Source organism: Cibotium barometz, unplaced genomic scaffold, assembly GCF_041138505.1.
Source record: "Cibotium barometz isolate CiBa-2024 unplaced genomic scaffold, ASM4113850v1 ctg412, whole genome shotgun sequence".
Lineage (NCBI taxonomy): Eukaryota > Viridiplantae > Streptophyta > Polypodiopsida > Cyatheales > Cibotiaceae > Cibotium > Cibotium barometz.
Window position 1 is genome coordinate 107,414 of NW_028229439.1, and position 72,089 is coordinate 179,502.

Genomic DNA, 72,089 nt, shown 5'->3' on the forward strand with positions numbered 1-72,089 from the left:
GAATGATCATAGTCAAGATGAAGCTTTAATAACTTATCTAGTATTCTAATTTCTACATGTTAAGTATAAATGTAAACTCTCTCTAGATTTATAGGAAGTATGGGATCCCAATTGGGATGCTTAGGCACAATACAAGGTTCACCCTTGACTTCAGCTGTTTTTGTTGACTTTCCCTTGCTCCTGGTCTTTGATTTTCCTGTATCCTTGGTTTAGTATTTATCACCAGTTACTTCCTTTGTCTTATCCTTGGTTTAGTATTTATCACCAGTTACTTCCTTTGTCTTATCTCTGGATGGAGGCTTAGTACAATCCATTGTTGGGTTATACCATTCTACTGTTCATTCCTGCCATGCAATAGAGGCATGGGTTTGTTCTCGGTTTGTTGATCTAGGACCACCACACACCCCATACATGCACTTTAATGCTTTTAAGTCGACACTCATGTGCCATTCAACTATAAAGTTTCCTACCCCATCCATCACAATCTTCTCACCTTTATTCTGTACATCAATAATGCTTAGAATTCCTATGCGCTAGAATAACCATTTGAGAGTATCATGACTCTCATCTGGCACTCTAGCTGCCCTTAGGTACCATCTTTGACTGTGCACTGTATAATGACTGGTGGTCTCCCTCAATTTGAGCATAATTTAAAGCTTTGTTCATTAGTCCTATATTGATTCTTTCCATTTTTTAATGTTTGAGAATCTATGTCTTATCAAGCTTGATAACAAAAATAAGATTACCCTCATAGTCCTCTATTGTGCATTGATAAAACTTCACCATGGCTAATTGGACCCTTCTAATGTCTGTAAATATGTTATTATACATGTCATACTTGAATGTTGATTTCTTTTTCTTTGGCTTCTCTACAATCATTAGATCGTCAATGTGTTTGTATTCACCAATAAACCATGGAATAGGTAAATTTTGTTGTTGTTGTGCCATTGCTACGGTATGTGGTCGGGATAAGCCGAACACATGAAGATGACGAGGCTTCATACCTTGGATGAGTAGCTGTGATATGGCTTTGTATCCCTTCTTGCTTATTTAAATCTTATCGCAATCCTCCACCACCTCATTAGGCTTGACCAAGTCACAAAAGTCATTGCAAACTTCCTTCACTACCCTCCTTTGAAGCCCTGCACACTCCAAGAGCTTGAGCATTTCAGTCAAGTCACTATTTTTCATAGCAGACTTGATTATAACAATTCTATCTAGAGGATTATCCAAGGAGAAACCTCCCACGCTATTCTTGTAGCTTCGAGCAAGCTTCATCCATTTCTTCTTAGCACCCCCATGTGTTGCTAGACATGTAACACTCTTAAACTATCTAGATCTCTCTCTTAATCCAAAAAGAGTACTTTTTAGTTGGGTTTTTTTGGAGTGCATGTTCCTCTAAATTCTTGTTAGTTTGTCTTAGCTTTGTAACCTCTTCTTGCTGAGATGATTGAAGTAGTCTTTCTAACTCATTTACACGTTGAGTTTGTGAGATTACAATGTCTTCTAGCCCTTTAATAGATTGCTCTCATATACACCAAGCGTAGTTTCAGCCATGTGTGTGCGTGTTGATAATGGAAAATAACAGCTTGATTATTCAATCTTGAGCAGTATCCAAATAAGCCTTGTCTACCATCTCCAGTGAATTAAACAAGATCATGTAAACTGCTAAATGATGGAGGCTTACCAGTTGATGGGTCAAGAACGTATAGACCTCCATGAATCCACAAATTTACATGCTTCTTCCCTTCTGCACGTAGTCTTTGAGTGTGGATCAACCTTTAAAGTTGCCATAGTAGTAAAAATGCTTCAAAAGGAAAGCAAGAGATGGTGATGAGAGGAAAAAAGATAGTAAAAAGAAAAGAGAGGGAAAACTTGCGTCATGCCCTATGTGGAGAGAAGTATGATATGGATTGAAATATTTGAAATAAGCTTATTTTAGAAAATGTGTACTAAAACTAGGTAAGACCGCCACAAAGAATATGCGAATTAAAGACACTATAGATACGTGATGGATGGCATATTAAAAACACTCTCCTCTAAATATAGGTAAAAGAGACTCATTTAATATAGCTATTCTCTACTATTTTAGTTAAATTAGTTTGATTAAGAAAGTTAATGCAATCCTTACACGACCCTATTTTTTCATTTTTGGCCCTAGTGAGGGGAGAATGGCAGTGATGCCATTCTCCCCTTCAAGGTGATGGGAGGCCTACCATTGCCATTCTTTTTTCAATGTAAGGGAGAATGGCAGTGGTGCCAGTCTCCCCTTCAAGGTGACGAGAGGCCTTGAGAATAGAACCATTGCCATTCTTCCTTGAATGTAAGGGAGAATGGCAGTGGTGCCATTCTCCCCTTCAAGGTGATGGGAAGGCTTGAGAGAACCGCACCACTACCATTATTCCTTGAATGTAAGGGAGAATGGCAGTGGTGCCATTCTCCCCTTCAACGTGATGGGAGGCCTTGACAATGACACCATTGCCATTCTTCCTTTTGAATGCAAGGGAGAATGGCAATGGTGCCATTCTCCCCATTAAGGTGATGGGAGACCTTAACAATGGCACCACTTCTATTCTTCCTTGAATGTAAGGGAGGCCTTAAGAATGGAACCACTTTCATTATTCCTTGAATGTAAGGGAGAATGGCAGTGGTACGAGTCTCCCTTACAAGGTGATGGGCGGCCTTGAGAATGGCACCACTGCCATTCTTCCTTGAATGTAAGGGAGAATGGCAGTGTTGCCATTCTCCCCTTCAAGGTGATGGGAAGCCTTGAGAATGTCAGTGGTGCCAATCTTCCCTCTTTAAGGTGATGGGAGGCCGCATTGCCATTCTCCCAGGTGATGGGAGGCTTTGAGAATGGCACCACTATTATTTTGCTTTGAATGTAAGGGAGAATGGCAGTGGTGCCATTCTCACCTTCAAGGTGATGGGAGGCCTTGAGAATGATACATGTTCAAGGTCATGGGAGGCCTTGAGAATGGCACCACTGCCATTCTTCCTCGAATGTAAGGGAGAATGGCAGTGGTGCTATTCTCCCCTTCAAGGTGATGGGAGGCCTTGAGGATGCAACCACTGCCATTCCTTGATGTAAGGTAGAATGGCAGTGTTGTCATTCTCCTCTTCAAGGTGATGGGAGGCCTTAAGAATGGCACCACTTCCAATCTTCTCCCCTTCAAGGTGATGGGAAGCCTAGAGAATGGCATCAGTGCCTTGAATGTAAGGGAGAATGGCGGTGGTGCCATTCTCCCCTTCAAGGTGATGGGAGGCCTTGAGAATGGCACCACTGCCATTCTTAGGAAGAATGACAGCGGTTCGATTCTCCCCTTCAACCATTGCCATTCTCCCCTTCAAGGTGATGGGACGCCTTGAGAATGGCACTAATGTCATTCTTCCTTAAATGTAAGGGAGAATGGAAGTGGTATTGAACATTTATAAGTTGAGTATAAGATCTTAATGTTATTTTCTCACTTCATATTGTTAATTTTTTAGTGATAGTATACTTTTGAATATGCTCCCTATGGTTAAGTGTTACATCCATATTTGGATTTATCTTCTTGAAAAATTGTATCTAATATGTTAGGAGATGTGTGTCTAATATCTTATTAATGTGGATTTGTTTCTATACAGAGATCTTCTATTCAATCTTATTTATATTTCAATGTTTTTTAATTTATGAGTGTTACAATGATCTTAGTATTTTTATGTTTTTCAAATTTTGAATAGATATGTCAAAGGCAGTGATGAAGGCAAAGAGAAAATCCTGGGAGGTTTCTTATGTGTATGGTGTTTCAGATCCTAAAGGGTGGTACCTTTATAATTACAAATGATGCTCTCCAAAAACTACACCGTATTCAACTATTTGTGTATCAACATGGTGAGTATTCAATGTGGGGCAAGTCAGTCAACTAGAAGAAGGTGATGTTGTGGAAAAATTAGATATACATTGCATAAATGTGTATGCACCAGGAGGAACAATATACCAGTTAGACCCTTCATGCTTTGAAGATGCGAGGATGAACTCCTCCAAGTAAGATAGCATGACAAGTAGAGGGTGGTACATCCGATACATACAACATTGATCAACTTCTCAAAATTTTTGAGAATGTAGTCAAGGGTAAGAAATCAAAGAAGATACCAGAGAAGACTAAGAAGGATGAGGAGACACGTGGGGAGTCTAGTGGTGACAAAGGTACGAAGGCAGGTGATGAGGAAGGTCAGAAGTCAGGGACATGTGGAGATTCAACACAGGAAGGAGGGGCAATAAAAGAGCAAGAAGATAAAAGGGTGTAAGAAGTAGGATCTTTGCATGCCATGGTTGTGTATCAATTATCGTCACATGAAGTAGATTTTAAAGCAGTCTAGAAGAAGTTGGAGAAGAAGGATGCAGGCATGATAAGATTAATGGAGTATGGTCAATACTTTCCATTTGGCCTCGATTACAAGGTGATTATTCTTGTATTTAATTGTTTCCAGGCACTTAGTCAAATATGTACAAGACTTTAACAGTAACTTTACATAAATGAACTTGTCTAAAGCTTTGCAATGATGTCAAAAACACCAGACACCTGTGCATATCTCATACCTTTCCATGGGGAAAAGGGATCAAAAACGCCTATGCTTAAGCATGAGGGGAAGAAGGAAAAACTAAAGGAATACAAATATTGGATTCTTGCTGGGAAACATTCTATATATGCTGCAAAAGGATTCTTGAAGGATTGTGGAGGGGAATAGTGGGCTAAGAGAAGGGCATTTTATACAAGAAGAAAGGCGACGCTCGTGTGGAGGCAAGTTGCAAGATATCATCTATGGCCAACAAAGAATCACAAACTATCATGAAGAATCAAGACTATCTTGTAGCATCTTCAAGCACAATGGATGGTATTTGGAGGGCCACCAAAGCCACCACAAGGCCTAGTAAAATGTCACGAAGATTGAATAAATTGGGATGTAAGTAAAAACCTTGCTATATCAATATTTTGATATCTTTCCTTTTTATAAAGTGATCTCCTCTCCCATGAATGTAAGAATGGTATGAAGGGAGGATGGATCCACTGCTATTCTCCCTTTGTAATAATGGTTTGAGGGGGAGTCGCACCACTGCTATTCAAGAGGTAGAATGGTAGTAGTGCCATTATCCCCTCATACCATTCTTGCTAAGGGAAAACAATAGTGGTGCCATTCTCCCCTCATGCCATTCTCCCATCTAACCAATGTAAGTAAGGGGAATGGCAGTGGTACCATTCTCTACTTAAGTTATATATATATATATATATATATATATATATATATATATGTATGTATGTATTCATTATTGCTTAAGGAGAACGACACCACTGCTATTCCCCTTGCCTACATTATTTGGAAGGGAGAATGGCACCACTATCATTCTCCCTAGTAAGAATGGTATGAGGGGAGAATGGAACCATTGCCATTCTCCCTTCCAAGCAATGTATTGTGGAAGAGTGGCACCACTACCATTATTACTAAGGGAGAATGGAAGTGGTACCATTTTCTACTTAAGTCATTATTGCTAAAGGAGAATGGCACCACTGCCATTCCCCCTTGCCTACATTGTTTGGATGGGAGAATGGCACCACTGCCATTCTCTCGTATAGTAAGAATGACATTCTCCCTTGGTAATAATGGCATGAGGGGAGAATGGCACCAGTGCCTACAAGTGGCAACCCACCACTTGTAAGCCAAGCGGCTTGAAAAATCCATCACCATGAATGTGATGCCTATGGGCTTCATTGTGTTTCTGTCGAGGAGCAAGATTTACTACAATGTGGAAGCTACATCCATACATCGAACATACCTCCTCAACGAGAAATTAGTCCAGTTGTTTTGAGAACAAAACATCAATCCATCCTCCAAGGCACACTTCAATTTCCAAACCAAGAATCTCTATGTAGCCCATTTCATTTACACACAATTACATTATTACATGAACGTATTTCACGAAGACCCAACACATAATTACGTTAACGTATTTCACGAAGTTGTCAAGGAAAGGATTGATTCGCGCTCCATGTTATGCGTATCAGGTGATGGAACGAGCCTTCATTTTACTTGCCATTGCGTATGGGAGCGCCTGTGTTTGCAGTGCCGTCTCGGTGGCTGGCGATGAGCAAGGTGTTGAGAGCCTGCTTGAGGGGATGAATTGCGGATCAAAGAATGATGAGAAAAAGAAAACCGAAGGATTAAACAGCAGAGTGGTCTACTTTACCTGAGCTGGAGCTGGAGTGTGTCGGAGCTTTCGATCTCCCCCGCCGAGGACGTTGTTACGCCGCCACGCTCAAGCTGATCTCTGTAAGAACAAGTCTCCGCTAATTGCAGTTCCGTCACCTGTCTTCGCAAATCCTCGTTCTCTCTCAGGAGCTCTTCTTCCTGCCCGCTCACGCACCCGCACAACCCTTATTACAATCCGGCAGGCACACCAATCAAAGATGCAACCCACAAACTTATCAGCATCTACCTTTCTGACAAGGCTCTCCATTTGCTCCGACGTTAGTTCGTCCTGCAGCACAACATAAGATTAAGGCGAGATTTCTCAGTTGCTTGTCCACCATTTACCAAAGATTGTAGACGTGTTCCTATCTTGCCTTTCTTAGACGGACGCTTCTTAGCCCTGACGCCATTTGGTCCTCGAGCTCAGCGTATGAGAGAAGCTTGACCGCCTCCAATCCGCCATTCCACTGTCTGCGCATGACATCAGATACTCAGCAGTGATCTTCGCAAATCAACTTACAAGATTTGGCCCGCTTGTTTACCTGTCGTCTCGTTGCAGCCTTTCCACCTCATTCTTCAGTAGCATTATCTCCTGCAGCATGAGGCAAGGCTGATTAATTCCATCAATTCTATAATTCATTCCCGCCCCACTAATCCATAGCAAACCATGCCAGAAAAGGAAAAGAAAAAGAGCCTTAATATGCTCTCTATCACCTCATTAGAGCGTAGGACTGGTCGAAGATTGCCATGGCTCAGAGCAGACACAACAATAACTACTCAATGTGTCCACCGCGGACAAAAGTTTAGGAATTGCCAGGATCTCAAGATCTTTCACTTAAGAATAGCTACATCAAGAATACACAATCTATCGTCAAAGTAAAGGTATCCATCCTCATGCAAGTGTATCCTTGCACCTTCTTCAATTCTTCAGAAAGGGTTTGCCAAACTCTGGCAATCTGAGCATAGGATTGGATAGCAAAACTACCTTAAGCTTATCCAATGCACTTTGACATTGCAAAGTCCACTAGAATGGAGTGTCCTTCATCTAGTGGAGTGTCCTTCAATAAGGTAGTTAATGGAGAGATAATCTTGGCATAATCCTTGATGAAGATATGCTACCATCCCTTTAACCCTAGAAATCCCCAAACTTTTTTAACTGTTTTTGGTTTGGTCCATTCCACTATCGCTTGTATTTTTTAGGATGGGTACTAATTCCATTCTTTGAAACTACAAAGCCTACATATTCAATGTGGTCAATGAAGAAATTGCATTTTCTCTTTTTGGCAAAGAGCTTATGCTTCCTTGGGATTTTCAACACCTTTTAGAAGTGCTTCCCATGGTCAACATTCTTTGAATATAATAAAATGTCACCAAAGAATACTAGGACAAAGTCATATGGCTACTCCCTAAAGATTTCTGACATCAACCTATTAAAGGTAGCAAGGGTATTTGTCAACCCAAAAGGCATCACTGTAAGCTCATAGTGAACATACCTTGACTTGAATGTTGTCATAGGTATGTCCTGCTCCTTGATAATGATTTCATAGTTTCTAGGTTCTAGATTTATTTTGGTGGATGTTTGGATTCCATGTTGTCAATCCAAGAGTTCATCTCATGAATTGGAGGAGTCAGATACCTATTTCTCTAGAAAAGCATGGGGTACCCCAATGAGATACACTTGTCCAAATGAATCCTTGTTCCAACATCTTTGTGATCTATTCTTTCAATTCAAGGACCTTTGGGATAAAACATTTGTATGCCCATCATAGCGATCGACTGAGCTCCTAGAATAAGCTCAATCTCATGGATTACTTCTTTGGGTGGAGGAAACTTTATAAGTTCCTTAGGAAAAAGGTCAAAAGACTGACTAAATCATTATGGATTTCTTGCATTGGCCATCTTATTGATCTGATTCAGCGTCATGAGGTAGATGACATGTTTCCTCTCGAGTCACTTAAGCACCTGGGAAGCCTTAACTAATTGTAGCTCACGAGATTGTGTATAATGCCTTGAACCTTATTTCCATTTAGATCCAAAAAAGGAGACTATACCCTTATGGCAATTGATATCAACTTACTTTGCCTTCAACCAAACCATCCCAAGGATACCATCGTAAATACGTAAGTTTAGTAAAACCTTAAGTACATTGGCTCTGGCAAAGGCTTTATAATGTCTATTGCATGGCATAAGAAAATCATATTTTCTCTTTCGAGTTTAACCCTCATCAATTTTCTTTTCTTTTGATCTAAAATTAACTTCCTTAAGCAACCAAGAGAAATAAAATAATGCGTACTTCTAGAGTCGATAAAATAATGCATACTTCTAGAGTCGATAAAAGCAGAGGGAATTTCTCACCGTGGAATGACATAGGAACTTGGATAACAAAGTATTGACAAATCTTCCCTAATGCTTGTGACAGCAATATGGATCCTTTCTCTTTCTTCATCCTCTTCACATTGGCCCCATCATTGTTATAGATCTAGGGCCACAGTCTATTTTATCCCAAGGTTAGCTAGTGGGCTTCCAACATTACATCCACAAACTTGGGCTACATCAACATTAAGTGAAGGGAGTGAAAGAAGACATAATCAAGTAACATAGAATAAACCAAGCCAAACAAGCCTACGCAATGAAGGCCATGCATTCTATGGAGTAGCTGAGGACTCAAGGCAGCATACCCCAAGTGTACATGTTGGGCTAAACAAGATAATATTAACTGGAAAGCTGAAATACACCACACTCACTAGCATAAGACTGATGAAGTGGAGTGCACTTACCTTTCTCAAGTGTCATGGGGAACTTGGATGCTTACCTGTCATCTCAGAGAAAGCAAGCTAGTACTTTTGAGAAGAGGTAACCACATTAGAGCAAGCTAGTACTTTTGAGAAGACCACCTCCCATTATCAGCATGTGAGTTTTTATGTTGAGCTTGGGACTCCCAAGGCTTGAAGAGATCCAAGGTAGCTTCAAGATAATAGCCCTCTGCTCATAAACACTCTCACCCTCTCACGAGCGTTAATGGGAAGGCACATGGGGGAGAGGGCTACCTTGAAGAGCTCTAAGTTAGCTCTCTCCTCACAAACACCCTTTTGCACATGGGAGAGAAGAAGAGACACACACACTTGTTAACAATCCTAATATGGGATTGATCATGGTGATGGACACACGATTAAGCAACACAAGATTAAGCATAAGAATTAAGGTGGATTAAATCACACAAGAAACTCCATGACTAGAGAGAGAGAGAGAGAGAGAGAGAGAGAGAGAGAGAGATTGCACACTCAACAATAGCTCTATTACATTCTTGGTGAACCATACAATGATATAGGCCTTCTACCCTTATCCAACTTTACACATCATCATGCTATATGGCAGTCCCTATTCCACATTATGTTATGTGGCTCTCACCATTCACACAATAGCATTTTTGGCATTCTTATCTTTCCACAATATCTTGCACCTCTAGGGTGCATTCACATACTCAAGCAAATAACCCATTCATGTTACATTGCACATTTCAACACCCCTCCTCAATGTAAACTTAGGTGTGTGCATACAATCTCTCAATGTAAACTTAGGTGTGTACATACAATCTCTCGATTTGACCAACTCATCTCTCACCCCCAACAATTTGGCATTGCCAATCTCAAAATTCCCCCTCAATGCAAATTGGAGTGTTCAACAAGTGTGTGTGCATGTGCCTAGCCAACCTAGACATAAAGTCCTTTTTGAGTCCACTTGTTGTTCGCAGAACAACCATTGAGTCCAATTTGAACATATATGTTTGGGTGGGAACCAACCTATGAAGTGTGACGCCTATGCGTGCACAACTCAACGCACACCACATTACAAACCGTTTCGAGCACCCCACGAGCTCAGGCAGGGACCCTCATAAAATTTGGGTGAGAGAATTTTACAATATTTCCTATTCCATAGGTGACCAATACTGAATGCCACGTTCACATAAAAAAACTCGATGTGAACAATGACAGAGTTTGACAAAGACTCATGAGGTGCCAGCCTCTCAGCCTTTCTTTCTTCCCGAATCCAAATTCCCATTGGAACCTTGTTAAAAGGAAATCAAAATTTATGGAATGAACTCTCGTGGAGGAGAGAGCTAACTTAGATTCATTGGATGAATTTGAGCCCCATCATCTTGAACTACTCCATGACCACAACCCACAACCCAAAGGCGCACTAACAATTCGAGTAAATGCGTTGGGGCCACTACTTTGAAGGTGATGACACAAACACAACCCTACCCATTTTCTACAAACAAACATATGGTCAGAGGCATCCTAGATGGGGGTATTGGCATAAGCATCCTCACAAGAATACGATGGGAAACCTAGGAAAAACCACCCCTTAATCCTGCCCAATTACTGATAAACCTTACGGGGACGTGGCATCAGCACGACCCCTTGTCCTAGCAAAAAATCTCAAGATTAGAGTCAATGAAATGACCTTCAAACTCACATTTGTAGTCATGGACTTTCGTAAACATAGAATCTTGGGAAGATCCTTCATGATATAAACACGAATGGTCCATGACTGGGAAACAAGTCATGTCTACCTCCGCAAAGGGAATCACACTCTCAAAGTGAATTTACATACCTGGCACACACATCCCATGTTCAGAGGTCCCTTCGTCGAAGATTCTATGACCATCGCCAGGACCGACGATCTCTTTGTTTTTTGCGATGCTTATCATCAAACCCTTGATGATGCATGGGATCCATACAGAGTCACTTCTATCAATGTGATAACGAAGTCAACCATGACTGGATGAAAATCCTTACTACACTTGATACCCTCTCAAATCACAAACTCCGCATGCAATTTGTGCTCCCAACCAGCCAGTACCTTTATGAACCCTACAGGGCCTTTGCCTTGCTTAACACCCTAAGTGTAAGCGTAGCTCCCCAACACAAACTAGAAACCCTTTGGGTATGGTTAGATTTCCCCTTTGGTAAAAATATGCAAAGAAAACATGCCTTGTTGTCTCCCATAGATAGGCACAAATGCCACATGGAAAACATGGGTCTCCCTACGCAAACTCTCTCTTCGCAGTGCCCATGCTAAAATTCAATTGCCTAGTGATTGGACAACGTATAAAAAGCCTTGGGTCTTTTTCACAAACTGTACATACTGTCTCTAACCCATTGGCTTGTAAGTTTTTTGTGGTTCCCACAAGCGAGACTAAAGAAGCAGTCATCCTTGGAGGAAGCTGGTTCAAGAACACTACAAGTGAAATCAGCTAAGCTGACAACACATCTACCCTCATGCTTCCTATCATCAAGGTAACGATGATTCTTTGGGACAAGGACTGCACCGAATTGGATCCTCTACGCCCACACCAACTACTTCCATAAAGGGTACTCTCTCACCCCCAAAAAAAACTGGCAAGTCTTCCACTTCCCCTGAACTACCACCAGAACTAAATCCACCAAGAATATGGATTAGAATCTTGACCGAGAATGGTCTACAACAGTCGCAAGCCCACATATATCCTATGGTTCACACCAATCTCATATTCTTGGAGGTGTGTAAAACTCTTGGAAAACCCACACTTACACAAGAAAGCACTTACATTCAAATTTCACATGAAATGCATGTAATGAGTGTTGGGTATTTTATTCCTAAAATTTCTAAAGAAAATAACCAGTTAGAGTGAAGATTTCATTGCATAGATGCAGGAGCACTCCAAGACCGGACTATCATTGGAAAAGAGTGGATTGATGCCACTGCCAAATCACTTGGCGAGAAGAAATAGCCACCATGATAGTTCACAACAACCAAGTCACCATTCTCTTGTGTCCCCAAGAGGAAATCATCCACACACCCTCACTCTCAACTACCCTTCTCCCTCAAGTCCCATCCTCATCACCTCTAGTGATCCCAAACCCCAAGCTTCAACCTAAAGCCAGTCAAAAGGGCACTATCGACACCCTCCAACAATGACAATCAAGCCTCATCAACAATCCCCCTCAACTCTACATCCTCAACCACCCACATTGCAAGCACTCCAATCTCTTATCTTTGTAGCTCAAGGATTCTACGATGGCTACACAAAACTTTGTATCCCAAAATGGCCATCTCCAAAACCCAAGAGCAAGAAGAAAACGAGCCAACAAAAATCAACCCTAAGCCAAAGCTTCAATGTTTGCTAGTCCCGAACCACCTCCTCAAAGCACAGGGCTACTATGAAGGCAACACTTGCCTCTAGCTCCTCAATAACGCCACATGTTTTCATCTACCACAAAAACTCCCTAAGGAGCTATGACACAAGGCCCAATGATCGCAGGCTAAACAGCCCCACACATAGAGAAGCTGACGAGATTGGGTGCCTACCAACATGCTCACAGCTCAAGGCTTTCATGATGGCAACACACACATGTGGCTCTCCCAAAGGCACAATCAAAAGCATGTCCTTAGCGTCGACTACCTACTTGTAGCTCAAAGCCTTGTCAATAAAAAATGTGTTGAGATATTGAGCTCAACTAGTGCTACGATAGACATTGATGACCCGCTTTGATGAAAGCTTTTACACTTATGCCATTGGCATAGTTGGTGAGATTATGGTCGATATGCTACTAGTGGATGATAGGCTATGTGATAGCCACTTTGGAGTACTAGAGTTATGGTATAGTTATAGCCCCAACTCATATAGTTGGGTTCACACTATAGACCAACCATTTTGTATGTTGTTGTAGGAGAGTACTTTCCCTTTATGTGTGTACTTTTATCTTTTAGTTATATGGTTGTAGAGAAGAGGAAGATAGAAGAAAATTCAGCCATCCATCTCTCTTTTTTGTCTTGCACTCTCTTGTGTGTGTGTGTGTTTGCTTGCAAGGAACTCAAGCTCTTTCTCTCCCTCACATTCTCTTTATGGTATGAGACATCCAGTTCATGTGAGAGCTAAGGAGGCAAGAAAGAGGCAAGAACAAGTAATCAAGGAAGTGGTACATGAGTAAGAGCATCACCATCTCTTTCCCTTCTTGGTTTATGTACAACACCCCTCGGCAGCTTCGGGAGCTACACATCTCTGATTGAAGAGATTTCTTCGTAGCAGGATTGGAGGTGCCTATGTGCTAAATAGTATTTTTTATACTGAACTATTATGACCAAAATCATGTTTTGGGTGTGCCTTGATCTTTGTTTTGTCATTACAAGGTATTTTTGATAGTTTTGGGAAGTTCTAGTTGAGAATTGTCTGTGGTCAAAATCTGGTTATTGTAGTGCAGCAGTGCATTTTGGGAGTATAGATAGTATTTGCACATTTATTGTTGACATTGGGTGTATGTACATGTACTTTGGTCAGATATGGTGACCTACAGGTTGTGCTGAAGTACTACTACAGTAATCACATAAGATACTATTGTGTTACAAGTTGCATACATAAATTGTCTACTACAGTTTTTTGATTGTTATAGGAAAACATGTGACAGAATCAATCAAATTGTAAGTGAGAAGCTAGAAAAAAATAACTTCCATGGCTAGAAGTTCAGAATGACCAATTTCTTTATGGGTGAAGGATTTTGGGACTATTTGTAAGGAGAGACAATGGCGAGCCTCCTGAGTTGTCTGAAGAGAATGTCACTCCAGCAGACATAAAGACATTGAAGGATTGGAACCAGGGTGCAAGGAAATTCATGTATTGTCTTTCAATTAGTATCATAGACACGATGATCGGACACATACAGGATGACACACTCTAGCAATTACATGGAAGAACTTGGTTGCAGATGTTCCAGACCTACACAAAGGCAAGAAGAGCTGCATACTATGGAAAAGAAAAACATGTCTTTCAATGAGTATGCTTTAAAGATCAAGGGCATTGTTGAATCCCTTGGGTCCGTCAATGTATCAGTGGAAGATGATGATTTGGTGAGTGTCTGTTTGAATGAGCTTGGCAAAGAGTACAAGCCATTCAAGACCTCCATTGCACTCAGGGAGAATATTCTCGAATTTTGGGACTTGGTGTCTATGCTGATAATAGAGGAAAAGTCACTAGGTGAGGACTCTTCTTTATAAATCAAGAATACATCTGAACAGGCCTTTTACTCTACTTCAATAGATGCAAAGGTAGAGGTTGTGGTCGAGGCCAAGGTGGTGGTTGACAAGGAAATCAGAATTATGGACAACAATAGTCGAATGATTCATAAAAACAATCATACACAGATGGAAGAGGCCAGTCTACTAGAGGTAGGGGAAGCCAAAGAGGCCAAGGTGGTTGGCAAAGAAATCAGAATGTAAATAGCATCGAGTGCTATTATTGTGGTAAACCAGGGCACATGGTGGCAAAGGACTGCTATAAAAAGTAGAATGACATCAAAAGTGGAAAGTTGTAGCAAGGTAAGTACGCATCATCTAGTAAATAGGGAGGTGATGACAAAAGTGAGCAAATGTTTGTGATGCAGCACATGCTCAATTCCATAACAGGAGATGTGTTAGGATCGCAAGATATTGTAACATAGTATGTGGATTCTGGCACCTCTAACCACATGACTAGTCGAGCTGAGTGGTTTAAAGACATGCAAAAAATGGAAAAACCAGGTTATGTAGAAACATGTGATGACACTGAGCATCCCATTGCGCATGTTGGTAAAGTGCCGCTGTCTATACAGAATGGCAAAATAAAGTACTTGGTAGATGTACTTCATGTTCCAAATATTACAAAGAACTTGGTTTCTTTTGGACAGATGATTAAGAAGGATCTTAAAGTGAGGTTTAATCCTCAAGGATGTTTTGTGGAAGACTTCAAATATTAGTGTCACTTGGTTGCAAAGGGTAACAAAAATGGTAGGATGTTTACTGTGGATGTGAACATGCTTTGAAGTAAAGGCAGCCATGTTTGCGCTTGGAATAGGTGTCATTGTAGATATTGACATATGGCACAAGCGCATTGGTCATGTGAATATACAACTACTGAAGTCTATGCAGGTCCCAAATATTGTTGCAGGTTCGCCAAAGTGTAAGGTTGATGGTATGGACAAAGTATGTGAAGCATGCTAGCGGCATGGTAAGCAAGCCAAACATGCTTTCCCACATGAAAAGCATGTCAATGCAAGGCCAATAGATGTCATACATTCAGATGTATAGGGACCGACCAAGACTACAACAATTGCAAGTTGTAGGTATTATGTTACATTTTAGGAAAGTGTGGGTTTACTTCATGAAGGAGAAAAGTGAGGTGTTTGCTCACTTTTAGAGATTTAAAGCCTTGGTCGAGAAGGAAAAAGGCATGTAAATAAAATCCCTGAGATTAGATGGTGCATGGGAATATTTTCTGAGGAAGTAGGGAATCAAGAGACAGTTTACATGCAGGTACACTTTGCAATAGAATGGTGTTACAGAAAGGATAAAAAGGCACTTTGCAGAAGTGGCACGTGCCTTGATGGCTGAAAAGAATATATGCCACATTCGTTTTGGGAAAAATCAGTAGTAGCAGATGCTGTGTACATTATGAAAAGGACACCCAATGTAGCTATTCATGGTATGACACCTGAACAGAAGTTTACAAGCATAAGACTAGATGTGTCTCACTTGAAAGTGTTTGGGTGTATTGCATATGTGCATGTTCTCGATGAAGTGAGAACAAACTTGGATCTAAAGGTAGAGAAATGCATCTTTATTGGTTATGCTATTGAGTAGAAAGATTATAGATGTTATAACCCTACCGCTCGTGAGATGCGAGTAAGCAGAGATGTTGTATTTGTGATGAGATAAGTAGCTGGTATGCACCAACAGTGTGAAGGCAACATAAGATACAGATGTAAGAAGTGCTGATTTTGCACCACATGTAGAGCAGCAATCATAGGTGCTTAATAGACCTAGAGAGTCCTCTAGCAGTGGATCCAATGTTAGCCCATGGTTAGGCAAGGTGAGGACAAATGTAGGTACACATGTATCACATAACAGGAAGGAATAGGTGGATCAACCTTTTGATCCTGATCTATCAGAAGGTCACTCATATGTGGATGGTGACTCTAGCGACTTTGCATAGAGCCTTGATGAGGAGCTTTGCACTCCATGTGTGGTTACTCCTGGTGTAAGGAGGAGGGTTGTTTTGAGGACACTAGTGATCCAGGTGTACGCAGGTCTATGAGGGTTAGGTACCCTATTGACAGGTTGAGATATGATGGATATACATCCCATCATTATGCGTACAAGATTAAAGGAATATAGAAATTAGAGCCCACTTGTTTTAAGCAGGCACTTGGAAATAAGAAATGGGAAGATGCCATGAATGAGGAGAGGGCAGCCATTGAAACATGGGAGTTAGTGCCTTTGCCTAAGGATCGGTGAATTAATCAACTCGTGGTTTTCCAAATCAATGGAGCCTTACACATTTAGATTAAAACCAATGGATTACAGGTCATCATGGATTATCTCATCTAGCCCTTTTGCTATCATGAATTTTTGGCATCTACTATGTAGCAATATTATTTATGATACAAAGGTTATATGGTTACATAGACACACATTTTTGTAAATGACCTCCTCTCAAATTTGTAGTCAAAGGTTACGACCATATGTGTTTTTTAGGTCCTTAGCCCTAAACCTATGTTCTATCTATATCACCTTATCCTAGGCATATTTTTTCTTTAATTCTATGATTTATAAGATTTTTTTAAAGATTTTATTGGCTACTATTTACTATTTAGAATGAGCTTTTACAGATTTATTGGTGATAAAAATAAAAACAATTCTCATAAAAATGTAAGAATATTTCTCAAAGTTAAGAAAAATAGCCCCCTAAAAGTTGATGTTTAACATCAAAGTTGATGCAAAACATCAACTTTTAGGCTAAAAGTTGATGTTTCGGAGTTGATGCAAAACATCAACTTTTCCACACAACTCGATGTTTTGCATCAAAGTTGATGCAAAACATCAACTCTACCACAAAACTTGATATTTTGCATCAAGTTTTACATGCTCTGGAGAAGAAAGTTGGAGGATCGGAGGTTGATTTTCACAAACGGCCTGTTTTAGCAATTTCATCCACGATGGCATGCTTAGACGACCTATTCCACAAATTTTGAGTACCAACACAAATATTTTCCGATGTGATGTACAGACATCACAAAGTGATTTGCTTCGCTTTGCTGCAAAACATCGCGGACGAAATTTTTAAAACAGGCCATTTATGAAAATCGACCTCCGATCCTCCAACTTTCTTCTTCAGAGCATCTGAAACTTGATGCAAAACATCAAGTTTTATGGGTAGAGTTGATGTTTTGCATCATCTTTGATGCAAAACATCGACTTGTGTGGAAAAGTTGATGTTTTGCATCAACTCGATACAAAACGTCAATTTTTAGCCTAAAAGTGGATGTTTTGCATCGAGTTGATGCAAAACATCAACTTTTCCATAAAACTTGATGTTTTGCATCAAAGTTGAGAAAAACATCAAGTTTTATAAAAAATTTGATGTTTTATATCAAGTTGATGGCAAAACATCAACTTTTCTACAAAACTTGATGTTTTGCATATCAAAGTTGATGCAAAATATCAAGTTTTGTGGGAAGTTGATGTTTGCCTAACGTTGATACAAAACATCAAGTATTGTAAAAAAGTTGATCTTTTGCATAGAAAGTTGATGTTTTGCATAGAAAGTTGATGTTTTGCATAGAAAGTTGATGTTTTGCGTATAAAGTTGATGTTTTGCATCAACTTGATACAAAAAATCAAATTTTCATAAAAGTTGTTGTTTTGTATATCAAGTTGATGAAAAACATCAACTCTTAGCTAAGAAGTTCTTACTCAGCATTAAGTTGGTCGCAAATGTTGTAGCTAAAACATCCTTACCATGTGTAGTAACCAATATAATTTGAACCTAAGTCCCTATTGATATTTTACAAAAAAGTATTTTGAAAAGTACAAACTTTTGTTTCTTAAAGCAAGATTTTTCATGCTTTCTAAACTCATTTAATAACTAAAATTACTATTTAACCCCTTTTTGTCACATCAAGGACACATCTTCTTTAAAAATGAGTGTGTATTTATTTTTCAAAACTACACAATTTTTAAATACCTTATTCATGATATTTATCAATTAAGGAATTGTGATACTTAAGAGCTTCAAAATGGATTTTAATACTACTCTCATCAAGAGCCAAAATAGGGTATTATAATTAAGATAATAAATGTATCAAGATAACGCTTTTGTAATATAATCATATAAATAATTTTTTATAGTTGCACTCTATAGCACATCCTCAACCATGCTAACCCAAGGAGTCTAAGCTTCAAGTGTACACATAGAAGGAAAAAATCTATTTATGGATAGTGAAGAAGAGGATGCCTCGTCTACCTTCTCAGGGAAAGGCACATCAAGTAGTGAACACCATATTAGTGAATTTGGGAATTTCCCAATTCTCATTTTTGAATACTTAAAAAAGGGGACATGGATAACATGTTTGTAAGTTTCTCAAAACCCTATCATATGACCTATCGTTGGAAAGCGCTTGAAAAATGGAATCTAAAGAGCTATAAAGCGCTCATTTTGGATTAGTGGTGTTCAAGTTATGGTTAATCCAAACTTTTGACCACGTGTCCCAAACTTGTGGGAAATTCCCATATTCCCCAATATGGTGTTAGTGATGGTGTAGCAATGATTATGAGGAACCATAACTATGCTATAAGCTATACGTTTAGAAAATAGCATCTTTTTACAATTGTATCATTTTTTTAATGGAGTTAAGATGGAGATAATAAGCATTCTCTCTATTGAAAATTTATTGTTAGATTTTCAATTATAATCTCAAAAAGTAAGCAAAATGAAGTCTTTTTTTCATGTCAACTTTTGTAAGAAATGTGTAAAGTGCCCAAAATATTATCATTTTTTGGTAGTGTTGTACACATACATAGACCACTTTTTAAAAAGAGATAAAAAGCTCAACTTTTGTGATGGAATCTTTGAAAGATGCCTAATGTTTCTCATTTTCAGGAAATATTACCTATTTTGTCTGCAACAGTGTTCCAAGGTAATAGTGAAAGATGATGCCAAATACGACTAAGTTTCTACATGAAAATACCATCAACAAATTTGGTTATCTGTTCAAGATTGTTAGTGACAAAGATTCACACTTCCTAAATAAGATAGTGCCGTTCCTATTGGTGGATGAGATCATGGTAATCCATCAAAAGTCATCACCTTATTATCCATGAGAGAAACCTATTAATATAAAGTCATCATGGAGTTATGGCTTCGCACCTCCTTCCTTCCTTCCCAAATTTTTTCAAAAGTAGATTTTTGAAAAAATTAATTTAGTATATTTTCAATATTTTTCAAAAAAGAGAATTAGAATATAGAATTTTAAAGAATAAAAAATATATAATTTATTAATATAAAAGAATTTAAAATCACTAACTTTAAAGGATTATATTTTTAAAATTAGATAATTTTTTTAAAAGTCCATATTATTTCATTTTAAAATTTAATTTTTAAAGTTTAATATTTCTTAAAAATATTTTTATGTGTAAGAAAAACCTTCGAAAAAACACATTATGAAAAAAAATTTAGTTATATAGTTTTAAAATGAAAGATAATTTTAAAATATATTTATATATCTAGTATTGATAAATATTTAGATCTATAAATATTTACTATTAATAATATTAATTTTTTAAGTGGATAATAGTTTTCTTTTTATCTTTATGTTTATCTTAAGTATCCAATCAGTAGGTAAGAAATCCAATTAGATTTGAAGTGGATAAGCTACTTTTTCTATATAAACACACATCTTTAGTACTATCCCACACACATCTCTAGTATTATTGCATCATTGAGCCTTCATAAATTTGTCTCTCTTAGCTTCCTTGAGAATGGGTTCTCAAAGTCGTAGGAGTCGGAAACATGATAGGACTAGACTTCTCCCCATCCACCAAGTTCAAGAGGTGGAAACAAAAAGGGTAGCTCATGAGACAAAGATAGAGTAGAGAGCATGTCAACGAGCAACACCTTTCATTGGCGATGATCCAAGCCTTGCTCCTTCTCTTCCTCTTCCTCTTCCTTTGCGATCTTCTCCCCCACTATCCGTTAGTTTAGATCATCCACATGAACCAACCCTTCCCGAGCCCCCTTCTCTTCCACAAGAACCCACCCCTCCTCCTTTGGGCATCCATAGTGTGTATAGGAAAGAACTATCAAAGTTAGTGGTGCATGATCGTGCCCATGTAATCTTCCAATCCTATTTCAAAGACCTCACGTCCTCATCATAGGCATGCATGCTTGATGCTTTTATCGATCAGTGTCATAATATGCCAAACAAGGGCGAATCTTTGTTTTTGTGTTGGGTCTTGTAAGCTTCCCAATCTGTTCCTTCAAATTGTGGTGCCAGACCTCCGCCAAGGTCACTCTTGTTTTGGCTTTGGCTACCATCACTATTTCGAAAGCTTTTTTGGACATGCAGTATGGTTTGTGTGTGAGATTGATCATCTAAGTTTCTGTGTGTCTTCATCTACCATGCCTGTAATCTTGAATTCCTTGGCCAGGCCCTCCAATGAGCCAAATTGCCTAATTTGGTCCACGTCGTTCGTTGGCTTGATCTCAACTTCCCCCTCGTCCAGCAATTTAAACACTTCAACTACATATAAAGGGTCGAAGACCTTCTTCTCACTTGATGGCAGAGTGATGACATTTGACTTTTGAAGCTGCTCCAACTGCTTCGCAGCTGTGAAGTTTTGTTGGAGCTCCTCTTAGGGCAACTCTACGAATTGCTTCAGTGCCATTTTATCCAGCTAGTCGGCATGCTTGTCTACCTCCTTGTACAAGGTGGATGAGAGATACTTGAATTCCACCATCCTCTAAGATGTCAGAGACCTAGGGTTGAGGGACAGAAGGTAGGGGTGGTTGCAGAGTTTAGCATGAAGAATGGTGGAAGCATAGCGCAAAGAGGAAATAATGAAGAACTTTCTCTTCAATGCTGTATTGTAGAGAGCAGTGAGATAACAAAGAGGATTACATTGATACACCAAGGGCTATGTAAATTATCCCCAAACAAAGAAATCATTCCTGAGGAAGAGTATTCTGCATCAAATTTGATTTAAGCACTCACCGCGTCAGAGTGGCTTGGTGGAGGGTGAGGGCCAACGCCTTCGCGAGCGGTACGGATGTAAGCTTGGAGGATTTCGTTCATGGTCCTTGCGGCGACACAGCAGGGAGCGAATTCAGATCACAACTAATTAATTAGTCCTGGCTTTAAGAGGATTGGGGGGCAGCGGCGTACCTAGAGCCTGCGTAATCGAAGAGTCTGCCCCAGCTGGAGAAGACGATGAGAGCAACGTCGGCATCGCAAAGCACAGAGAGCTCGCGGGCCTTCTTCACCAGACCAACACGCCGCTTGCAGCAGGTCACCTGGCGGGTCGTGGTGTTCTCTATCCTCTTGATCTCTATCTTGCTTCGCCCCATGGGAAAATAGATTGCAAAAGATCAGCTGCTCAAAGCTCAAGCGTAAAGCCTGTGTGACAGTGTGCGCGCTCGCGTTCTCACTGTTACTCAAAGAGAACAGTGCATGATCTAAAGGTGCGTACGCCCAGAGGCCACTTACAAGTTGCAGAGAACACCTGACGCTAGGGACAAGTGAATCAAAGCCTTACCCCCCGATGGTTAATGATTGATCAGACGATTAAATCGTCATCGGATTTCCCGCCCACGCCACCGACAGAGTCGGCGCAGACTACCATTTCAATGGAGATGGGACTCGCGAGTCGCAACGGCGCCCAGGTCAGCAGGCACGTGGTCTGCGTACAGTTTTTTATTTTTTTCCCTTCACCCGGCTACACACATCATATTACTTTTAGTACTCACGAGTCACCATACCCAGCCACCCACCAACCCCCAGACTCCAGTACCACCCACGATCGCAAAAGAGAACTTGCCGGGCCAAAATCTGACGGGTTCAGTGTTCAGGAAAAACAATTTTCCTAACAATTCTCAAAACCTTCAAGCTCAAGAAACTGAAGGTTTTTTTTTTTTTGGAGATTTTGTAGGTTTTAAGAAATATTATAACTAAAATATTTAAAATTTGCAGGTTCTCCTACATTTTGAAGGTCGTTTGAAAAATTTATCATTCACCCAACACTGAACACTCGACGAGTTCCTTAAAATTTCAAGTGACATACATTTTTTCAAACTGCTTTTCATATGACATGAATCTCCAGAATCATGCTGTTCAGATGGCAAGTATTTTATCAAAATGAAAAGCTTTTTCTAAACTAAAAAATTATATGTAATAAAAGATGAAACTTGTATATACATAAAGCATCCAATCTACAAACAAAAGGCTGCAATGTAATACTTATGTTGTGAAAGTATTAATGCAAGAGATGCTCGATAGACTTGCTTGCCAAAATGGGCTTAAACACCGTAGTAGGACACTCTTGCTAATTGTGTTCAAATCCAAAATAGTTTGGTTGCTCCTATCCAAGTATTCAGTGGGGTTGTCCTGCTGTCTTAACTAAGTGTCTAGCTTGCCAAAATGGGCTTAAACACTACCTTTGGATATGCATTGTGGTTGTCCAGCCATCTTAACTAAGTGTCTTGCTACCTAGCCATCTAAAATGTGTGTCCATCTTGCCAAAAAGGGCTTAGACACCCTAGTACAACCTACTCACTAGTTGTGTTCAAGGCAAAATAGCTCCAGTGATGTTGCCAACCATCTTATGTACCCATACGTTGCCAAACCATCTTATGTATCCAGAGCCCACTTGCAAGTTACAGAGAACATGTGACACTAGGGGCAAGTGAATCAAAGCCGATGGTTAATGATTGATAAAACGATTAAATCGTCGTCAAATTTTCTACCCATATGCCACAGATAGAGTCGGTGCAGACTACTGTTTCAATGAAGATGGGACTCGCGAGTCCCTACTCCCAACGGCACCAAGGTCAAGCACGTCGTATGCATAGAGTTTTTTATTTTTTTCCCTTCACCTGGCTACACACATCATACTCAATGTGAGAAAAAAACTGTCCTTTAGTGTAATTTTCACTGCTCGAATTCAGAAAAACCGGTCATAATTTTTCCTAGACTTAAATTGAAAAATTGAGAATTTTAAAGTTTTAGTTATAAAACCGATTAATCCATGCATTTTTTCAATAAAAATTGCCTAGGCTTGAAGGTCATCCTTTTTTTCATTGGTTCAAAAAAAGTTTATTTCCGACACTGATCATACTACTTAGTACTCACCACACCCACCCCTCATACCACCCAGGATCAGAAAAGAGAAGGGTGGAAGCAAAAACCAAGACTATTGAATGGTGATGGCTTAAGGTGTGCGAATGGCAGCCTACGTCATAGTTGCATCCCGATGGGCATCATGCTTGTTTTTTAACATTTTGGCTATATAATACTTGGGATTTTTTAAAGTGCTTGTCATATTTTGCACTAAAGAAAAACTTGCTATATTTTACTAAACCAGTCAATTTTGAAGGGTAAGGGTATGCGCCAAAAATCAAACTTGGCCCCTACGTGTCCACCTGCATGCAAACACACGTTTAGTATGTGATGTCCCCAAGAGGATTTCAACCCTGAAACTCTAGTAGAAAGTCCAAAGTCTTATCCACTAGGCTACCGCCCTAGGGACAACATCATATAATTTGAAGTGTCAAATTTTAGTATTTGCAATTCAAATTAGAGCTTGGCAATAGTACAAATAGTTTACAATTACGAAAACATAAGAGCTCTATTGGTAAGTCGCTCTAGGGGAAGGCAGGCTCAGCCCCCTTGGATTCAATTTCGATCGTGTTCTAGTGGTGGATGCATTATCTTTACATTTAGTAGATTCATTGTTTATAAGTTATTTTTTAATATTTGATATTTTGGTTCAAATTTACCTTTTTGAATTGTTAAAGCTACACGCATGACCATAATTATCCCACTTATTGGGTATTTGGACATCATTCATTTTACCAAAACCTACAACATCTAGAAGACTGCTAAACCAAATTTAATACAATGATGGCATGTTTTCACCATTGGGATTTGAGCTAGACGTGCCTATGCTACTTTCCATTTCTATCCTTATGTCATCCTCCTTTATAAAGTTTCCCAACAAAGCTCTATGGTTGCTATCCTATCCCACATTTTCTTGTACGTTTGCACACACACCCACCCTCAACCACACCCCTTGTGTCTTTATGAACATCTCTTATAGTAAATGTGTCTAGTACCACTTACACACACATATCCTTGAGAAAAGGGGAGGGGGGTTATTGTATGGGGGGGAGTCATCAAATGAAAACCTTGCACACTATTTGCATTGAAGATGTATTTTCAAAACCACTTAGTAATGAATTTTGAATTTTAAAATGAAACCTCTCTCTAATTATTTTAGGTACCCTTTTGGATAAATATAATATAAATTTTCAATTCTTTAACCACCTTATGAATGTAATTTTTTCTGTAAGCCCATGGAAATTAAGTGTATCTTGTTTTTCATGATGTCGGTAATTGAAAAGAGACCTTGGATGTAAGAAATAACTTGGTATGTGGCTAAGAGCTCTTCAGATTCTATGATCTATCGGCTAATGTTTTCCACATTAGGGCTAAAAATGCTAAGAAAGGGTCACATTTTAATCACTCGCATCAGATTCAACCATAAATATGTCATTGGGTGTCGTCCACTTTTCACTAACTTCACTAGTTTTGGGTATTTTAGTAGGTTATCACCACTTTAATGTAATACGGTGCAGCTATTTCAACTTCACTTTAGTGGATTCCAAATGGTGTACTTCAAAAAATAAAAAATAAAATTTCATTTCCCCCCAAAATGAGTAAATGCATTTGAAATTCCCTAGTCTACTGTGATTGCACCACTTTCTCGTCATCTTTTTGCATCATCCTTTCCTCTATTCATCATCTAACAATCTAACTTGAGGTGCACTCCTAATGCCATTTCATCATGCATCCTTCGTAGTGTTAAAGATGATCAGGGTGTGTGGAAAGGTATAAACTTCAAATTAAACGATTGGGTGACTATGCAACCATCATGGAAAAAATCCTCATAGGATAAAAACACAAAGAAGGGGCTTACTACAATACTATTGGAAAAAACTGGGTAAATTTCTATTTGCAGTATTGGATGTTGTGTGTTTTGTATGAACCCTAAATAAGTTTTGGCCTGGTTAAACATGTTTGACAGGGATCATCAAGGGCTGGAAGTTAGATTGGAGGCATGGTTGAGAGAGAGAAATTGATGTGTGTGTGATCGATGCAAGGGCCAATATATACAACAACATCGTATAATAATTGAGCGTCTGAACATATGGTCTTCATGAGGTAGTGCCACAACCAAGTGCGGATGATGACATAGAGGAGAACCATAGGAGAGTCCTAGGTAACATGCCACACCATTCGGTGACATTGGGTAGAGTGCGGAAGGTGGAAAGGCCTCATATGGAAAGCATGACTAAGACTCATCTTCCCCAACCAATGAATGAGGTGCCTCCACCATTGTCACACGAGAAGGAATAGAATCTCATCATGAATGATATGGTGAATGACTTCTTTGGACGGGAGGTCATACATGATAGTGGAGCAAGCTCCAATGTCACAAGAGGAGGAAACCTTGCATAGAGAGGCAAGAACACCTTTGTATGATGAGAGATATTTGTACTCCACACTGCAAGCAAACATGGAGCTATTGAACTTGCAAAACAACTTATGGATGGAGTGATGCAAGTGTCACAAGTCTTCTTCGGTAAGACCGTCTCTTTCTTTTGAAAATATTTCATGTTCTATATACTCTCCTTGCTAATATTCTGACATAAGATTTCTTACCCTATGTTGTAGGCTTCTCAAGAAGATTCTTCCCCCTCAAAATCTATTACCGAACTCACGAGATGGGTGTCGTAAAATGCTCTCTATGCTAGGTATGGATTACACAATAATACATGCATGTCCCAATGATTGCATGCTATTTAGAGGGGTTAATAAAGATGCAACACAATGTCTACAATGTGGTGAGAGCCTCTATAGGGATGATTTGCAAGGTGATAAAGTTTCCCGAAAGGTTTTGAGATAGTTTTTTTTATGCATAGTTTATTCTTCCAATTGCTATAGTCGGTTGTGGAGACAAGAAGGTGAGAGAGGCTATTTACAAAATGGGAAGCTTGGTGAGGTATGAATCTTCTCTTCAATTCACTAAGTTATATTTCTTATTTGGAATTCTTATGCGCTCACAAGTTATGTATTGGTAAATAGTACACATAATTGCTATGTATGTAGGTATATATTCTTAAAGGAGACAGATCCTATATCCATTGAGATGGCTCATCTCAATGCTATTGAGGCAGTGTGTATGATTGAGGACAACTTTCCTAGAAACATTATCACTATAGCCAATTGCATCTTGTGGTGCATTTGGTTGATGAAGTGGCGTTGTGTGGCGTTGTTCATATTGGATAGATGTTTTTTCTTAAAAGGTTCATGAAAACCTTGAAGGACTTTGTGAGACAAAGAGCAAGGCCAGAAGCAAGCATGGCAGAGGGATGGTTGATGCAGCAAGTACTACCTCAAATTGTCTCGTTGGAAGAAGATGATGAAGAAAACATTTTGGACGGGGCCGATGAAGAACATGAGGAACATCAATCGGAAGAAGATGATGAGTCACCTATTAATCATGACAATGCTTTATTGGATCATGATAGTGATATTGATATTGATATGGAACCCCATCTTTTCATTGAGCTTCCATTGGATATAGACATTGATGAAGCAACACATATGGATTTATTACAAGATGGGATAGATTCATGATCTTGACATTGTTTCACTTCTCAAAAGTTTTCAACTATCTTTTTTTTTTCTCAAAACATGGCTCCAAGGATTTTAATGGGGGATGATTTTTTAAAACTATATATCATTTTCTCTGTGCATGTGATGTATTTTCGGAATTCAGCATCCAACAACTCTCTAGAATTTCTTGCAACAAAAATAACAACATAATTTCGCTGCTACCCTCTTTGTTCAGCACAGCAAAATCACAGTATAGCAGTAAAATTTCTCTACTAAAAGCGCTACTGGGCAGCAAAATTTCGTTGCAAAAATAGTGGAATTTCATTGCGTAGTGCGAACGTAATCCCTGACATCCTGACAAAAAAAGCACTGTTGAAACGCTGCTAGAAAATGCTGATGTTCCCCCGATGTGTTGTAGTGTTTAGGTAAAGATGGGGTTGCTTAACTTGGTCAAAACCTTGGCTCGTTCTCCAATGTTGGGTCATTTGCTCCATTAGTGCAGCCACTAATTGCTCCACTTATTGTCTTGAAGAGGATTTTTTTCCTTTTCCTTCAGATTTCATGCTAGTAGTTTTGAAGGATGCTTCAAAAATGCCTTTATGCAAATCACGGGAATGAGTTCCCTTGAAATTATCCTCGCATTCCATGGCAGTCTTGTATCAATCAAAGGAGGTGTGGGCTAGAGCGCACAGGTAGTTGTGTAGGCCCTCTAGGAATCGCCCGATTAGTCTTTCGTGAGAGAGCGTATAGGGAGGTGTGGGCTACATCTTTGAGGCCCTCTAGGAATTGCTTGCTCAGTCTTTCATGAGAGAACTTATCTCTACCGTTATGATGAGAATGGAGATATCTCACCCAGTTGATATAATCCTAGATGGATTCTCCATCCTTCAGTCTTACATTGTGTAATTGTTCGATTGGACTCCATTGAGTTCAATGTCTTGAATATCCCACTTTGAAAGCCTCTTTCAAGGCACCCAAGGTAGCCTTATCTTCCACCTTTCACTCTCTTAATTTTCCATCCACAATGAGGCTAAAGGTACTCACCTTAACTTGATCATCCACATGTCCAAATGCCTCACAAATCTGGTTGAACATTTCCAGATGGGGTATAGGATCTCTAATCCCATCAAACTTAGTGATCAGTTTAGAAATGTTGGAAAGTTTATTTCTCTCCCATCTTGGCCCTTGCATGGGTTGAGCAAGTGTTGGGGGTGAAATTCTTGAAGCTACCCCCTCCCTATTTCCATGGCTATCCTCAATGTTTCCAATATCCGTCCTGCCATGGCTGGTGCTGGTGTAGGTTGGGGTATGATGGGTGGGGGAGCTAGGACTGGAGGAGGATAGTATCCCATCTGTGGTCCTTGCCTAAGTTGTGGGCCAATGTGTGCTTTTTAGGGATCCACATGGTATCTAAGATACATCCCACGAGGCGGGTAGGGGTTGTACATAGGTGATGTGTGCTGGCTGAAATGTTCGTGGGGTAGGCTCTTTCCCTTTCTGACAAGAGGTCTCTGTACCTTGGTGAGTTGGCTTCTTCACTAGGTTTGGTGCTGGTCTATGGTCTTGGTAGAATTATATTTTTTAGTAGCTCGTATGGCTCCCCAGACAAATGGATTAGTCTAGATTAGGTTATTGGGGCTCCACCCCACCTTCAGTCTAGGGTCTAGTGGTGGGGTGTGGTAGTTCTCTCCGACTCATGTTCCATGCCTGTGTCCATGGATGAGGCTCTTTTGATTGTGTGTTTCCCAAGATAAAGTTTCTTAGTCTCAAGATAAGACTCATTTGCAAATGCGTAGGGGATCCTAGGTCTTGCTCGAGAATCGGTGGTTTTTCCATGCACTAGGCAATCACTCCTGCCTCTAGGAGGTTAGGGGTAGTGCATCTCATGCTGGGAGATGCTCTTCACTTTTGCTATGCTGTCAAGGACTAACACCATTTCTCTCCACTCTATGTTGACCGAAGGATCATATCTAACAAGTGATTTTGCATTTGTTGATGGCTCGACATTGTCAAACAAAGGATTATTTTGCACCAATTTCCCTGAGTGTAGGTGCATGAATGTAACAAATGACAACACATGATCAAGCTCGTGTGACAACTGTTTTTTTAAGTTATGGCTGTATGTGTGTGAAGGTATAGGCTTAGATGGGAGGTGCAACCATACGTTAAATTTTGTATGATTGTGGGTCTGGAGGGGAACGGGCGTATGCTAGAAGAGGTACGGGCGTTCACAAGTTGGAAGGGTACGACTGTGGATTATTCTAAGGAATGGGCATATGCTCAGAGAAGGTATGAACGTTCACGGATGTTCACTTGGAGAAGGTACAGTTGTACATCTCTAGACGTATGGACATATGCCTATAGACACTGGAGAAGGTACAGTTGTACAAGAACGACGTGTCTTCTAACAGTAGCTACCCTCTGATATTCCCCTAATAGTATAGTTGTACTCCCTTTATACATAAGGCCTCATGCATGATTTATGCATAAGGCCTCATGCATAGTTTTATGCTTAAGGCCTTATGCATAGTGCTTTATGCATAAGCCTTATGCATAATGCTTTATGCATAAGGCCTTATGCATAAAGGATTATGCTTAAATCTTTATTATGCATAAGGGCTCATGCATAAAGCATTATGCTTAAAGCTTTATGCATAAGGCCTCATGCATGCTTTATGCATAAGCTTTAGCATAGCTTGCATAGCGGCGTAGTTTGCATAAGGCTTGCATAGCGGCATATCTTGCATAAGCTTTTGTATCTATGCATAGAGCTCTATGCATGCATTAAGCTCTACGCATAGAGCTTAATCTTTTTGATTTTGTATGTATGCATGCATTAGGTTCTTAGGGCTTTTGTATGTATGCATTACTAATCTTTTTCTCACCCTTTTGTTGGTTTTGTAGGTTTTCTAATCTTCTCTTTCAACATCACGAAAAAGAGTTAAGTGCTTTCCTATCTTTTTATCCTCTCTTTCCTCTATTTTTATCTACCAAAAAGAGGGATTTTGTTTTGTAGGTCCTCTACGCATAGAGCTTAATCTATGAATAGAGATCTAATCATAGAGCTTAATCTATGTATTAAGCTCTATTTGTAGAGCTTAATGCATAGATTAAGCTCTATGCATGCATTCATAATGCATAGAGATCTATGCATAGATTAAGCTCTATGCATGCATTAAGCTCTAAGCATGCTCTATGCATGCATTAAGCTCTATGCATAGAGATTTATGCATGAATAGAGCTTAATCTATGTATGCAGCATTAAGCTCTATGCATGCATGCTTAATGCATAGTGTCTAGGTATGGTTTAGTTTAGGCTAGCATGGCTTGCATAGTGCTTTATATGCATAAACTTCATGTATAGCTTTATGCATAAGGCCTCATGCATAGATTTATACATAGGCTTTATGCATAAGACCTCATGCATGCTTTATGCATAGGCCTTATGCATAATGCTTTATGCCATAAAGCATTATGCTTAAACTTCATGTATAGCTTTATGCATAAGACCTCATGCATGCTTTATGCATAAGCTTTAGCATAGCTTGCATAAGGCTTGCATAGCGGCATAGTTTGCATAAGGCTTGCATAAGATTTAGCATAGCTTGCATAAGCTTTTGTATGCATGCATTACTAATCCTTTCCTCACCCTTTTGTTGGTTTTGTAGATCCTCTAATCCTCTCTTTCAACATCACAAAAAAGAGGTAAGTGATTTTCTATCTTTCCTCTCTTTCTTCTATTATTATTGCACCCTTACGTGCTGGGGATTTGTTTTTGTACCTTAAATCAGAGAGCTACCTATGCAAAAAATGCAACTGTATATCTGCACAGGCAACTCTCTAGAAATTGTTGTTAATTCTAGAGTACGTCTATATGCACGTCTATAGGTGCGTCTATATGCACGTCTATAATGATATAGATGCGTCTATAAACATGCCTATAGATGTGCATATAGATGCACCTATAGACCTGTGTATAGATACGCTTTTAGATGCTCTTATAAGCACGCCCGTAACATTTTAAACCACGTTATCAAAACGTGTCTATAAACTCGCCTACGATCGCTTTTCCTTGTGAAGGTGAATGGCACCACTACCATTCCCTCTTGCCTACATTGTTTGGATGGGAGAATGGCACCACTGCCATTCTCTCTTAGTAAGAATGGCATTCTCCCTTGGTAAGAATGGCATGAGGGAATAATGGCACCAATGTTATTCTACCTGCCAAGAAATGTATCGTGGAAGAGTGACACCACTGCCATTCTTTCCCCAAAACATTTCTAAGGGGATAGTGATAGTGGTGCACCATTCTCCCCTCATGCCATTCTTCCCAAGGGAGAATGGGATTCTTACTAAGGGATAATGGCAGTGGTGCCATTCTCCCCTCATACCATTCTTTCGAAGGGAGAATGGCATTCTCACAAAGGGATAATGGTAGTGGTGCCATTCTCCCATCCAAACAATGTAGGCAAGGGGAATGATAGTGGTGCCATTGCTAAAGGAGAATGGCACCACTGCCATTCCCTATGCCTACATTGTTTAGATGGGAGAATGGCAGGGGTGCCATTGCTAAAGGAGAATGGCACCATTGCCATTCCCTATGCCTACATTAATTGGATGGGAGAATGGCACCACTGCTATTCTCCCTTAGTAAGAATGTCATTCTCCCTTGGTAAGAATGGTATGAGGGGAGAATGGCACCACTCTCATTCTCCGTTAGTAAGAATGGTTTAAGGAGAGAATGGCATCACTACCATTCCCCTTGCCTACATTATTTGGATGGGAGAATGGCACCACTGCCATTCTCTCTTAGAAAGAATGCCATTTTCCCTTGGTAATAATGGTATGAAGGGAGAATGGCACCACTCCCATTCTACCTTCCAAGCAATGTATTATGGAAGAGTAGCACCACTACCATTCTTCCCCCAAAGCATTACTAAGGGAGAATGACAGTGGTGCCATTCTCTCCTTGTGCCATTGGGACTCTTACTAAGAGAGAACGATAGTGGTGGCATTCTCCTTCTAATGTTTTTAAGGTATTAAGATTGCATGTATCTTATATATCTTTTGTTTTTCAAAAAATTTGATATGAGTGGCTAGTGTATCCATGAGAAATTACTTTGCGACCAAGGATACACACATGGTCACGTATCCTCCCGACATATATGAGAAGTGGATCAACATTATGAAGGCAATAAAGGAGAGGAAACCTGCTAGGTGATTTCCAACCATAACTAATATGAGGTGCCTAGTGGGCTTGAGTGAAGAGAATGTCAAGTGCATCCAGGATGAAATTGAGAATGGAACCATTATATTATTCAAGTCCAAAAAAGATAGGAATGTTGTTTTGACATTACAGAGAGGGCAATGACAATGAAGCAAGATAAGGTCTTACAGGAAGAATTGCTAAAGATGTTCAACATAAAATGCAGAGAAGATATTCAATCAATGGCATGAGCTTGCAGAATATTATCAAATTGGCAAGGAATAATATGAGTGCTTGCATGCATGTTGTGAACCTTGTTTGAAGGCCAAATTACAAGTTGGAAAGACAACCCCTTATTTCCCTCCTGTATAGTTGTGAAATATGTGGAATGGATCATTAATGCAAGACAAGTTATCTCTACCTCTGAATCTTGTTTTCCATGGAAGGTTTGTACTGGATGAATGGTAACTTAAGAGCTCACATAGTTGAACCTAAACTTGAGGAGGAGGAGGATGATCCATGACCTATTGAGTACACTCCATGCATAAACAAAACCACAAGATAGCCCCAAAAGTACCCATGAATAGACAAGCACACCATTTTGACAGTGAGAAAATGAATGATGTGTTGTTACATGTTGTGTACAAGGGCATGACGGTCTATGATCTTGGATGGTAGTGCTGATGTGAGCATAATCACCAAGAATTGTTGGGAGGCCTAGGGTAGCCCACCACTTGTAGGTCAAGCCTCTTGAAAAATCCATCACCCCGATGAATGTGATGCCTGTGGGCTTCGTTGTGTTTCCGTCGAGGAGCAAGATTTACTACAATGTGGAAGCTACATCCATACATCGAACATACCTCCTCAACTAGAAATTAGTCCGGTTCTTTTGATAACAAAACATCAATCCATCTTCCAAGGCACACTTCAATTTCCAAACCAAGAATCTCTATGTAGCCCTTTACATTTAGAGGTATAGAAAGCAAAAAGAGAAGCAAATTATCCCTATGGAGGAATGCATTTCAAAGTGCTGTAATGTAATGATCTCAAAGGTACACTCTAAGACCATAAATCACATCACCAGAAACGAAGACCTAACACATAAGTACATTAAGGTATTTCAAGTGAACGATTGATTCGGCGAAACGCATGATCAGGTGATTGAACGAGCCTTCATTTTACTTGCCTGTGGGAGCGCCTGTGTTTGCAGTGACGTCTCGGTGACTGGGGATGAGGAAGGTGGCTGTGCTTGAGGGGATGAATTGCGGATCAAAGATTGATGAGAAAAAGAAAACCGAAGGATTAAACAGCAGAGTTGTCTAGTTTACCTGAGCTGGAGCTGGAGTGTGTCGGAGCTTTCGATCTCCTCTGGCGAGGCCTTTGTTACGCCGCCACGCTCAAGCTGATCTCTGTAAGAACAAGTACCCGCTAATTGCAGTTCCGTCACCTGTCTTCGCAAATCCTCGTTCTCTCTCAGGAGCTCTTCTTCCTGCCCGATCACGCACCCGCACAACCCTTATTAGAGTCCTTACCCACAAACTTATCAGCATCTACCTTTCTGACAAGGCTCTCCATTTGCTCCGACGTTAGTTCGTCCTGCAGAACAACATAAGATTAAGGCGAGATTTCTCAGTTGCTTGTCCACCATTTACCAAAGATTGTAGACGTGTTCGTATCTTGCCTTAGACGGACGCTTCTTAGCCCTGACGCTTCTTAGCAAGGGTATTTGTCAACCCAAAAGGCATCCCTGTAAGCTCATAGTGAACATACCTTGACTTGAATGTTGTCATAGGTATGTCATGCTCCTTGACAATGATTTCATAGTTTCTAGGTTCTAGATTTATTTTGGTGGATGTTTGGATTCCATGTTGTCAATCCAAGAGTTCATCATCATCAATTGGAGGAGTCAAATACCTATTTCTCTAGAAAAGCATGGGGTACCCCAATGAGATACACTTGTCCAAATGAATCCTTGTTCCAACATCTATGTGATCTATTCTTTCAATTCAAGGACCTTTGGGATAAAACATTTGTATCCCAATCATAGCGGTCGACTGAGCTCCTAGAATAAGCTCAATCTCATGGATTACTTCTTTGGGTGGAGGAAACTCTATAAGTTTCTCAGGAAAAAGGTCAAAAGACTCACTAAATCATTATGGATTTCCTGCATTGGACTTCTTATCGATCTGATTCAGCTTCACGAGGTAGATGACATGTTTCTTCCTGAGTCCAGGCTTAAGCACACACAAACTGGAAACCCTTTGGGTATGGTTAGATTTCCCCTTTGGCACAATATGCAAAGAAAACATGACTTGATGTCTCCCATAGATAGGCACAAATTTTTGCGATGGAAAACATGGGTCTCCCTAGGCAAACCCTCTCTCAGAGTGCCCATGCTAAAATTCAATTACCTAGTGGACAACATATAAAAAGCTTTGTTTCTTTTACACAAACTGTATATACTATCTCTAACCCATTAGCTTGTAAGTTTTTTGTGGTTCCCACAAGCGATACTAAAGAAGCAATTGAAGGAAACTGGGTCAAGAACACTACGAGTAAATCAACTAAGCTGACAACACATCTACCCTCGCGCTTCCTACGATCAAGGTAACGATGATTCTCTGGGACAGAGACTACACTAAATCTGATCCTCTACGCCCACACCAACTACTTTCACAAAGGGTACTCTCTCACCCCCAGCAAAAACTGGTAAGTCTTCCACCGCCCCTGAACTACCACCGTAACTAAACCCACCAAGAATAAGGATTTGAATCTCAACCAAGAATGGTCTACAATGGTGGCAAGCCCAAATATATCCTATGGTCCACATCAATCTCATATTCTTGGAGATGTGTAAAACTCTTGGAAAACCCACACTTACACAAGAAAACACTTACATTCAAATTTCACATGAAATGCATGTAATGAGTGTTGGGTATTTTATTCCTAAAATTTCTATAGGAAATAACGAGTTAGAGTGAAGATTTCATTGCATAGATGCAGGAGCACTCCAAGGCCGGACTATCATTGGAAAAGAGTGGATTGATGCCACTGCCAAATCAATTGGCGAGAAGAAACAGCCACCATGATAGTTCACAACAACCAAGTCACCATCCTCTTGTTTCCCCAAGAGGAAATCATCCACACACCCTCACTCTCAACAACTACCCTTCTCCCTCAAGTCCCATCCTCATCACCGATAGTCTCCCGTGTTCCCACACCCCATGCCTAAACCTAAAGTCGGTCAAAAGGGCACTTTCGACACCCTCCAACAATGACAATCAAGCCTCATCATCAACTATCCCCCTCAACTCTACATCCTCAACCACCCACATCGCAGGCACCCCAATCTCTTACCTTTGCAGCTCAAGGATTCTACGATGGCTACACAAAACTCTATATCCCAAAACGACCATCTCCAAAATCCAAGAGCAAGAAGAAAACCAAGCTAACAAAAATCAATCCTTAGCTAAAGCTTTAACGTTTGCTAGTCCCAAACCACTTGCTCAAAGCACAAGGCTACTATGAAGGCAACACTTGCCTTTAGCTCCCCACCAATAACGCCACATGTTTTCATCCACCATAGAAACTCCCCAAGGAGCTAGAACACAAGGCCCAACGGTTGAAAATAAGACAACCCCACACACAGAGAAGCCGACAACGTTGCGTGCCTACCAACATGCTCACAGCCCAAGGCTTTCACGATGGCAACACACACATGTGGCTCCCAAAGCCACAATCAAAAGCATCTCCTTAGCGTCCACTATCTACTTTTAGCTCAAAGCCTTGTTAATAAAAAATGTGTTGAGATATCGAGCTCAACCAGTGCTATGATAGACATTGATGACTCGCTTGGGTGAAAGCTTTCACACTTATGCCACTAGCATAGTTGGTGAGATTATGGTCGATATGCTGCCAGTGGATGACAAGCTGTGTGACAGCCACTTTGAAGTACTACTAGAGTTATGGCATAGTTATAGCCCTAACTCATATAGTTGGGTTCACACTATAGACCAACCATTTTGTATGTTGTTGTAGGAGATTACTTTCCCTTTATGTATGTACCTTTATCTTTTAGTTATGTGGTTGTAGAGAAGAGAAGAAGATAGAAGAAAATTCAGCCATCCATCTCTCTCTTGTGTCTTGCACTCTCTTGTGTGTGTGTGTGTGTTTGCTTGCAAGGATCTCAAGATCTTTCTCTCCCTCACATTCTCTTATGGTATGAGATCTCCAGCTTATGTGAGAGCTAAGGAGGCAAGCAAGAGGCAAGAACAAGTAAGAAAGGAAGTAGTACACGAGTAGGAGCATCACCATCTCTTTCCCTTCTTGGTTTATGTACAACACCCCTCGGTAGTTTCAGGAGCTACACATCTCCGATTGAGGAGCTTTCTTCGTAGGATTGGAGGTGCCTATGTGGTAGATAGTACTTTGTATTGAACTGTTGTGGGAAAAATCATGTTTTGGGTGCACCTCAATCTTTGTTTTGTCACTACAAGGTATTTTTGACATTTTTGGGAAGTTTTGGTTGAGAACTGTCTGTGGTCGAAATTTGGTTATTGCACTACAGCAGTGCATTTCGGGAGTGTAGATAGTGTTTGCAAATTTATTGTTGACACTGGATGTATGTACATGTACTCTCGTCAGATATGGTGACCTATAAGTTGTGCTGAAGTAGTGCTACAGTAATCACATAAGATGCTGTTGTGTTAAAGTTGCATACATAAATTGTCTATTGTAATTTTTTGATTGTTATAGGAAAACATGTCTGACACAGAATCAATCAAATTATCAGTGAGAAGCTAGAAAAGAATGACTTCCATGGATGGAAGTTAAGAATAACCAATTTCCTTATGGGGTAAAGGATTTTGGGACTATGTGTAAGGAGACAATAGCGAGCCTCCTAAGTTGTCTGAAGAGAATGTCACTCCAGCAGACATAAAGACATTGAAGGATTGGAATGAGGGTGTAAGTAAATTCTTGTATTAGCTTTCAATTAGTATCACAGACACGATGATAGGAGACATACATGATGCCAACACTCTAGCAACTCCATGGCAAAACCTAGTGCAGACGTTTTAGACCAAGACAAAAGCAAGGAAATTGCAACTAAAGCAAGAGCTGCATATTGTGAAAAAGAAAAACATGTCTATCAATGAGTATGCTTTAAAGATCAAGGACATTTTTGAATCCCTTGGGTCCATCAATGTATCAGTGGAAGATGATGATTTGGTAAGTGTTTGTTTGAATCGGCTTGGCAAAGAGTACAAGCCATTCAAGACCTCCATTGTAATCAGGGAGAATATTCCCAACTTTTGGGACTTGATGTCTATGCTGATAATAGAGGAAAAGTCACTAGGTAAGGACTCTACTTCAGGTAGATGCAAAGGTAGAGGTGGTCGAGGCCAAGAAGGTGACCGACAAGGAAATCCGAATTCTAGACAACAAGAGTCGACTAATTCACAACAACAATCATACACGGGTGGAAGAGACCAGTCTAGAGAGAGGGGAAGCCAAAGAGGCTAAGGTGGTTGGCAAAGAAATCAGAATGAAAATAGCATAGAGTGCTATTATTGTTGGAAACTAGGGCACATGGCAAATGACTGCTATAAAAAGTAGAATGACATTAAAAGTGGAAAGTTGTAGCAAGGTAACTATGCATTATCTAGTAAACAAGGAGGTGATGGCAGAAGTGAGCAACTATTTGTGATGCAGACAACACTGAGTCAACTAATTCACAACAGCAATCATACACGGGTGGAAGAGACCAATCTAGAGAGAGGGGAAGCCAAAGAGGCTAAGGTGGTTGGCAAAGAAATCAGAATGCAAATAGCATAGAGTGGTATTATTTGTTAGAAACCAGGGCACATGGCAAATGACTGCTATTAAAAGTAGAATGACATTAAAAGTGTAAAGTTGTAGCAAGGTAACTATGCATCATCTAGTAAACAAGGAGGTGATGATAGAAGTGAGCAACTATTTGTGATGCAGTACATGCTCAGTTCCATAACAAGAGATGTGTCAGGATCTCAAGATACTGTAGTATGTGGATTCTGGTGCCTCTAACTACATGACTAGTCAAGCTGAGTGGTTTAAAAGACATGCTAAAAATGAAAAAACAAAAACATGTGATGACACTGAGCATCCAATTGCGCATGTTGGTAAAGTCCCAATGTCTATGGAGAATGGCAAAATGAAGTACTTGGCAGATGTACTTCATGTTCCAAATATTACAAAGAACCTGGTTTCTTTTGGACAGATGATTGCGAAGGGTCTTCAAGTGAGGTTTAATCCTCAAGGATGTTTTGTGGAAGACTTCAAATATCAGTGTCACTTGGTTGCAAAGGGTAATAGAAATGGTAGGATGTTTACTTTGGATGTGAACATGCTTGAAGTAAAGGCAGCCATGTTTGCACTATTGTAGATATTGACATATGGCACAAGCACATTGGTCATGTGAATGTACAACGACTAAAGTCTATGCAGGCCCCAAATATTATTGCAGGCTCGCCAAAGTGTAAGGTTGATGGTATGGACAAAGTATGTGAAGCATGCTAGCATGGTAAGCAAGCCAAACATGCTTTCCCACATGAAAAGCATGTCAGTGCAAGGCCATTAGATGTCATACATTAAGATGTATGGGGACCGACCAAGACTACAACAATTCCAAGTTGCGGGTATTATGTTACATTAGGAAAGTGTGGGTTTACTTCGTGAAGGAGAAAAGTGAGGTGTTTACTCACTTTCAGAGAAAAGTGAGGTGTTTTCTCACTTTCAGAGATTTAAAGTCTTGGTCGAGAAGGAAAAAGGCATGTAAATAAAATACCTGAGATCAAATGGTGGGGGGAATATTTTATGAGGAAGTATGGAATCAAGATTACATGCACGTACACTTCGCAACAGAATGGTGTTACAGAAAGAAAAAAAAGGCACATTCTAAAAGTGGCACCTGCCTTGATGTGGCTGAAAAGAATATATGCCACATTCGTTTTGGGCAAAAGCAGTTACAACTATTCTGTACATTATGAAAAGGACACCCACTGTAGTTTTTCATGGTATGACACCTAAACAACAGTTTATAGGTATAAGATTGGATGTGTCTCACTTGAAAGTATTTGGGTGTATTGCATATGTGCATGTTCCCGATGAATTGAGAACAAAGTTGGATCCAAAGGTAGAGAAATGCATTTTTATTGGTTATGCTATGGAGCAGAAAGGTTCTAGATGTTATAACCCTACCACTCGTGAGATGCAAGCAAGTAGAGATGTTGCCTTGGATGAGATGAGTAGCTAGTATGCACCAACAATGTGAAGGCAACATAAGATGTATATGTAAGAAGTGTTGATGTTGCACCACATGTAGAGCAGCAATAATAGGTGCTTAATGGACCTAGAGATTCCTCTAGTAGTGGATCCAATGTTAGCCCATGGTCAGGGAAGGTGAGGACAAATGTAGGTACACATGTATCACATAGAGGGAAGGAAAAGGTAGATCAACCTTTTGATCCTGATTTGTTAGAAGGTCACTCATATGTGGATGGTGACTCTAGCGACTCTGAGCAAAACCTTGATGAGGAGCTTTGCATTCCATGTGCGGTTACTCCTGGTGTAAGGAGAAGGAGGGCTATTTTTAGGACACTAGTGATCTAGGTGTACACAGGAGAGGGCAGCCATTGGATAAAATGAAACATTCGAGTTAGTGCATGTGCCTAAGGAAAAGAAGGTAATTGGATGTTAGTGCATTTATAAAGTCACACATAATGATGATGGTTCAGTGAGTAGGTATAAGGCAAGATTAGTGAGACAAAGGCTATCCGTAGACTTATAGTATTGACTATGAAGAGACATTTAGCCTAGTTGCAAGAATGGCAACCATGTCTTTACATCAAATGGATGTAAATAATGCCTTCTTGCATGGTGGTTTACAAGAATCTATTTACATGATGCAGCCACCATGTTATGAGAGTGAGCACACCCAAATTTTGTGTGTAGGTGACGCAAGGCCTTGTATGGTTTGAAGCAAGCACTCAGAGCATGGTCAAACAATTTCGAGGAGTATCTTGCTACCATTGGATTTCAGATATCCAATGCAAATTTTTCACTTTATGTAAAAAAGATAGATAGAGGGAGCATGATATTAGTCATCTATGTGGATGACTTGATTATCACTAGTGATAGTGATGTTGACATATAGGATTTCAGGATGCCATTGGAGTAGAACAAAAAGATTTTCATAGATACATGCAAGCTTTTGGAGGACACGACTATATACAGGCGTATAGTGGGTAGGTTGATCTACATGACCATTACTAGGCTTGACTTGAGTTATGTTGTTGGACTTGTGAGTCAATTTATGTAGGCCCCTAGGAAGCTGCACTTGGATGCAGCTAGACAGATTCTTGGGTATATAAAGTCCATAGTTGATTATGGACTTTTCTATGAGGCTGGTATAGAGATATAGCTATATGGGTACACATATGCTGATTGGGCTAGTAGTGTTGTAGGAGATCTACCAGTGATTTTATGTTCTCGTTTGGGAGTGATGCTATGAGTTGAAGCACTAAGAAGTAGCCAACATTTGCCTTATCGAGTACAGAGGTACAGTACAGGGGTGCTACTATTAGCAGCTTGTGAGGTATCTTGGTTTCAAAAGCTACTTGATGATATGAGTGAGCTCATGTGGATAGGACAATTCTCATTTATTGTGACAACATAAGTAGCATAGATTTAGCTAGTAACCTAGTATACCATGTAAGAATGAAGTACATTGAGGGGTGCATTACCACTTTGTGAGAGAGAAGGTTCTAGCAGGTGATGTAGATCTGGTATATGTAAGCACAAAGGATCAGGTGGCTGACATCTTCACGGCAACAGAGAAGCTCCACAAGTTTAGGAGCTTACTTGGAGTGTAATGTGTGGAGTTGAGCTCGAGGGGGAGTGTTGAGAGATTGAGCTCAACTAGTGCTACGGTGGACATTGATGATCCGTGTAGGTGACAGCTTTGGCACTTATGCCACTGGCATAGTTGGTGAGATTATGATTGATATACCGCCAGTAGATGATAGGCCATGTGACAGCCACTTTGGAGTACTAGAGTTATGTCATAGTCATAGCGGCAGCTCATATAGTTAGGTTCACAATATAGACCAACCATTTTGTATGTTTCTCTAAGAGAGTACTTCCTCTTTATGTATGTTTCTCTAAGAGAGTACTTCCTCTTTATGTATGTACTCTTATCTTTTAGTTAAATGGTTGTAGAGAAGAGAAGAAGATAGAAAAAAATTCAGCCATCCATATCTGTCTTATGTCGTGCACTCTCTTATGTGTGTGTGTGTGTGTTTTCTTTCAAGGAAATCAAGCTCTCTCTCTCTCCCTCACATTGTCTTTAAAACCAAGAAGCCTCATCAACCACCACGAGTCTTCATCACACAGCACAACAATGGGTGCCCAAACATCTCTCTCCCTCACATTGTCTTTAAAACCAAGAAGCCTCATCAACCACCACGAGTCTTCATCACACAGCACAACAATGGGTGCCCAAACATCTCTTAGCAGCCCAAGGTTTCAATGATGGCAACTCCATCATTTGGATCCCACGACATTACCCTCACCAGTTGGCCCACCACACAAACCAAGCTAGTAGCTATCGTATTGATGAAGATGGTTGGAAACCAATGGGCAAGCAAGTCTGCTCTTCATCAACTAAATCCTATAGACTTGCCCACACACAACCCATGGGAACTCAAAAGCTTAGTTCACCGAGCCCTTTTAACCCACAAAAGCCTTGTCCACGATGCTTCAGCCTTCCCCTTGACTTCGTCTCACTGAACCAAGGGGCAATGCTACAAATGTTAGAGCTTATCCATGAAAAGATGTAGGGGAGAAGAGAGCTTGAGCTCTTGCAAGCACACACACACTCACACAAACCCTAGAAAAGAACACACTAGGTGAGAGGCTGAAAATTCTTCTTCTTCTTCACACAACAAACAAAGAAGATAAAGTGACTAACACACATGATAGAGTATATACAAGTGGTCCATAATGTGAACACGCTAAGTGAAGTGGGTAGGTGTGGACTAGTTGATATAGTCCAGCTGTATAATCTTTGGTGAAGATATCTCGGTGCTAGCTATTAAACCCGCCAGTGATGTAAATGTCGAACGGTCATCCTGGTGAGTGCCATGAGCTTATGTTGAGCTTGACATCTCAACATATCCAAATACTCAAAAATAAACTCAAAGGTAAGCTCGCAACTCTCACCCAATGGACTATTTAATACAAAACCTTTCTTAGGGGTGCTAACCTGTGAGATCTCCCCTCCGCGGCTCCGGCGGCGGCAGAAGCGGCATCGGCCTCCCACACAGGGCAAGGATCCACACTCGGGGCCTCGCTCGTGGATGTTCGGACGAGAGGCTAGCCCAGGCGATTCGGCCTGGAAAGACTCTCCTTGCCTGGAAGGCATGGGCGATTCCACCATGGAAAAATCTTCTAACAGGGAAATTACTCTGACGAGTCAAAGTCTTAACTAGTTAAACTGATCTGACTAAACCTGAAGTCACATGGTCATATCAAGAAGAGACTTGAACTTGGTCCATGGGATCACCGCTTTTTTCCTCATTTACGAGACAAAATCTCGCTGATCCCCTCCCACAAAATAAGGTCTTCTCAAGATTTAATTTAATTAATGTAACTAATCGTATCTAGTTGTTTCACAGGAATCCTCCGATCCAACTGGCCCATGGGTTAGCCAACCATCCGACCACTATATTGGTGGGATTCCTTTATAAAGATTTGGTTGTATTTTTGCCCGGGTATCGAGGAAAAGAGTTTCCAGGCCCCCTAGCCGACAATTCATGCAAAAATTAAGGTAGGCATACCACGTATACACCCAATATGAAATTGCCATTTATAATAGATTCAACTAGCTTTAAAACAATCCTTCAATAGAAATCATAAATTTTTTTATCATCATTTTCCAAAATTTTGAGTCCATTGTATTACAAAATGTGTCCTCTGGGACTCTCTGTTAAAGACCACCTAGCCAACCAACGAGATCCAGTATCAAAATTTGGTTCCCAAAAATCTTTCCTTTTAGTCCATCTGAAATCTTTCTCGACGTACGCATGGGTGTCCTAGCAACCGTGAGCCCGTGCATTGCTTGGTCAGAACCCTCTAGGATCCTCCTTAGGTGTCCTAGCACTTCACTAAGGGACCACTTTATCGGTCCTCGCCCATCGTACTGGAAACGCACCATTTTACTCGTACCAAGGCAATCTATATGTACTTCAAAAATATCGCATGCCACTTCACCTTGCTAAGAAATATTTCAAGTTGCTTAATGTTTTGGGGATCAGACATTTTGGATATGGCCTCCGCCTTAGTCGGATCTATAGCCAATTCTCCACCTTAGTCGGATCTATAGCCAATCCTTGGGCTGACATAATGTGTCCTAATAGTGTTCCAGATTTTACTGTAAATGCACACTTGGCCAGATTCAACTTCATCCTTGTATCTCTGTACCTCTGCAAACATAGCCTTTAATGATAGATGTGCTCTGCAAACATAGTCTTTAATGATAGATGTGCTCTGACTTATCTCTGGACACGCTAAAATAATCCACAAAATCTTTCATGAAGTCTGTCAGATAGCCATAGAAAATCTCCTGCACCATTCTCAGGAAGGTGGCACGTACATTTTTAAAGCCAAACATCATAATGGTTTCCACAAAGACACCTCATTCGGTGATGAATGTGGTCATCTCTGTGTCTTCTGGAGCCATCTTCACCTAATTGTATCTGCTGAAGCCATCTAAAAAGGAGTACATTTTCTTTTCAGCTACGTCATCCAATAAAGAGTCCGTGAATGGGAGTGGAAAGGGATCTGAGTTAGTTGCGGCATTCAGCTTGTGGTAGTCCACACAGATTCTATTTTTCATATTCTTTTTGGGGACTACCATGATCGAGGATATCTAGGAGGAATTTTACATTGGCACTATGAAACCCACTCTCAGTAATCTCTCAATTTCTTCTTTTACTTATTTTGCATAATGTGGGCTCATTCTGTATCTCTGCTGTCCTGACAAGTTGATGCTGTGTTGGAAGAATTTAGGGTCAATGCCCTCCAAGTCTTCGTATGACCAAGTGAAGACATCTTGGTATTCCTTTAGCAAGGATACCAACTCCTGTTTGAATTCATCTTCCAATTCGAGGCTGATCTTTACATGCTTTTGTTCTTTTTCATCCCCTAGATTTACCTCTTGTAATTTTTTCGGGCTTACTTTTGTGTAGCATTGTTTTCTTAGTTCTCTTTTTGATTTTGAACCTAGTTCCGGATCTCTTAGATCTTTTCTCTTCTTCTTGCTCCATATTGTGGTCCCATTTGATTTCTTCTGAGGCTTTTTCCTACAAGGTTTTGCTCAATTTTGAGCCCTCTATCTTTTTAGAATCTGCTTCTTTCTTCATTTGATTGCCTGGTGTCTCCTTCTTTTCACCCTTTGCTTTTGCATAATGCCTTATTACTTTATCCACATTCAACATGTATAAGGGCACTAGGTCGAGTGTTCACAGAGTATTCTGTTCTCTTCATCGTCATCATCAAAACCTTCTAACATATTGAATGTTTCAACATGGACTGGTCTCTGAGTAGGCTTCACTAATCCACTTGCATCGGATAGATCAACATGCACTTTTTGCTTTCCTTTTCTAATGGTGATTCTGTTCCTGCCCCAGTCCTACTTCACCTTGCCATGTCTCAACTAGGGCCTTCCCAATAACACCTCGTAAGACGACTCGGTGTGGTTTTCTGTGGTAATAACCACTATGTTGTCCTTGAAGTCAACTTGTTTGATTTTTATTGGGACATTCTTGATGATTCCTTTAGGTACTACTACCCTATTATCTGCCATTCTTATGTTGAATGGAATGGGCTCCCACTTGAGACCCAATCCCAATGCAGTTTCCTCGACAATGACATTCACTCCGGATCCTCCATCCAGCATTGCATCATTGATGAGTATATTGTTCAGTTGAATTGTGACTTTGGACACTTCATCATCTTTGGATACTACTGGGGGTTCTTCAGCTTGCATATTGCTGCATTCCAGGGTTGCTTCCTCTATTGAGTTATTTAATTCCTTTCTCAATACTCTATGCCTACCATCAAGATTTTGGCCTTGAATCTTGGACATAAGTCCAGCACTTGTCTCCGATGAACCTCTCTATCCAACAGCATTGATATTACATTGGTTTGTAACCAGTCAGCATTCTTCTGGATTTCTTCCAGGAATTCCTTATTGAGGTTCTCTGCATGCTTCCTTCCACTTGTTTCCGAGAAATCCACAATGATTTCGCGTGAGCCATCCTCCTTTTTCTTTCCTTGCCTTCTCTTGATTTCCTTAGTAGTTTGAATTCTCACCTTTTCTTGCTGATCCCAGTCCACAATTACCTTCTTGTAGGCTTAAGGTGAGTTTTGGTTATGTAGCGGGGTTATTATACTACACCAGATTCATTATCTTCCCATTTTTCTTGTCTTTCTTCATCATGCTTTTTCTTCATGGCACATTCTGCTTTGGTGTGTCCAAGCTATTGACAATAATAGCACATGAAGGTTGTAGAACCATCGGCTTGTCCTTTTTTTCTTCTTCCTCCTCTCCTAAATAATTTTTATGGCCTCTATTTCCATACCTTCTCATTCCTGGGGGTCTTCTTTCTGCTCCTTCCATGTTGTTCACCATGGGAGCTCTATTTTTCATGTTGTACCTACGATTACATGTACTATGATTGTACATATTACAAATGGTGCAAGTTGGTGGCACAATGCATTCCTGCTTTTTGAGGTGACCTTCCTACTTGCATTGGGAACATAACAAATTCTTACAAAAACCTAAGCCCTTGCTCTTTTTCAATTCTTGCATCAGCTACTTTACCTACAGCATCAATTTTTCGGGGCTTGCTTATGCCTTCTCAGTTTTCTTCTTTTTGTATTTCTTCTTTTTCACTGCCACTGGAGTGTCCTCTCAGTGTGGTGACACTCTTCTTGGGCTTCTTCTTTTGTCTCCTTTATTGCCTTCTTTTTTCATCCATTTTGGCTAGCTCCACCAATTCCTCAAACTCCTCTTCAGTTTCCACTTGTTTTGTGCTGACTGCTGTATCGATATCCAGTTTAAGCCATTAGACAAACCAATAAACAACAATTTGCATAAAGGGTTAGTTCCACCACTCTGTGCCTCAAGCTTAGCAGCTTTGTTGCATAAGCTTCCACATCCATACCCTCTTGTCAAAGCTCTCTCATTTGATCACAAAGTTGAGTTGCAGACTTTATTTTGCAAAGTCTTCCCATAAAAGGAGTCATGACCTCCTGATAGGTATGGAAATGGTTGTCTTGATATCTTGACACCAATTTCATGGCTCTGTCTTTGAAGGTATCATGAAAGGATCTTTATGAATTTCACTCGGCTTTGGCACTTCCGCATCCCGAGGTTTGGTCACTTTCTAGTATTGCTCAAACCTCCTCACATGTAGATCTGCATCTTCCCCTTTTTCTCCCGAGAACACCGGGAAATATCGCTAATGACGCCATGGCTCCCTTGAACCTTTTCCAAGGGTTTTGTTGTGATTGTTCTTCCCAGTCTTGCTACGCCACCCTTCTTGGACTTTTCAGACTTGGACTGTGTCTAGCTTCTCGCTCTTGGCCCTCCTTTTCTTGGTCCAAGTTGTGCATGAATTTTGACACTTCTTCTTTCTTGTGTGGGGTTGTAGAAGTTTTAGCACTACCTTCTTGATTATAATAGTGCGAGGCACTTCCAGCTGTGAGCTTCCTAGAGGACCTCTTGGAAGGCATTACTTTCCACCATCTTTAGATCCAAGAACATTCATGAAGCATGCCTAAAGCTGGTTGAGTTGTGTGGTGAGAATCTCTGACCGAAAGGTTCCTTCCATGCCATGGTTTCTTCTTAGACTTGTTCTAAGCGGATCTACACTTTCCTTTGGTTGATGGTGCAAAATGCTACTCAACAGAGGTTTTCCCTAACGTTATGTTTATTGTTCCCCAGTAGGATTGCCAGGTGTTTCTCACTAATTTCCCTCTTAGGCAGAATGGCAAGATAACAATCTTTGGTGATAGACTAGTTAGCAATGCTGTTTGGGAGATGTACAGCCACCCACTAGAGTTTTTGAGTATGAACACTAGCTCTCGAATAGTCATGGGGACACACTGAACACCACTCTACTGAGAAACCCTTCACTCTCACACTCTCTCAGTTCTCACTATGCGTTCTCACTGCATCTATCAACTAGCTATCTCACTCACTCTCTCATACATACACAACATGTTCAGTAGAACAGAGACATTGTAGACTTAATCTACATAATGTAGAGAACAACTCAGAACAACGTTTGAATGACAAGCTTTCTCTTAGTTATATTCCAAAAGTATTTTAGACTAATACAGCGCAATTTCCCAACATAGACTAACATTTCTTGAGTACTATCAATATAGAAAACTTCATGACATAAGTGTCAAACTATCAAATGAGAGCATACAATGACTGCACCCTTCATACATTCCTTCTATCTGTGCATCTATCTCTATTTTGCCTAACACTGCATTATCCTTCGTCACTATCTGTAGTGACCAGTTTCCCTTTTACACTTAATCTTCTTGTTGTTGACAACGGCTCTCTAGTGGTTACAGTTTGCCACCTCCACACATGTATTAGTGAGGTGGTGCTCACGATGTGGGGAGTGGGTTGCCTATGCCTTCTACCACCATTGAGCTACTAGGTGCAACACTAATGTTAAAGATAATCAGGGTATGTGGAAAGGTATAAAATTTAAATTAAACAATTGGGTGTCTATGCAACCATCGTGAAAAGGTCCTCATAGGATAAAAAAGGAAAAAAGAGGCTAAGTACAATACCATTGGAAGGGACGTATCTTGGAATTCAAGATAACAAAAGATGGGAAGGCAAAGGTGCAGCATGTGTAAACGACAAGAGACATGCACATACATCCTTCTATTCCACAACATTGCAAGCTCATTGTAAGATATTTTTCCTAATTTTTTTAATGTTCTTTATGATTCTATGGTTTATCTACATGTGTTGTATATGTGATAGATGTTAATCCATCAACAAACAATAAGTGGCAACTTGTGGAGTCATTCACTAGGACTTTCTAAGCCTTGCCATGCTGATCTTAGGAAAGTATTATTTTTCAATCAACCATCTACATTTTTCATTAATAAACATATATTTTTATACAACACTAAGTATATTGTCCCTACAAGACCAAAAGCTTATGGAAGACTTGAGAGTTTGGCTATGCCAAGCCTAAATTCATTAGATTGGGAATTTCTAGACATAGGTACTCTATTAGCATTTAAATCCAAGATTGTCTCAGATATTTAGAAGTTTATGAAAGCACGAAGGATTTCTAAGAGAATTAGGCTATCATGGTTTATACCTCTCCATGTATTTGTGGCATGTTTTCAAGAAGCAAACATGAAGAGGACAAAAGCAATGTGTGTTTCTACACATATATCCTTGGATAATGCAATCGTAGTAGAATGGAAATTGAATGAAGTCATCCATAGGGGTGATATTATAAAATGTAATGCTTGCATTGAATCTGTGGTGACGGCATACAACATCTCTCAACAAACCTTGTACAACATCTTAGAGTAAAGACGATGGAAAAAAGAGTAAAGGGACTTGGATGCCATTGGATTCAGAGGAAATATTTATGCAATATGATCTAATGATCAACTTGAGTGATGATGACAATAGAGTTGTCCCTATAAATGAAAATGGACATTGAGGGATGTGCGCACATCCTTGGAATTTCTATTAGATGCCATACCATTGGACTTCAAATTTAAGGTAGATGAGATCATGGCGGTGGGAAGAAGATTCGAGAATACTTTTAGTTGCATGAAATGTCTGTCACCTATAATCTTGAAGTTTTCTTAATACAATCTAATTTTGCACCTTTCTATAGATCTTGTGTTGTAGATTCATTTTGTAAAACAGACATTTAACATTATTAAGACAAGATGACTAATGTTAAATGAGAAACTGAACTCAATATTGATTTCATATATATATATATATATATATATATTACAATGGTATAGATCTATACAAATTGTTTGGTACAAAGAATGATAAATTTCTACTCTTGCTTTGGCTGGTTAGTGTCCATAGAAGCTTTGGCTGGTTAAGATTCCTTCGTCCACTGGGACTCTCACTACTTGGACTTAGTTTTCTTTGATTGTCTTTGTTTTTAAGAAGCCTTTTCCTTATTCACCATGTTTGTCATTTTCTTTGATCGGAATTTCAATGGAGACATTGTGGGAAGTCCTTAATTTTTCAATGGCTTCTTTGTAGGGTTAGGTGGGATTGATGGTGGTGGTGAATCTCGCTTTGCGGGAAGATCTACACAATTGTTGAGCACTAATATAATTGCCTTTGCTCTCACCCACTATATGTATGTATTTGTATAACATGAAGTTGTAAATTGCAAAGAATTATGATATAATGCTTAGTAAACATTAGTATGATATAAAAGTTTAAGATAAATTTATAAGTTTTTTACTAATTTCTTTGATGTCTGTTGAAAATACTTATAGCTACTCTTTTTGATGTGTCGACTAGAAATTTTTATTGCATGTATCTCCGTATATTTGCGACTACTCTCCATCAACATGAGATTTCATCAATTTGTAATGGAGCTTATAGCAATGATAGTTATTGTTAAAACTCTCGACAATATCTCTATTAGAAACTTTAAAGTTGTCATTGATACTCTAATAACATACAAGAAAAAAAAAATTGATGTGGAGTTTTATTGTCGAGGAGTGGAGGATGAATGGTTTATAATGTGGTTATTATATGTGCTTATATGCCCTGCAAAATAACAAATCACATAGATTAATACAATATGAATGAATACAATACGATATGAATAACTAAACACAATGACCATTTAAATTTAGGACTTACAATTTTCCTTCTCCATGCATACCAAACATGGAATTTAAGAAACATGTCTTTCTTTTCTTGAGATCAATTATAAATAAACTCCAATGGCTCCTACATAACATAAAAAGAAGCAAATGATCATTGATAGAGAAGCATAAAAAGAAGTAGCTAAAACTAAATAAGACATACATTAAAAAGAGAATACTTCTCATTATAAGGCACAATTACATATTGCAACTTTTCAAAGTTGCATCTCCTCAACCATTCTTTGAGCCTGTTAAAATTGGTGCTTGATTCTCTTACATAAATATAGACTATAAGGTCTAACAAAAAAAGAGGATAGTAGGCCGTTGGAGGTAGGGTGGCCAAAGAAGCCTACAAAAAAACATATCACTAGATAAATTAGTTTCTTATCCTCATAAAATACTATAATAAAAATAAAATCTTCAAAAAGATAGCTTACTTGAGAGATATCAAGATCACTACATCATTTATTTCTTGATTTCTCTCTACAGCATATATGAAGGTGATATATCGAGATACTCTGAACCATCATGGAAATCTTTCACCTAAACAACAAGTTGTCAAGGTACCTTCTTTAAATCTTGAAGATTTTTTTTTCTTCAAGATCCATCAGCTCATCCTCCATTATTCTTTCTTCCTCAATTCTCCTTTCTTCCTCAGAAGATATATTTTCTTTGCCCTTCTTAGCCTTTGCTTGATTTGCAGTTCTAGTATCCTTTTCATGTGTAACGTCTTCAATCTTAATTCATGCATCCTTGGGTTTCCTAGCTGGAGGCACATTCACATTCAATGGTATAGGATGTAATAGTTTTTCTAATCTATATCTTATAAGTATGCAGGTGTGCTTATCCTTGTCCAAAAGAGTGACCTTATGAGCATGGGAAGAACATATGTGGCTTTTCTAATCTATATCTTATAAGCCTGTAGGTGTGCATAGCCTTGTCCATAAGAGTGACCCTATGAGAATGGGCAGAACATATGTAACTGTCAATAAAAAAATCTATAACAAAATCTTCATAACAAAATCTATAATAGAACATAGCCTCTTGAAGGGCACATAATGCATTGTCGGCCCATCTCATCCCAAGCTTCCAATCATCATAAATCTGTCTCATAACTCTCATGAATGTAAGCTTAGGTATGAGAAGCTCAATATGCTTTTGGTCCCTCCTTATCTCTCTAAGAACATTCACATGCTAGTTTATCCTTTTCTTCACCTTCTGATTGCTACAATTTTACTTTGCTTTACTACTTTCTCAACCAAACTTGGACTTGGGCTAGCCATTCTTGCTGTTTTCTTTAGTCTAGCCATCTATGGTGGCTACATATCATATTTTCAAAAGATCCTATCTTCCAATTACAAAGCAAGAACAAGAAAGAATATATACCAATAAATAAGGAATCCATCATTGAAAAAGTAAAAAATGAAGCAATTCTAACCTATTGGAAAGACAGAATGTAGAGGACAATCCACTCTTGACTGATTGTTCTCAACCACGCTGTCTTTCCATCTGGTTAGATTTGATCCATTTTTCACCATTTCAATGATGGGCTATATATTTATATTGATGTGGATAAAAGTCTATATTTATGCAAGTAACATGCTAGACATTGATAGAATAGAGTGCTCTTACCAGATGGAATGATGGCATGCAAAGGAAAATCCAACACAACGGTTGCCTGTACTTGTGTCGTCTTTCCAAAAGCAAGGCAAGATAGGGAAAAGTAATCCAAAGAAAAGCAAGGCAAGGGAGGCAAATCAGGACTCGTGAGGTCTTTTTATGCGGGGGGAATTTTTTTTATAAAATTGACTCATTCATTTATAGGCTCTCGGGCGATGACATGGTTGTATGGGCCACGTGTACTCCGTACACATGGAGTTATGCTGATGGCCACATGTGTGTCATACTGACACGTGGTGATATTCCATTGGTGACACGTGCAAGCCACGTGTGTCACAATTTTTGTGCAACCACACATGCGGCATGTGTGGAGGTACACTGCGTGGCTCACGTGTGGATTGTATGGACCTCATGGCTTTATAAATATATCGGGGTCATTTTTTAAATTTGTTTTTTGTTCGCCCACGTAAATTTTATCCGATTGCTACAACTCCCGATTCCCCTAGTTGCCCCATTTACCCTTGTTCTCCCACTCCCAATTTCCCTAATTGCCCCCCCACTCCCAATTTTCCTAGTAGCCATTGTTGCCCTAGTTTCCCTACCAATAGAAACACGGCATGAATTCAAAAAGCGTAAGGAAAATGGAGTGTTCTTATTACGTCATACTTCTAAAGGGCTTTTGGGTTCCTTCATATCACTTGCAAGGCTCCTTTAGCATCACAGTATCTTCACGTGGAGAGACGACGCGTACATAGGGTTCCGACTATAGTGAATGCCTGAAATTATGCCATTCTTTTAGATCTAAAAAACTAGATATTTTTTTAAAATTTTAGCTTATATAGCTATTTCAACACATCTTGAAATGGTGCATTTTGAGATAGACAAAGATGGGTTCCTTGGCTGAGGTGGAGATACATGTACTTTTGTTGGTAGAGATTCAGCCCTTGGCCACTATATTGAAAAGATGCAGGGGGGAAGAGAGCTTGAGCTCTTAATGCAAGCACACATACACTCACAAAACCCTAATAGAGAACACACAAGGTGAGAGGCTAAAAATCTTCTTCTTCTTCACTCAACACTCAACACACCATATACAAGATAAGAGTACACATAATATGAAAGGTACTCAACCAATACATACACGGGTTCTCTATAGTGTGAACCCAACTAAATGAGCTGGCACTATAACTATTCCAGTCTCTAGAATGGCTGTCACACAGCCTGTCATCCCACTGGCCGCATATCACCCATGATCTCACCAACCATGCTAGTGGTGTAAGTGTGGGGCCTATCTCCCAAGCGGGTCATCAGTGTCCACCGCCTCACTAGACGAGCTTGATATCTCAACACTCCCCCTCGAGCTCAACTCCATCTCATGTACACCAAGCAAAGCCCTGAATCTGCGGAACTTCTCTGTACCCAATGCTTTGGTGAAGATGTCAGCTACCTGATCCTCTATGCTGACACAAACAAGGTCAAGGTCTCCTGCCAAGACCTTCTCTCTGACAAAGTGGTAGTGGACCTCTATATGCTTCGTACGAGCATGAAAAACTGGGTTCCTGGCCAACTGTATACTGTTAATATTGTCACAGAAAATGACAACTTGTCTATCCACTGATAGACCCAAATCTACAAGTAGCTTTCTCAACCAAGCTACCTCACATGTTGCCATAGCAGCTCCTCTGTACTCGGCCTCTGTACTCGATAGAGCAACCGTAGGCTGCTTCTTGTTGCTCCAAGTCACAGCAGCACTCCCCAAAGAAAACATGAATCCACTGGTAGATCTTCTATCTGAGATACTACCAGCCCAATCAGCATCTGTGTACCCATGTACACATATCTCTATCCCAGTCTCATAGAATAGTCTACAATGCAAAGTAGACCTCACATACCTTAGTATGCGTCTCACTGCATCCAAGTGCGGTTTCCGTAGAACCTGCATAAACTGACTCACCAACCCAACAGCATAGCTCAAATCTGGTATGATGATCGTCATGTAGATCAAACTTCCTACTATGCGCCTATACATAGTAGGATCCTCCAAGATCTCTCCTGAATCTGCACTCAACTTGCCATTCTGATCCAATGGCACGGAAATAGGCTTACAGCCTGTCATACCATACTTGGACAACATGTCCAAGCCATACTCTCTGCAGTAATCCAATACCATGTGGTGACCTAATCACCTCAATGCCCAAGAAATATCTGAGCTCCCCCAGATCCTTCATCTCAAACTTCTGTCTAAGCAAGATCTTTACATCAAAGATCTCTGCATCATGGTCCCCCGTAATGATCAAGTCATCTACATAGATGACAACAAGCACAACCCCTCTATCACCATGTCTCATATACAGCGAGAAATCTGTATTGGCTACATGAAAGCCAATAGTGACAAGATATTTAAAAATCTTGTTAGACCATGCTCTTGGTGTCTGTTTTAAGCCATACAAGGCTTTTTTCAACCTGCAAACATGCTCGGGGTGACCCACATCCTCATAACCAGGTGGCTGCAACATATAAACCTCTTCTTGCAAATCCCCATGTAAGAATGCATTCTTTACATCCATCTGATGTAAAGATCATTGCTTTGACGCAGCCACTGCTATCACAACTCTCACTGTTGCCATCTTGGCAACTGGGCTGAAAGTTTCCTCCTCATAATCAATGCCATATGTCTGTGCATACCCTTTGGCTACCAATCTAGCCTTGTACCTGTTTATGCTTCCATCACTGTTATGTTTAACTTTGTACACCCACTTGCATCCAATGGCTTTCTTGCCTTTAGGCAATTGCACTAAATCCCAAGTCTCATTTCCATATAGTGCATCCATCTTCTCATCCATAGCTTTCTCCCAATACACATTTCCAACAGCCTCATCAATGCATGTGGGCTTAGCAACCTGCACAACCTTTGCCATATATGCATAGTGATGTGCCACATAACCATCATAGGTAAATCTCTGCATAGGATTTTTCACTCTCCCAGAACTTCGCAGCTTCTCATTCATGACTTCCATAGCCTTCTTTACACCAGGTGTTCTCATATAGCTGGGATCCCAAGCTCCTCATCAAGGCTCATATCTGAGTCACTAGACTCTCCATCAACATGAGAATGCCCTGCAGAAATGTCAGGCATACCAAGGGGCTCAACCACTTTCTCTTTTCCTTTACGTGATGTAGTAATCACATTTGAAGGGCTGGTATTATGACGTAGCCTGCCACTCCATGGTCTATCACAGACCCACTAGATGAGGACTCTCCTGGTCCACTCAAAGACTGTGATTGCTGACCTGCATTCTGTGCAACCACACTTCCACTCACATCAGCCCCAACAGGTTCTTTTTCAGCAACATACCAGCTGCTCATCTCATCAAATACAACATCCCTGCTTATCCTCAACTCACGTGTAGCAGGGTTATAACACCTGTATCCCTTTTGCTCAAGGGAATATCCAATAAACACACATTTTTCAGCTTTCGGATCCAGCTTAGTTCTCAGCTCATCTGGCACATGCACATATGCAATGCATCCAAAGACTTTCAGATGAGACAAATCTGGTTTTCTGCCAGTAAACCTCTCCTCTGGAGTTACATCATGTATGGCTGCAGTTGGAGTCCTGTTCATGATATATACTGCTATAGAAACAGCCTCAACCCAATAGCTATGCGGCATATTCTTCTCTTCCATCAATGCTCGCGCAATCCCAGTAATGTGCTTGTTTTTTCGCTCAGCAACTCCATTTTGCTGCGGAGTGTATCTGCATGTAAACTGTCTCCGAATACCATTCTTCTTCAAAAATTCAGAGAACTCATTGGAGAAGTACTCTCCCTCTCCATCTGACCTTAGGCACTTTACATATTTCCCTGTTTGCCTTTTAACCAAAACTCTGAAATTTTGGAAGTGAGTGAACACCTCACTCTTCTCCTTCATGAAATATACCCACACTTTCCTTGTGTGGTCATCAATGAATGTAACATAATACCTGCAGCCTCCCATAGACATGGTCTTCGTAGGACCCCATACATCTGAATGCATAACATCTAGTGCATTTGTGGTCACATATCTATTACGTGGAAATACATGCTTTGTTTGTTTTCCGAATTGGCATGCTTCACATATTCTCTGCATACCTTCCACTTTAAATTTTGGCAGCCCTGTCACAATTCCTTTTGTCTGCATAGACTTCATTCGCTGCACATTTACATGTCCAATTCTTTTATGCCAAATGTCTGTGTCTGCAACAATTCCTAAACCATTTGCAAACATCGCAGCACTTATTTCAGGCATGTCTACATTCAACGTAAACATTCTGCCCACTCTGTTGCCTTTTGCAACCAACCTGCACTTGTCTTTAAAGTCTTCAACATAACAACCATCAAGGTTAAACCGAACCTGCAAACCCTGCTCAATCATCTGGCCAACTGAAACCAGATTCTTTGTTATGTTTGGAACGTGAAGTACATCTGCAAGGTACTTCACTTTGCCATCCTGCATAGACAATGGCACATCTCCAACATGGGCAATTGGATAAGCAGTGTCATCCTTTGTTTCCACAAAACCTGGTCTTTCCGGGTTTTTCATCTCCTTGAACCATTCCCCATGACTTGTCATGTGGTTCGAAGCACGTGAATCCACATACCACACATCATCTTTTTGTGCTGCTTCAACATTTTCAAACATGGCATTCATGACATGCTGCATAATAAACAACCTTTCATTGTCCTCATTATTTCTGCTTGAGGATGCATAGTTGTTTTGCTGCACTTTCCCATTTTGCATGTCAGCCTGCTTCTTATAACATTCTGCCTGCACATGTCTAGGCTTACCACAATAATAGCATTCACGTGCATCATTATACTGCCTTTGCCAATTTCCACGGCCTCTTTGACTTCCCCTACCTTTGAATTTGCCTCTTCCACCTGCGTGTTGTTGTTGTTGTTGTTGTGTATTCTGGGACTATTATTGTTGCTACTGCTGCTGGCCATAATTCTGATTACCTATTCGGCCACCTCCTTGACCGCGTCCACGGCCTCCTCTACCTCATCCTCTTCCTGAACTTGTGTAGAAGGCCTGTTGCTCTGAACTATTTTTGTTTTATGAAGACTGTTGGTCTTCACCCAAGCTCTTCTCTTCTATAATCAGCATAGACACAAAATCTGTAAAGTTGGGAATGTTTTCCCGAGTCTGAATAGACGTCTTGAATGCCTTGTATTGTGGCCCGAGACCACGTAGATAGACTTCCACCTTATCATCATCATCTACTGACACACCAATAGATGCAAGGGATTCCACAATACCCTTTATCTTCACCGCATAGTCATTCACAGACATGCTCTTTTTCTCCATAGTATGAAGTTCATTCTTCAACTGTATCTTACGTGCCTTGGTATTTGTTTCATAGAGCTTTACCAAGGTGTCCCACGCCTCCTTGGGGGACTTGGCATCTTGAATGTGCCCAATCATAGTGTCCTGTATACTAATGGAGAGCTAATACATAACCTTTCTGGCTCCTTGGTTCCAGTCTTTAAACTCTTTTACATCTGCAGCAGTCCGGTATCTTCGGTGCCTCTTCATGCTCACCTTCTATGTAGTCCCAATAGCCCTTTCCCATCAGGAAATTCGTCAACCTGAACCTCTGAGCATGGAAGTTATTCTTATCAAACTTCTCAGCCCCACAATCTGGGTTATCCCATCATTTGACATCTTGCCAAACACACAATTTTACCAGAAACAGCACTCTCGTTTATCCTGCACAAACTGCTGTATTTTCTGCAGTACTCTCAAATGTCACAACTAGTGACCTCAATATGCATACATACACCCAATGGCAACTGTTGACCTCTTTGCAGCACCCATAGTGTCTGCACAGTCAATCTGTCTTCCTGCAGTTCTGCAGAGAATCAGTGGCTTCCCTGCAGTGCTCGAAATCGCTTGCTTTCTAAAAAACAGAGGTCCAGACGCGCCCGAAACGCATTTTCAGTCCAAAAAATGTTATCCAATAGGACAGTATAGTTGCCCTATAGCTTTACTCCCATGAAGAAAGCTCCTTAATCAGAGATCGTTTGCTGGTGCCTCCCGTAGAGCTCCCGACAAGGGTGTAGTCACCAACACAAATAGGGAAGAGTAGTTGCAGCTCTTACCCTCGTACCGCTTCCTGTGGTTCTCTTGCTTGCAGCTCAGCCCGTAGCACAAACCAGGCTCTGATACCATGAAAAGATGCAGGGGGGAAGAGAGCTTGAGCTCTTGCAAGCACACACACACTCACAAAACCCTAATAGAGAACACACAAGGTGAGAGGCTGAAAATCTTCTTCTTCTTCACTCAACACTCAACACACCATATACAAGATAAGAGTACACATAATATGAAAGGTACTCAACCAATACTTACACGGGTTCTCTATAGTGTGAACCCAACTAAATGAGCTGGCACTATAACTATGCGAGTCTTTAGAATGGCTATCACACAGCCTGTCATCCCACTGGCTGCATATCACCCATGATCTCACCAACCATGCCAGTGGTGTAAGTGTGGGGCCTATCTCCCAAGCGGGTCATCAGTGTCCACCGCCTCACTAGATGAGCTCGATATCTCAACATATATTTCAAGGATACCTCCAAACGTATTGATCATTTACTATTCAAAATATTCAAATGATAATGGCCTTAAAATTTTTGTTAGCATACTTATGATATTCAAAGACAAATCATAACGCAAAAAAGATCATGTTGATGGAGACGATATAAGCTTTATGTATATTTGGATATGGAATAGGGTTGTGGGCATCGAGGGGTAGGGTAGTTTTTGTGTTATGTAGCTTATGCTAAGGCAATTTTTCATTTGAATACCTATTCCTTTGGAGGTTATCAACAACGATAAAAATTACTAAAGTATAGAGGCAATCTACCTGAAGAAGATAAGGTTAAAAAAGTATCCAAAGAGGGCTACCCTGAAAAGGAGAGCGAACGACTACCCAAAGAAAACCTCGAAAAGGAGGGCAATCTCGTTGAGCAAGAGAAAAGAAAGAAGAATGGAAAAAAAAGAAGACTTTTTTAAAGAAGTCTTTCTCTACTTATATTGATTTTTTTTTGTTACATAGTATTTGTCTTAAGGCAGAGAAATTATTGGTATATAGTGTTTACTGCTCATTTAAAAGAGAACACTTTCTTCAAAATTTTGTGAGCTTTGCGTCACCATGAATTTCTCCATCTTGCATAGAGATACAATTTATTGAGCACAATGAATGTTTATAATATATTGATGTTAATAATAGCATCTATATTTTTATGTGGTATAAACTAGCCTAGCTTTTAGGAATTACATTATATCATTGCATTTGTCTTTGGTAGAATGTGTTGAAGATCTCTCGTAATGCATTTGTTTTTGTTTTCCCACCTGTTGAGTTATACGAAAATAGTTTACACGTGTGCCATAGTGTGATTTTTACATGCCTTGAGTACTCCATGTAGTAAGAGGCCCTTGGTTCTTCACAAAGTATGGGCCATGTGTAAACAAATATGCTTCACATAGAAAAAAGAATATATTAATAATCAATTTATTTTATATTAATTAGTCAATGCACAAATTACATGAAGCAAAAACTCTTACTAACTAGAAGGTTATATCCTTATTGCCTCCCAGCAAGCTACAATTGTTTTCACAAGTGTCTTGATTGCTATCTCAAACTGACTTGCGTAATTGCCTTTAGTGGTTTTCTTATGTAAGAGTTTTATAAAAATATCAAGCTCTGTTGTCCAAATTCTCATACAAAGCTTTGTCATCCATGGATCACTAGCTTGGTTAGTTGTGTGCTTGCATAAAGCCTTCCAACATTCCCATACTGTTGTAGCTTGTTTGTTCTCATAGTTTGACAAGAACCTCCTAGCTTTGTCTCCTCCCATTTTGACACATTTTTTAGAACATCACGAGTTGGTACTTGATTGATTATAATCCTTTTTAAGTTGCACATCTGCCATAACATCACTAGTGGTACCAGACTGCTTGTCATCCTTTTTAAGTTGCACATCTGCCAAAATATCACCAGTGGTAATTCACTGCTTGTCATCCTTTTTACATTGCACATGTCTACCATGAAAGCCCATGTTAGAGAGTAATATCTCACACTGCTCTAAACATGCATCTAATAGCTCTTATATGGAATGAGCATAGTCAAGATGAAGCTTTAATAACTTATCTAGTATTCTAATTTCTGCATGTAAAGTATAAATGTAAACTCCTCTAGATTTATAGGAAGTATGGGATCCCAATTGGGATGCTAAGGCACAATACAAGGTTCACCCTTGACTTCAGCTATTTTTGTTAACTTTCCCTTGCTCCTGGTCTTTGATTTTCCTTCATCCTTGGTTTAGTATTTATCACCAGTTACTTCCTTTGTCTTATCTCTAGATGGAGACTTCGTACAATCCATTGTTGGGTTGTACCATTCTACTGTTCATGCCTGCCATGAAATAGAGGCATGGGTTTGTTGATCTAGGACCACCACACACCCTATACATGCACTTCAATGCTTTTAAGTCGACACTCATGTGCCATTCAACTATAAAGTTTTCTACCCCATCCATCACAAACTTCTCACCTTTATTCTGTACATCAATGATGCTTGGAATTCCTATGTGCTAGAACAACCATTAGAGAGTATCATGACTCTCATTTGCATTAGGGGAAGGTTGAGGTCTATAGGGGCCCTTTAAGCTGCCATATTATGATTTTAATGACTTTTTGTTAAAACGTTAAGTTTCTTTGACTTTAGATACCTTCTTGTTCTTCAAACGGCTAGAAGTTTGAATTTCAAAGTTTCCCGCCAAAATTGAATTTGAAATCAAGCGAGCAAAACTATATCATGTGACATATCTATGGAAAGAGCTCGACGAGTAGATTCTGGATCTGTAATCTCCGACAAATTTTGAGCTCATATGTAGAAGTTATGGACGTTTAAAATTTCAAAAACTTCCCCCCCACTTTTTGGAAATGAAAAGTACAAAAAGGCATCTTCTAGAGAATCTTTTGACCACCTTTAATCACCCAACATTTTTGTATACATGGCATCACATGATTGGCTCTTTTTCTTAATAACCTTTTAATCACATGGCATCTTAAAGGGCCCCTATAGACCTCAACCTTCCCCTAATGGCACTCTAGCTGCCCCTAGGTACCATAGTTCCATCTTTGACTATGCATTGTATAATGACTGGTGGTCTCCCTCAACTTGGGCATAATTTAAAGCTTTGTTAATCAATCCTATACTGATTCTTTCCATTTTTTAATGTTTGAGAATCTGTGTCTTATCAAGCTTGATAACAAAAATAAGATTACCCTCATAGTCCTCTATTGTGCATTGATAAAACTTCACCATGGCTAATTGGACTCTTCTAATATCTATAAATACGTTATTATACATGTCATACTTGAATGTTGATTTCTTTTTCTTTGGCTTCTCTACAATCATAAATCGTCAATGTGTTTGTATTCACCAATAAACCTTGGAATAGGTAAATTTTGGTGTTGTGCCATTGCTACGGTATGTGGTTGGGATAAGCCGAACACACGAAGATGACGAGGCTTCATACCTTGGATGAGTAGCTGTGATATGGCTCTATATCCCTTCTTGCTTATTTAAATCTTATTGCAATCCTCCACCACCTCATTAGGCTTGACCAAGTCACAAAAGTCATTTGCAAACTTCCTTCACTACCCTCCTTCGAAGCTCGGCACACTCCAAGAGCTTGAGCTTTTGAGTCAAGTCACTATTTTTAATAGCAGACTTGATTATAACAATTCTATCTAGAGGATTATCCAAGGAGAAACCTCCCACACTATTCTTGTAGTTTTGAGCAAGCTTCTCCATTTCTTCTTAGCACCCCCATGTGTTGCAATCCTTACACGACCCTATTTATTCATTTTTGGCCCTAGTGAGGGGAGAATGGTAGTGATGTCATTCTCCCCTTCAAGGTGATGGGAGGCCTTGAGAATGGTACCACTGCCATTCTTTTTTCAATGTAAGGGACAATGGCAGTGGTGCGAGTCTCCCCTTCAAGGTGAGGAGAGGCCTTGAGAATAGAACCATTGCCATTTTTCCTTGAATGTAAGGGAGAATGGCAATGGTGCCATTCTCCCCTTCAAGGTGATGGGAAGGCTTCAGAACGGCACCACTACCATTATTCCTTGAATGTAAGGGGGAATGGCACTAGTGCAATTCAACATTTACAAATTGAGTATAAGATCTTAATGTTATTTTCTCACTTCATATTTTTAATTTTGTAATGATAGTATACTTTTGAATATGCTCCCTATGGTTAAGTGTTACATCCATATTTGGATTTATCTTCTTGAAAAATTGTCTCTAATATGTTAGGAGATGTGTGTCTAATATCTTATTACTATGGATTTGTTTCTATACAAAGATCTTCTATTCAATCTTATTTATATTTCAATGTTTTTTAATTTATGAGTGTTACAATGATCTTAGTATTTATATGTTTTTTAATTTTTGAATAGATATGTCAAAGGCAGTGATGAAGGCAAAGAGAAAATCCTGGGAGATTTCTTATGTGTATGGTGTTTCAGATCCTAAAGGGTGGTACCTTTATTTACAACAATGCTCTCCAAAAACTACACCGTATTCACCTATTTGTGTGTATCAACATGGTGAGTATATCAATGTGGGGCAAGTCAGTCAACTAGAAGAAGGTGATGTTGTGGAAAAATTAGATATACAATGCATAAATGTGTATGCACCATGAGGAACAATATACCAGTTAGAACCTTCCTGCTATGAAGATGCGAGGATGAACTCCTCCAAGTAAGATAGCATGACAAGTAGAGGGTGGTACATCCGATACATACAACATTGATCAACTTATCAAAAATTTTGAGAATGTAGTCAAGGGGGTAAGAAATCAAAGAAGATACCAAAGAAGACTAAGAAGGATGAGGAGACACGTGGGGAGTCTAGTGGTGACAAAGGTACGAAGGTAGGTGATGAGGAAGGCAGAAGTTAGGGACATGTGGAGATTCAACATAGGAAGGAGGGGCAATAAAAGAGCAAGAAGATAAAAGGGTGTAAGAAGTAGGATCTTTGCATGCCATGGTTGTGTATCAATTGTCGTCACATGAAGTAGATTTTAAAGCAATCCAGAAGAAGTTGGAGAAGAAGGATGCACGCATGACAAGATTAATGGAGTATGGTCAATACTTTCCATTTGGCCTCGATTACAAGGTGATTATTCCTGTATTTAATTGTTTCCAGGCACTTAGTCAAATATATACAAGACTTTAACAGTAACTTAACGTAAATGAACTTTTCTAAAGCTTTGCAATGATGTCAAAAACACTAGACACTTGTGCATATCTCATGCCTTTCCATGGGGAAAGGGGATCCAAAACTCCTATGCTTAAGCATGAGGGGAAGAAGGAAAAACTAAAGGAATACAAATATTGGATTCTTGCTAGCAAACATTCTATCTATGCTACAAAAGGATTCTTGAAGGATTGTGGAGGAGAATAGTGGGCTAAGAGAAGGGCATTTTATACAAGAAGAAAGGCTCACATTGTGGTGGACGCTCGTGTGGAGGCAAGTTGCAAGATATCATCTAAGGCCAACAAAGAATCACAAACTATCATGAAGAATCAAGACTATATGGACATCTTGTAGCATCTTCAAGCACAATGGATGGTATTTGGAGGGCCACCAAAGCCACCACAAGGCCTAGTAAAATGTCACAAAGATTGAATAAATTGGGATTAAGTAAAAACCTTGGTATATCAATATTTTGATATCTTTCCTTTTTATAAAGTGATCTCCTCTCCCATGAATGTAAGAATGGTATGAAGGGGGGATGGATCCACTACTATTTTCCCTTTGTAATAATGGTTTGAGGGGAGTCGCACCACTGTTATTCGAGGAATAATGGTAGTGGTGCCATTATCCCCTCATACCATTCTTGCTAAGGAGAAACAATAGTGGTGCCATTCTCCCCTCATGCCATTCTTACCAAGGGAATGGCAGTGGTGCCATTCTCCCATCCAACCAATGTAAGCAAGGGGAATGGCAGTGGTACCATTCTCTAATTAAGTTATATATATATATTCATTATTGCTTAAGGAGAACAACACCACTGCTATTCCCCTTGCCTACATTATTTGTAAGGGAGAATGGCACCACTATCATTCTCCCTAGTAAGAATGGTATGAGGGTAGAATGGAACCATTGCCATTCTTCCTTCCAAGAAGCAATGTATTGTGGAAGAGTGGCACCACTACCATTATTACTAAGGGAGAATGGAAGTGGTACCATTTTCTACTTCAGTCATTATTGCTAAAGGAGAATGGCACCACTGCCATTCCCCCTTGCCTACATTGTTTGGATGGGAGAATGGCACAGTTGCCATTCTCTCATATAGTAAGAATGCCATTCTCCCTTGGTAATAATGGCATGAGGGGATAATGGCACCAGTGCCATTCTCCCTTAGTAAAAATGGTATGAGGGAATAATGGCACCAATGTTATTCTGCCTTCCAAGAAGTTTATCGTGGAGTGGCACCACTACCATTCTTCCCCCACACCATTACTAAGGGATAATGATAGTGGTGCCATTCTTCCCAAGGGAGAATGGGATTCTTACTAAGGGATAATGGCAGTGGTGCGATTCTCCCATCCAAACAATGCAGACAAGGAGAATGGCAGTGGTGCCATTGCTAAAGGAGAATGGCACCACTGGCATTCCCTATGCCTACATTGTTTAGATGGAAAATTGGAAGTGGTGCCATTGCTAAAGGAGAATGGCAGCACTGCCATTCTCCCTTAGTAAGAATATCATTCTCCCTTGGTAAGAATGGTATGAGGGGAGAATGGCACCACTGTCATTCTCTATTAGTAAGAATGGTTTGAGGGGAGAATGGCATCACTACCATTCCCCTTGCCTACATTGTTTGGATGGGAGAATGGCACCAGTGCCATTCTCTCTTAGTAAGAATGCCATTCTCCCTTGGTAAGAATGGTATGAAGGGAGAATGGCACCACTACCATTCTACCTTTCAAGCAATGTATTATGGAAGAGTGGCACCACTACCATTCTTTCCCCAAACCATCACTAAGGGAGAATGACAATGGTGCCATTCTCTCCTTGTGCCATTGGGATTCTTACTAAGGGAGAACGACAGTGGTGGCATTCTCATTCTAACTTTTTTAAGGTACTAAGATTGCATGTATCTTATATATCTTTTGTTTTTCACAAAATTTGATATCAGTGGGGCTACTGTATCCATGAGAAATTACTTTGTGACCAAGGTCACATATCCTCTCGGCATATATGAGAAGTGGATCAACATTTTGAAGGCAATAAAGGAGAGGAAACTTGGTGGGCGATTGCCAACCATAACTTATATGAGTTGCTTAGTGGGCTTGAGTGAAGAGAATGTCAACCATAACTTATATGAGTTGCTTAGTGGGCTTGAGTGCATCCAGGATGAAATCGAGAATGGAACCATTGTATTATTCAAGTCCAAATAAGATAGGAATGTTGTTTTGACATTACAGAGAGGGCAATGATGATGAAGCAAGATAAGGTATTACAAGAGGAATTGCTAAAGATCTTCAACACAAAATGCTTAGCGAAGGTGTTCAATCAATGGCGCAAGCTTGTAGAATATTATCAAATTGGCAAGGAACAATATGAGTGCTTGCGTGCATGTTGTGAACCTTGGTTGAAGGCCAAATTACAAGTTGGAAAGACAACCCCTTATTTCCCTCCTGTATAGTTGTGAAATATGTGGAATGGATCATTAATGCAAGAGAAGGTATTTCTGCCTCCGAATCTTGTTTTTCATGGAAGGTTTATACTGGATGAATGGTAACTTAAGAGATCACATAGTTGAACCTAAACTTGAGGAGGAGGAGGATGATCCATGACCCGTTGAGTACACTCCATCCATAACCAAAACCACAAGATAGCCACAAAAATGTCCATGAATAGACAAGCACACCATTTTGAAAGTGAGAAAATGAATGATGTGTTGTTACATGTCGTACACAAGGGCCTGACGGTCTATGATCTTGGATGGTAGTGCTGATGTGAGCATAATCACCAAGAATTGTTGGGAGGCCTAGGGCAGCCCACCACTTGTAGGCCAAGCGGCTTGAAAAATCCATCACCATGAATGTGATGCCTATGGGCTTCGTTGTGTTTCTGTCGAGGAGCAAGATTTACTACAATGTGGAAGCTACATCCATACGTCGAACATACCTCCTCAACTAGAAATTAGTCCAGTTCTTTTGAGAACAAAACATCAATCCATCTTGCAAGGCACACTTCAATTTCCAAACCAAGAATCTCTATGTAGCCTATTACATTTACACACAGTTACATTATTACATTAACGTATTTCACGAAGATCCAACACATAATTACGTTAACGTATTTCACGAAGTTGTCAAGGAAAGGAGCGAAACGCGCTCCATGTTATGCGTATCAGGTGATGGAACGAGCCTTCATTTTACTTGCCATTGCGTATGGGAGCGCCTGTGTTGGCAGTGCCGTCTTGCGATGAGGAAGGTGTTGAGAGGCTGCTTGAGGGGATGAATTGCGGATCAAAGAATGATGAGAAAAAGAAAACGGAAGGATTAAAAAGCAGAGTGGTCTACTTTACCTGAGCTAGAGTTGGAGTGTGTCGGAGCTTTCGATCTCCCCCGGCGAGGACGTTGTTACGCCGCCACGCTCAAGCTGATCTCTGTAAGAACAAGTCCCCGCTAATTGCAGTTCCGTCACCTGTCTTCGCAAATCCTCGTTCTCTCTCAGGAGCTCTTCTTCCTGCCCGATCACGCACCCGCACAACCCTTATTAGAATCCGGCAGGCACACCAATCAAAGATGCAACCCACAAACTTATCAGCATCTACCTTTCTGACAAGGCTCTCCATTTGCTCCGACGTTAGTTCGTCCTGCAGCACAACATAAGATTAAGGCGAGATTTCTCAGTTGCTTGTCCACCGTTTACCAAAGATTGTAGACGTGTTCCTATCTTGCCTTTCTTAGACGGACGCTTCTTAGCCCTGACGCCATTTGGTCCTCGAGTTTCTCGAGCTCAGCGTATGAGAGAAGCTTGACCGCCTCCAATCCGCCATTCCACTGTCTGCGCATGACATCAGATACTCAGCAGTGATCTTCGCAAGTCAACTTACAAGATCTGGCCCGCTTGTGTACCTGTCGTCTCGTTGCAGCCTTTCCACCTCATTCTTCAGTAGCATTATCTCCTGCAGCATGAGGCAAGGCTGATTAATTCCGTCAATTCTATAATTCATTCCCGCCCCACTAATCCATAGCAAACCATGCCAGAAAAGGAAAAGAAGAAGAGCCTTAATATGCTCTCTATCACCTCATTAGAGCGTAGGACTGGTCGAAGATTGCCATGGCTCAGAGCAGACACAACAATAACGACTCAATGTGTCCACCGCGGACAAAAGTTTAGGTATTGCCAGGATCTCAAGATCTTTCACTTAAGATTAGCTACATCAAGAATGCACAATCTATCGTCAAAGTAAAGGTATCCATCCTCATGCAAGTGTATCCTTGCACCTTGTTCAATTCTTCAGAAAGGGTTTGCCAAACTCTGGCAATCTGAGCATAGGATTGGATAGCAAAACTACCTTAAGCTTATCCAATGCACTTTGACATTGCAAAGTCCACTAGAATGGAGTGTCCTTGGAGTGTCCTTCAATAAGGTAGTTAATGGAGAGATAATCTTGGCATAATCCTTGATGAAGATCTGCTACCATCCCTTTAACCCTAGAAATCCCCAAACTTTTTTAACTGTTTTTGGTTTGGTCCATTCCACTATCGCTTGTATTTTTTAGGATGGGTATTAATTCCATTCTTTGAAACTACAAAGCCTACATATTCAATGTGGTCAATGAAGAAATTGCATTTTCTCTTTTTGGCAAAGAGCTTATGCTTCCTTGGGATTTTCAGCACCTTTTAGAAGTGCTTCCCATGGTCAACATTCTTTGAATATGATAAAATGTCACCAAAGAATACTAGGACAAAGTCATATGGCTACTCCCTAAAGATTTCTGACATCAACCTATTAAAGGTAGCAAGGGTATTTGTCAACCCAAAAGGCATCACTGTAAGCTCATAGTGAACATACCTTGACTTGAATGTTGTCATAGGTATGTCCTGCTCCTTGATAATGATTTCATAGTTTCTAGGTTCTAGATTTATTTTGGTGGATGTTTGGATTCCATGTTGTCAATCCAAGAGTTCATCTCATGAATTGGAGGAGTCAGATACCTATTTCTCTAGAAAAGCATGGGGGTACCCCGATGAGATACACTTGTCCAAATGAATCCTTGTTCCAACATCTTTGTGATCTATTCTTTCAATTCAAGGACCTTTGGGATAAAACATTTGTATGCCCATCATAGGGATCGACTGAGCTCCTAGAATAAGCTCAATCTCATGGATTACTTCTTTGGGTGGAGGAAACTTTATACGTTCCTCACGAAAAAGGTCAAAAGACTGACTAAATCATTATGGATTTCTTGCATTGGCCATCTTATTGATCTGATTTAGCGTCATGAGGTTGATGACATGTTTCCTCTCCCGAGTCACTTAAGCACCTTGGAAGCGTTAACTAATTGTAGCTCACGAGATTGTGTATAATCTCGGGGGGGTCACTATATGTATAATACCCCTATTGCGTGCGTTCAAGGCCTATATTTTAAATCCCTTATCTGTGAATTTTTTTATCTATATAATATCCCTTTTTCTTTATGAATATGTAAAAAAAATTTAAAAAATTTTAAATCATACCCTTATGTAAATATATTTCTGTAGGTTTCATAAATTAAAAATATGCTTCTGTTTCATAAATTAAAAATCACGCACATTTTTTTGTGAGTGACCCCCCTCCCCCGAGTGTATAATGCCTTGAACCTTATTTCCATTTAGATCCAGAAAAGGAGACTATACCCTTATGGCAATTGATATCAACTTACTTTGCCTTCAACCAAACCATCCCAAGGATACCATTGTAAATACATAAGTTCGGTAAAACCTTAAGTACATTGGCTCTGGAAAAGGCTTTATAATGTCTATTGCATGGCATAAGAAAATCATATTTTCTCTTTCGAGTTTAACCCTCATCAATTTTCTTTTCTTTTGATCTAAAATTAACTTCCTTAAGCAACCAACAGAAATAAAATAATGTGTACTAGAGTCGATAAAATAATGTGTACTTCTAGAGTCGATAAAAGCAGAGGGAATTTCTCACCCTAGAATGACATAAGAACATGGATAACAAAGGATTGACAAATCTTCCCTAATGCTTGTGGACAGCAATATGGATCCTTTCTCTTTCTTCATCCTCTTCACATTGGCCCCATCATTGTTATAGATCTAGGGCCACAGTCTATTTTATCCCAAGGTTAGCTAGTGGGCTTCCAACATTACATCCACAAACTTGGGCTACATCAACATTAAGTGAAGGGAGTGAAAGAAGACATAATCAAGTAACATAGAATAAACCAAGCCAAACAAGCCTACGCAATGAAGGCCATGCATTTTATGGAGTAGCTGAGGACTCAAGGCAGCATACCCCAAGTGTACATGTTGGCCTAAACAAGATAATATTAACTGGAAAGTTGAAATACACCACTCACTAGCATAAGGCTGATAAGGTGGAGTGCACTTACCTTTCTCAAGTGTCATGGGGAACTTGGATGCTTACCTGTCATCTCAGAGAAAGCAAGCTAGTACTTTTGAGAAGAGGTAACCACATTAGATCAAGCTAGTACTTTTGAGAAGACCACCTCCCATTATCAGCATGTGAGTTTTTATGTTGAGCTTGGGACTCCCAAGGCTTGAAGAGATCCAAGGTAGCTTCAAGATAATAGCCCTCTACTCATAAACACTCTCACCCTCTCACGAGCGTTAATGGGAAGGCACATGGGGGAGAAGGCTACCTTGAAGAGCTCTAAGTTAGCTCTCTCCTCACAAACACCCTTTTGCACATGGGAGAGAAGAAGAGACACACACACTTGTTAACAATCCTAATATGGGATTGATCATGGTGATGGACACACGATTAAGCATAAGAATTAAGGTGGATTAAATCACACAAGAAACTCCATGACTAAAGAGAGAGAGAGAGAGAGAGAGATTGCACACTCAACAATAGCTCTATTACATTCTTGGTGAACCATACAATGATATAGGCCTTCTACCCTTATCCAGCTTTACACATCATCATGCCATATGGCAGTCCCTGTTTCACATTATGTTATGTGGCTCTCACCATTCACACAATAGCATTTTTGGCATTCTTATCTTTCCACAATATCTTGCACCTCTAGGGTGTGTTCACATACTCAAGCAAATAACCCATTCAAGTTACATTGCACATTTCAACACCCCTCCTCAATGTAGGTGTGTGCATACAATCTCTCCATTTGACCAACTCATCTCTCACCCCCAACAATTTGGCATTGCCAATCTCAAAATTCCCCCTCAATGCAAATTGGAGTGTTCAACAAGTGTGTGTGAATGTGCCTAACCAACCTAGACATAAAGTCCTTTTTGAGTCCACTTGTTGCTCGCAGAACAACCATTGAGTCCAATTTGAACATATATGTTTGGGTGGGAACCAACCTATGAAGTGTGATGCCCGTGCGTGCACAACTCAACGCACACCACATTACAAACCGTTTCGAGCACCCCACGAGCTCAGGCAGGGACCCTCATAAAATTTGGGTGAGAGAATTTTACAATATTTCCTATTCCATAGGTGACCAATACTGAATGCAACGTTCACATCAAAAAACTCGATGTGAACAATGACAGAGTTTGACAAAGACTCATGAGGTGCTAGCCTCTCAGCCTTTCTTTCTTCCCGAATCCAAATTCCCATTGGAACCTTGTTAAAAGGAAATCAAAATTTATGGAATGAACTCTCATGGAGGAGAGAGCTAACTTAGATTCATTGGATGAATTTGAGCCCCATCATCTTGAGCTACTCCATGACCACAACTCACAACCCAAAGGCACACTAACAATTCAAGTAAATGCATTGGGGCCACTACTTTGAAGGTGATGACACAAACACAAACCTACCCATTTTCTACAAACAAACATATGGCCAGAGGCATCCTAGATGGGAGTATTGGCATAAGCATACTCACAAGAATATGATGGGAAACCTAGGGAAAACCACCCCTTAATCCCGTCCAATTACTGATAAACCTTATACGGGGACGTGGCATCTGCACGACCCCTTGTCCTAGCAAAAAATCTCAAGATTAGAGTCAATGAAATGACCTTCAAACTCACATTTGTAGTCATGGACTTTCATAAACATAGAATCTTGGGAAGATCCTTCATGATATAAACACGAATGGTCCATGACTGGGAAACAAGTCATGTCTACCTCCGCAAAGGAATCACACTCTCAAAGTGAATTTACATACCTGTCACACACATCCCATGTTCAGAGGTCCCTTCGTCAAAGATTCTATGACCATCGCCAAGACCGACGATCTCTTTGTTTTTTGCGATGCTTATCATCAAACCCTTGATGACGCGTGGAATCCATACACAGTCACTTCTATCAATGTGATAACGAAGTCAACCATGACTGGATGAAAATCCTTACTACACTTGATACCCTCTCAAATCACAAACTCCGCATGCAATTTGTGCTCCCAACCAGCCAGTACCTTGATGAACCCTACAGGGCCTTTGCCTTGCTTAACACCCTAAGTGTAAGCGTAGCTCCCCAACACAAACTAGAAACCCTTTGGGTATGGTTAGATTTCCCCTTTGGTAAAAATATGCAAAGAAAACATGCCTTGTTGTCTCCCATAGATAGGCACAAATTGTTGCCACATGGAAAACATGGGTCTCCCTACGCAAACTCTCTCTTCGCAGTGCCCATGCTAAAATTCAATTGCCTAGTGATTGGACAACGTATAAAAAACCTTGGGTCTTTTTCACAAACTGTACATACTGTCTCTAACCCATTGGCTTGTAAGTATTTTTTGGTTCCACAAGCGAGACTAAAGAAGCAGTCATCCTTGGAGGAAGCTGGTTCAAGAATACTACAAGTAAAATCAGCTAAGCTGACAACACATCTACCCTCGCGCTTCCTATGATCAAGGTAACGATGATTCTTTGGGACGGGGGCTGCACCGAATCGGATCCTCTATGCTGACACCAACTACTTCCATAAAGGGTACTCTCTCACCCCCAAAAAAAACTGGTAAGTCTTCCACTGCCCCTGAACT

General features: G+C 40.1%; 2 protein-coding genes and 1 long non-coding RNA gene across 3 annotated transcripts; all 3 read right to left on the reverse strand.

The window, feature by feature from the left end:
* Positions 1-5,917: 5,917 nt before the first annotated feature.
* Positions 5,918-6,529, reverse strand: LOC147602598 (uncharacterized). The gene is made up of 3 exons (XR_015265778.1): positions 6,476-6,529; positions 6,227-6,387; positions 5,918-6,143 (listed from the first exon to the last, which is right to left on the reverse strand). It is a non-coding gene; the product is annotated as an uncharacterized LOC147602598 (long non-coding RNA).
* A 64-nt stretch (positions 6,530-6,593) lies between these two features.
* LOC147602599 (truncated transcription factor CAULIFLOWER D-like) lies at positions 6,594-21,814 on the reverse strand. The gene is made up of 4 exons (XM_086797832.1): positions 21,462-21,814; positions 21,291-21,375; positions 6,771-6,820; positions 6,594-6,699 (listed from the first exon to the last, which is right to left on the reverse strand). Exons 1-4 carry the CDS (start codon positions 21,641-21,643, stop codon positions 6,594-6,596), a joined length of 423 nt encoding a protein of 140 aa, XP_086653958.1. The 5' UTR covers positions 21,644-21,814.
* Positions 21,815-66,466: 44,652 nt separating this feature from the next.
* Positions 66,467-67,112, reverse strand: LOC147602600 (uncharacterized). The gene is made up of 4 exons (XM_086797836.1): positions 67,015-67,112; positions 66,838-66,943; positions 66,711-66,752; positions 66,467-66,622 (listed from the first exon to the last, which is right to left on the reverse strand). The coding sequence occupies exons 1-4, from the start codon at positions 67,110-67,112 to the stop codon at positions 66,467-66,469; spliced, it is 402 nt and encodes a 133-aa protein (XP_086653962.1).
* Between the last annotated feature and the right edge of the window lie 4,977 nt (positions 67,113-72,089).

Excerpts from the sequence above, each read along its gene's own strand:
- LOC147602599 (XM_086797832.1), bottom strand. The coding sequence starts at position 21,643 with ATGGGGCGAAGCAAGATAGAGATCAAGAGGATAGAGAACACCACGACC. Across the intron at positions 21,376-21,461 it reads TTCGATTACGCAGGCTCTAG|GACCATGAACGAAATCCTCC; the intron begins GTACGCCGCTGC and ends TGTCGCCGCAAG. Across the intron at positions 6,700-6,770 it reads AGGCTGCAACGAGACGACAG|ACAGTGGAATGGCGGATTGG; the intron begins GTAAACAAGCGG and ends TGTCATGCGCAG.
- LOC147602600 (XM_086797836.1), bottom strand. The coding sequence starts at position 67,112 with ATGAATTATAGAATTGACGGAATTAATCAGCCTTGCCTCATGCTGCAG. Across the intron at positions 66,944-67,014 it reads AGGCTGCAACGAGACGACAG|ACAGTGGAATGGCGGATTGG; the intron begins GTACACAAGCGG and ends TGTCATGCGCAG. Across the intron at positions 66,623-66,710 it reads TGGAGAGCCTTGTCAGAAAG|GAAGAAGAGCTCCTGAGAGA; the intron begins GTAGATGCTGAT and ends GTGATCGGGCAG.